The sequence below is a fragment of the Sprattus sprattus genome (assembly GCF_963457725.1).
Source record: "Sprattus sprattus genome assembly, chromosome: 7".
In the NCBI taxonomy this organism is placed as follows: Eukaryota; Metazoa; Chordata; class Actinopteri; order Clupeiformes; family Clupeidae; genus Sprattus; species Sprattus sprattus.
Window position 1 is genome coordinate 25,023,747 of NC_137926.1, and position 71,866 is coordinate 25,095,612.

Here is a 71,866-nt window from a genome sequence, read left to right on the forward strand (position 1 = left end):
TAAATATACAGCCAAGACAATGACAACAATAGACAAACGAGAAAGGCCACACATCGCAGAAGTCATCGAGGACTTTATGTTAGATTATTAACACTACTGTATGCACATGCATATCCATGCATATTTTAATCCAGTTCACAGAATAATGTATTGATTGATTTATCAAACATTAATGAAGATTGGTAAGTTATGTGCAATTCAAACATGCCCAAAGAGACAATCGACAGTGGATACTATTTATTGATAAATGATGAAGAAAGCACAATACTTGTCAATATACTGCATATACTTGTATGTAGAGTTTGTCTTTTAAGTTGAGAATGTTTAATAAGTGTTCTGGGTACTGAGTTTACTAACTGTAAGTTTACAGTTGAAAACATGGTTGTGGTTGTATTTCTGTGAAAGTGTGTGTGCGTGTTTGTGCACATGTGTATGTATGTGTCTGAGCAAATGCTTGGCATAGCATTTACATAGAAACTTCCCATCCTATCAGATTTTACTGATGCACTTGGCGTTGCACTTTAATCGAGTAAGCATGCATTATACTAATCTTAGGTAATAGCTTGAGACAAACAAACACACACACACACACACACACACACACACACACACACACACACCCATGCACACACACACACTCACACATGCACACAATAAAACAATCAAAGCTTGTTGCTCCCCACTCCTTCAGTCAGTCCCGTAGTCTCAGCATTACTCTGATTGATGAGCATTGATTACTTCATCCGGAGTAGAAATCATCATTCACATCAGACCCCTCGTGCTCACTCTTCCACTGAGGCTATACTGTAATGGAGCAGCCAACCCCAATCTCCACTCCGAAGTCCCATTAGGCTAAGTACAGGGGTGTCATGCTGATGCCGGTGGCCTGTAAATCTGTGGAAGGCAAGTACAGACTGCAAGAACGACAGCATGGCACACGAGCAGGATAGGATGTCTTTGAGGAAGATGGACCAATCCACTTTCTGGACGCACAGCGGTCTTCCACTTAATGGGCTGTGTCAAAGGGATATACAGCCGCGGAAAAAATTAAGAGACCACTTCAAAATGATCAGTTTCTCTGGTTTTACTATTTATTGGTATGTGTTAAAGTAAAATGTACATTTTAGTTTTATTCTATAACCTACTGGCAACATTCCTACCAAATTTCAAATAAAAATATTGTCATTTAGATCATTTATTTGCAGAAAAATGACAATTGGTCAAAATAGCAAAAATGATGCAGTGTCTTCAGATCTCGAATAATGCAAAGAAAACAAGCTCATATTCATTTTTAAACTACACAATACTAATGCTTACACTTAGGAAGAGTTCAGATATCAATATTTGGTGGAATAACCTTGATTTAAAATCACAACTTTCATGTGTCTTGGCATGCTCTCCACCAGTCTTTCACATTGCCGTTGGGTGACTTTATGCTACTCCTGGCGCAAGAATTCAAGCAGCTCGGCTTCTTTTCATGGCTTGTGACCATCCATCTTCCTCTTGATCACATTTCAGAGGTTTTTTATGGGATTCAGGTCTCGAAAATTGGGCTGGCCATGACAGGGTCCTGATCTGGTGGTACTCCATCCACACCTTTACTGGCCTGGCTGTGTGGCATGGAGCATTGCCCTGCTGGAAAAAACACTTCTCAGAGTTGGGGAACATTGTCAGAGCAAAAGGAAGCAAGTTTTTCTTCCGGGACAACGTTGTACTTTGCCTGGCTAAGGTTTGTAAAAGACTATAAGGATTGAAAAAGCGGACTGGATGTTCTTCTAAGTTCGTCTTCTCTGATGAGTCCGATTTCACAGTAGGTGCAAGACTCTCTGGCTTGTAGGCCTCTCCAGGTCTCCGTCTAACCATCAGACGACCATGTGTTGGGCAAAGCTGAAAATTGGACTCATCAGAGAAGACGAACTAGAAGACCCTCCAGTCCGCTTTTTTCAATCCTTATGGTCTTTTACAAACCTCAGCCAGGCAAAGTACAACGTTGTCCCGGAAGAAAAACTTGCTTCCTTTAGCTCTGACAATGTTCCCCAACTCTGAGAAGTGTTTTTTCCAGCAGGGCAATGCTCCATGCCACACAGCCAGGCCAGTAAAGGTGTGGATGGAGTACCACCAGATCAGGACCCTGTCATGGCCAGCCCAATTTCGAGACCTGAATCCCATAAAAAACCTCTGAAATGTGATCAAGAGGAAGATGGATGGTCACAAGCCATGAAAAGAAGCCGAGCTGCTTGAATTCTTGCGCCAGGAGTAGCATAAAGTCACCCAACGGCAATGTGAAAGACTGGTGGAGAGCATGCCAAGACACATGAAAGTTGTGATTTTAAATCAAGGTTATTCCACCAAATATTGATTTCTGAACTCTTCCTAAGTGTAAGCATTAGTATTGTGTAGTTTAAAAATGAATATGAGCTTGTTTTCTTTGCATTATTCGAGATCTGAAGACACTGCATCTTTTTTGCTATTTTGACCAATTGTCATTTTTCTGCAAATAAATGATCTAAATGACAATATTTTTATTTGAAATTTGGTAGGAATGTTGCCAGTAGGTTATAGAATAAAACAAAAATGTACATTTTACTTTAACACATACCAATAAATAGTAAAACCAGAGAAACTGATAATTTTGAAGTGGTCTCTTAATTTTTTCCGCGGCTGTATATCAGTAACCATTTGTGGGGTTTATTGGTTTTAGAGATTTAAATTCTTCCTGGATGGACAGTGTAAGATGTTTGTGTCATATTGAATGTTAAAAAAGTGTATTCGTACATTAAAACAGTACTGTGTGGCATGAGTTGTGTAATATTTATCAATTATGATCATTTTTCATCATTCTTTCTACATTAAATCATCTTATATAGAATCAGTAAACATTCATTTATTGGAGCCTTTAAGGGCACCAATATGACTCTACTCCACCTCATACATTTGGTGGAGCCTAATATGGACCCAGATAGTCCATTCAGTTCCACCTACACAATTTTAATATAGATATATGGAAGATGCTTTACAAAGTGATAAAGAGCAGACATCTAAAGACAAAAGCAGAGGGCAAAATCCTTTGGTAGACCCTGACACAAACAACTTATCTAACCCACACCCATCTCACCCCATCAAGTAGCTGAGACAGACATTTCAACAGAACTAAGGAAAGATGTTCAGAGTCAAATAACCATGAGAAGGAATCTGCACCTGAGCATCGCAGGAACGTGTGACTAAGATGGGTGTCCCTGGCAAAGGTCAGGTAGCCTGGGGATCAGGGGCTTCATAGTTGTCATTCTCTCCTGTGGTTCCCCTCTGTGCTGTCCCCTTCAGTGATTGATAGTTTGGGACTCAGTGGCCTTTGACATGGTGAGATAACTTCCCAATTATGATTGGATAATGTTTACTTATAGACACACTCTGAATCGTGTTTGTGTCATAGCTTGCTAATTGGATAATGAAGGTCTGCAGAGATCTCATCATTGCGCTAGTCACGACATTTGTCGTGCTTACTTGCCTCGTCTAAGGTGCTTGTAGGATGGCTAAATCAGGCCAGCACTGAAGACTGGAGACACAGGGGTCATTCTGCAGTGATTCAGAGGAAACCAAGATGTACTTTAATAAGACGACTAGCCCACGTCCTGAGTCATCCCTAACTGATTATGTTAGCAAGAGGCCTGCAGGGCTGGAATGGGTTGTGACTCTGTTCCTGAGTCCCCAGAGTCATGTAAGAGTGACAAGAGAGGCTGGGCCTTTTCATAAATGTGTGCTATGCACCAGGCATTCTTTGTGTTTCTTGGCCGCCGTGGATCACTTCTAGACTCCAATGTTGTCAGTGACTAATTGTCTCCATATTGTAGCTGTATGACTTGCTCATGCAGTTGGACTTGTACTTGCGATCTGGATTGAATCAGTGGCACATATCATGAGCTTCGTCACAAAAGGACAGAGTGTGAAAAGAATCTAGCCTTTTATTCATGCATGGAGTTTTGGCCCTGCTGCAATCATAAACACCCTGGGTTTAACCTCAACTGATAAATATCCCAACCAGAGGAATTCAGGGTTAATGTTCAAAGACCCAGGGTCGCACTCCTATAGAGCATGCTGTTCCTGCAATGTTGACCTCTTGTTAATAAGTGAAGTTAGAATCGTGCTTGGAAAAGTCTGATCAAGGTTGAGGTCAATAATACTTTTGTTTGAAAGTAAAACATGCCAAGAAAATATGCCTCCATATTTACCTCACAGAGCTCCATGTGAGATCAAAACAATGCAGCAGTGTTTTAAATTCAACGCAGTGTGTCACAAATTGTGTGAAAGTGTGTTTTTTTTCTTCTTTGCACCTGCAGCTGATTTTTGGATGGTTGCATATTCTAATTTAAATTCCTGCGAGCTGACGACAAAAACCTCAATTTGTATTAAAGGTGATGCCAGGATAGAATACACAACTTTACTGCCATTTGGAATTAATGTTGACATTACTAGGTTTTTTTTTATGGCGAAACTAGTTAAGTTAAACATCAACTGCAAACATATGATTTAATGACCCACATTCATGACCTTTGAGATTAGTTTGCTTTACATTCAAACCTTATGGACAGTACTTTACCTTACTTTGCTATCTATGGAGTGGGTTGTTTTCAGTCCCAAAGCATCTGTCACTCAATACTGCCTAATGTCCCACTCTTGTTTGTTTGGTGTTTGTGGTAAATAACAATACCGTGTGCTGATGCCATCTATGTTAGTTTGGAAATCTGTCTGGGAGACCACATTGGGGTCCTTTCAGGGCAGAGAGCACACTTTATTTTCACCAAATACAAACCAAGGCAGTGGTTAGAACATGCAAAGCATGCTGATAGCGTTTCAAATATGAAAATATAAAAAACACACTTTCCAGTGTCAGTAACATGTAGAATGAACAATGAAATGCCGTTGGAAGTTTGCATAGACAAACACAGACATAAAAATGGTCCAACTCCCCACACTACACACACACACACACACACACACACACACACACACACACACACACACACACACACACACACACACACACACACACACACACTCACAAAGACACACAGTCCTCTGATGATATCACAGCTTGTGGGGCTATCCCACCCTCACAGAGAGTCTCAGAGGAAGAGGCAAGGAAAGTGGAGTATGGAGAGGAACTGGAGTATGTCCAATGGAAAGTGTGTGTGTGTGTGTGTGTGTGTGTGTGTGTGTGTGTGTGTGTGTGTGTGTGTGTGTGTGTGTGTGTGTGTGTGTGTGTGTGTGTGTGTGTGTGTGTGTGTGTGTGTGTGTGTGTGTGTGTGCGCATGCACACGCGCATATCTGTGTGCACACTTTTGCAGCGCACAGCGTGTGATTAGTGAGTCTGTGGAGATAAAGTGTGAGAACAGAGGCCTGATAAAGACAAGGAGGAGAGATACAGAGGGAGGGGGTCCAGATTAAAAACAACAAACTCCCGTTTCTACTACCTTTCACTCACTCAGCTGTGTGTGATTAGGGTGAATGTATCCCTGACAGACGCCTGAAGGCCTCAGTCCCTGCCCAGAGAATGTCATGCACACCTCCATGGAAGTATGTCTAGTATATAAAATACACACACACACAGGAACCAAAGCAAAGGGCCATGACTTGATGTACTCATACGGTTTCTCGGATTGCGCCACAGAGATGATTCAACACTGGCTTTTGAAACTGGGGCTGTCCTAATGAGCGTGGAGAGTTCTAAGTGTAGCCTCGTGCAGCTGTGAGTGGGTTGACGTTAACTCTCAGATGTAATCTCCCTGCTAAAATACTCCCCAGCCCCCTAAAAGTAGGTCAGAGACAGAAAGAGTGTGTTTACATGTGGTTATTTACAATTTGGGGAAATTGCTCCATGTCTGACAAGAGATATGGCTAGAACCACGACCATCATTTTTGGATAAGTGGACAGGGATTTGGAGAAAAGTGCTCTGGTGCCAATCTTGTGGCAAAATGCAAATCCTGCTAATTTAGTGTATACCACACTGGATTTTACATCCCCCCCCCCCTCCACTCACATGCATGCACAAACACACACACACACACACAAACACACACACACACACACACACACACACACACACACACACACAATGCAAAATGTATGGTTTAGCTGGTGTTTTGTACTGCTTTATTTTTGGCTCAGGCCTCATGAAGCACAAATAGTTAACAAGGCTTATCATTTACCCTGATCTTTCAGAAACACTTGCTGCTCTCAAAACAACTACTGTGAAGTGTCAGTCATAACCTCAAAGCCTGACAGGGTGGAGAGAAGAGGTTCACACTTGTTTTGAATGAACTACTTACAAGCCAAAAGAAGTATCTATGTTTAGAGAAAACAGCCTATCCTCTTATCTACATCTGTGTATTAAGGGGCCTGTTTCAGCAGATATCTTTCTTAGTCATACCCTAAGCAGCTTCCTCTGTTGGAGGATGTTTTTTTCTTCTGATGTCAAGGTTACGAGAGATACATGGCCTAAACCTTAAACTAAGCGAGATACGGTTTGTTATATCTGAATGTTTACATGTTGCAAAAATTGATCAGCTTGAGCTCAAATCTGTGGTATGACTTGATGAGGAATGAATCAGCTATGAAACATGTCAGGGGAACAAAATTATAAAAACATGCTGAGTTTCACTTGTGGTTTAACTGTCCTCACCCAACCACGCTCCAGCAGTTCTGTAGAAAAGTCAGTTGGTCACCTGCATTTCACTGTCAGATTCACAAGTGCTGATTCTGTTTGAACTGAAAGTTGTGACAGATGTAAGCACTAAGTTGTCAGATGTTTACGACAGATGTGCCACCACGTTGCCATAGCAAAGATAATCTGTTGATCTAACAGCACGCAGATTATAAGTCTGTTTTGAAGGAGCACTGTCAGATAGAGATGAGTACACCACATAGTTTCCACAGCAACTGTGGCTTATGATTTATTTACTCCCCTGTATATGACGATGTTGATACAAATATCCATGGTGCATTTTGTGGGTTCTTTAGGGGTGAGTTCCATTTTTTTATTCTGAATGGACTAAGAGATAATGCAAGTGAAGTTATGTCTTTAAGCCATTTCACTCATATGTTTTTGCATTATGAATACCATTTCCAGAGTACCTTTTTTTCTAGACAATCACACTCTGGCTGTGGTCTATAAATTCTGTGGTTCTGTCCCCCCCATAGATCAGAACCTCCCTCCCCCTCTTTCCACCGACCCACATCTGTTTCCTGTACGTCCTGAGAGGGATGGGGGTCGGTGTACAGTGTTGTCTTCTCTTTCACAGTCACACACACACACACACATACACACACACACACAGGGCCTAGGGTGAGTCAGAGTATGAGTAGCAGGGGTAAAGACATTTTGATTCTGTACCCCAAAAATCTGCTAGACCCCACCCTGACTCAGTCACCCTGGAGAACGTGTGAGGCAACACTATGGAATGTAGCTACGTTCCTAGAAGTTACATAAAACGTCTCACAAGAGCTCATCATAGTACACACACTATAATGGTATCCAGTTCTTCATTCGATTTTGTAGGCTAAAGCCAAGACTTATTATTGCATCATTGTATATACGTCTTACCTTTATTATAACGTTTTCATATACTTTTTAGAACAGTTTAAGTATAAACAACGTTTATTGTTCAATAAAGCAGGTGAATCTACTGTTGGCAATTGATAACGCAAATGTCTGACGTGACCTGTCTCTAAAAAAAATAAATGATCGATGTTTCTGGACCCTGGCGCGGTCAACTTTGCAGCATCCTTTGCATGCTGTCCAGCGATTACTGGAAATTGCGTTGCTGCTCGCGCACATGACACATCTTCCGCTGAACTCATCACCCTTATTTTCCTCCGATTATGTTGAGCGCTCGCCAGAAGGGGCCGGTGGGGATGTGAAATATGTATAACCTGGTTCTAAATATTTCCCAGAGCCTTGAAAAGAACCAAAAATAATAATTTCTGGTTGTCAATTGATAAAAGGGGAGATATCGGTGGACCCCCACGGATTAATCGGTAAACGGATTAAATCTATAAAATATGTCTGGTTGACAATGAACACTTAAGGGCTATTGGGTTACGTATGCAAATACAGTTTTGTGTTATCGTCAGCATCAATTTAACATAAGCTGCTTGTGTACACGTATATTTTGATGATGAAAACACACAAAGAGAAAAATGCCAAACAATTGCATCTATCCCAGTGCGCGCGTCAGTCTCCTCCTCCTTGATGTACCACGCCCAGTGAATTCTTGGGGCTCCCCTTCATGAATAAACATGATGTAAGGGGGAGGAGTCTACTGTGTGAATCCAGTATTGGGTCGTATAAGCCAGCCCCCCACCGCCTAGTATTAATTTACATTTTCTATGGGTCCCGTAACTGAACTGTTTCCAACAGAGGAAAAAAGCAGATACGCAGACACACCTTAAAAGAGAAGTGTTCGGAAATTTCACGGATGTTCAACAAATCCTTTTTACTGTTTGACATCTGAACAAGTTTTCTTCCAAGACTCGCAATCTAAGGGGAACTTGGAGGTATGTGTCTTATGTCTCAGTCTGTTTCTTTCACCGATGTAATGAAAGGATCGGTGGTTGTTAATCATCGGTCCTGCGCGCGTGCGGGACGACTGACTCCTAGTAAACTCAATCTCGGATATTCATCTGGCATTGGTCCGCTTCAGCCTCGTTATTGTTCCTCGTTATGGGTTGTTTTTCTAGGAATCTCAGTGACGAACAGGACAAATAGGAGCCCGGTGGTATCTTCTCATTCAGAGATCATTTCTAATGTGTAGTGGCTTACTTATTTTTTTTATAGTAGTAGAACATGGGACAAGGGTTGTTCAAGCGAGATAGCTTATACTGGCTGCGTTATTGTTCTTTCGGAACAGTTGTCCACTAGCTGTGTATTTGCTTTTAACATTCGTCACTTTGTCTTTCTGAAGCATACATTGCAATTTAACACAAAATCACACAAATTCAGCCGACGCATGCTGACATTTTCGTATGCTATAGGTTTCAATGAGGTCGTAGCCTGTAGTGAATTTTGTTTAGAATGACAGCACACAAGTCAAAGCACATGGGAGGCTGCATGGGTTTGTCATCGGAGAATTCAATCACCGTGGCAGACTAAAGTGGAGTAACCAACAGGCACTTCAGGGCTGCTGTTAACTGTAGTTATTTGAAATTCCGTAGACTCTAGACAACGTCTGTTTTTTCATGCCATACCACGTGGACACTGGCAGAGTTGACGGCTATAACAAAATCATCGCGCTGATAACTCGGATCAGAAAGATTGCTTTCACACAAGGCCAGCAGCTTAGTAAGAAGTAAATACCTAGTAAACTTAACTAAACCTGACTCTTATTACAATCAGATAAAGTGACAAAGTTGACGAGATCCTGTGTCATATTATGCAATCTAGTGTGTGGTGAGCTTACAGGGTAGAGCAGATTCTCTATGTGTGTGATTGGCAGGGGGCTGGGTGGGGAAGGCCCAGGCCACATATGTTAGTAATTTGGTGTATATTTTGTCAAACACTATACATCTGTTTTTTGATCTTTGAACCCATCCTCTTGAATTTGTGCATGTGTGTGTGCAGACTCCCTCTTCCCACTTCCAGAAAGGAACGACAAACTGTCCATGTCGGAAATGAGAATGTTTGAAAAGGGGGCTCAGAGTGGTGGTGATCGTGTGAAAAACCTCTATGTAGTATCACATGGTATCACTGTGTACAGATTGCCTTCTCATACGTTTGTGTCATCTGATTTCCACTACAGCACTGATATGACTGACCTATAATTTCATCCACCCATTTCTAAGAGGTAATATGTCATCACAACACACTAAGTAAGAAACAAGTCTTAGCACCTGAAGAATGCCAGACAAGCCCATATTACCAATACACCCTCTGGGAATCCAGGCTGTATGAAGAGAACTTAAACACTAGTCTTTTCCTGTTGCTTTTTCCATTTTCCATTCTTTTGTGTTGTGTCTCAGTACACGAGAAAGAAAAGCAAGATTAGTTTGTCCGTTTATCAGGGAAGGAGGGACGTAACGTGTGTGTGAGTAGTGCTGGTGCAATCTGCGTTGAGAGTAACATGTGATGACACAATTCACTGAATGAGTGGGTAAATGCACTCTTAGTGACTCACATAACTGTATCTCTGAACTGGAATGTTCAGTATGTTCTCCCAGCTGGTCAGGGTGCAGTCTCGCTATAGATCTCTTTAAGCCATATCTCTCTGCTATCGCTGGTCACTTTTGTGATATTACCTGTGTGTGTGTGCGCATTTGATTGTGTACATGAGATGGTGAGGCCGTGGTTAGGAACAGGAACATGAATGTGTTTGTGAGTGAGTGTGTGTGAGAGTGACTGACAGTGAGTGACAGTGGGGCCCCAGTGACATGGTATGGGTTGAAATCCACGCTTTATTCCTGTGTCTCTCTTTGCACAAATGCTCCTATGAGTCAGCAGCTGCAGCCACAGCAGGATTGTGTCTATGTTGCAGAATCAGGGTGTGTGTGTGTGTGTGTGTGTGTGTGTGTGTGTGCACTGACACTTACGTACATGCTGCATGCTGTTGCTCCTGCCTGTTTCTTCAGATAACCTGAGCAGTAGTATTCAAAACTTTTTTTCAGCAATTGGCTGATATCATTGTGTTAATGTTTTTTTTGTGTGCGTTTGTGGTTTTGTGTGTGTGACACTGTGGCTGTGTTCACACTGCCATGTGGATCACTTTGTTCACAGCATCGGCTTTGATGCTAACCCCCTATGGTGTTCTGTTTCCTGTTTCCACTTGGTCAGTTGTTTTGTTCTGTTCATCCATTCTGAATATGATATCAGCGTCAGTCCACATCATTGCCACGCTCCTTATTTTACGATAAGTTCTCTCATTTTCACCCGTGTTATGCCACAGGAACATGATGTAATATTACTCATTCTGTTGCAATCTCCATGGCTGGTAAATGTTTTGATTCTGGTGGCAGAGGATTTCTATTGTGATGTCACTAGCCAGGTATTACATTTTGACAGACATGGTGGTGATTATCTCGACTAGCCAATCGCACCATATGGATGGGGTGGGAGGCGGGACTTGGCCTTGTGATGTCACTCTTTGTTTCCTAGATGTGTTTTGATACACGTTGGAACTGGTGCTGCGTGCATTGTGGTGAGATGACATGTTAGAGATGCATCAGGACCCAAACACTCACACAAGAGCTTGATTTTCGATGATCTAGGTACATCCTACACAATGTTAAAAACACTGTGTAATTTCTCTGTACATCTTTGTGATACCAATTAACTACACCTGAATATAGTTTTGAAAATATAATATAATGTATAATATATAGATACAATATTTTAAATATAATATAATAATATATCTAAAAATATAATATCAGGCACGTCCGAACATTTAGATTTACTGAAAACATTGTATTTAAACGCAGTGGACAATATGATAACTTGTTTACAATAAGCGGCTGCCATGTGGTCATCTGCAAAACAAAAATGATATGCTTTTATGGAATGCACTACAGATTCTGGGTCAGATAAAAGAGCTAAAACAAAGACTGAAAAATGACTGGAGGTAGAAATACTACCACCTCTCAAGAGAGTTCCAGTCTGAGTGTGTGTGTGTGTGTGCACGTGTGTGGAAGAGAGTGTGTGTGTGTGTGTGTGTGTGTGTGTGTGTGTGTGTGGTGTGTGTATGTGTGTATGTGTGTGCAAACATGATATTTTGAGATTATTTTTCCAAGTAAAATCTGTGAAACACATACTAGGTCTTGTAAATCTAAAGTAAAGATTCTCCAGCCTTGTTTTTCTCCCCAAGGGAACAAAGGAGAGCAACCTGTAACGTATCATTAAAGTCTCAGAGGAGAGGGAGAGAGAGAGAGAGAGGGATGAGTGGGTGTGGGGAGGGATATTGGCAAGAAAGATGAACAGAGAAGAAAGGGGTTGTGGGGAAATAATTTAGGGAAACCACCACCTCCATGGCATTATGACGTTGTCTGTTTACCAATGCATCCCATTCATGTGTAGTCTGTAGAACCTCTCACACAAAGGGTGTCCTTCTTGTCTTTGGGTGTAAGACTGTGTCAACCTGGTGTCTGTGATTATAGTGAACATGAGGGTGGTGGTCAGGGATGAGGGTTTGTGCAGTGATCTTTGGTGTGGTAATCTATAGATCTGAACAGGGATCCATGCATGAGCATCTGGGTTTAAACCTAGCTGTTAGGGCCTGGCCAATGGCAGCACTCATCACTGAGCCTCCACATTGATTTTCCATTCTTTCAGTCAAAAGTGTCGATCCTGAACAAAGAAGCATACCCATGTAGACTACTGCAGCTGCCGCACATGCTCAGGCAGGCAAGTGAGCACACACACACACACACACACACAGACACAGACACACACACACACACACACCATAGGCTACACACACACACACACACACACACATATATATACACATACACACACATATATACACACACACACACACAAACACACACACACAGACACACACAGACACTAACAAACAGACACTAGCACACAAATTCTCTCTCTCTCATACACACACATAAGAGGAGGCCTCTGTAGTGTTCTCAGCATGAAAGAACGCTATACAGCCTAATTTAAAAACACGTGGCTGTGTTGCGCCCTACTGAATGATGCCCGACTTTTTTATTCCTTTTATTCAGTTACATTCTCATCTCTGATTAACACTAATTGAGAGACTGTATGTTGGGCACTATCTCTTAATCAAATCAGGGAACCCACCACTGTCAAAGCAATTGTGTGTGTGTGTGTGTGTGTGTGTGTGTGTGTGTGTGTGTGTGTGTGTGCTTGTGTCTGGCACAAAGAGAAAAAGGCAGCGGAGCCTTTGAACAGGCCACATGCGTGTCCACACAGACAGACCGACAGACAGACAGACAGACAGACAGACAGACAGACAGACAGTGCCAGCTCAGCAGTAGGGAACAGATAATGCTCTGGCTGAATGGTAACAGTTGCATTTCCCCCCACTGTAGAGTGGTCGTTGGAAGGGGGATCCTCCCTAATCCTTCTTAATGTGCCAGAGAGCCAGAGAGATTGGAGTGTGTGTATGGGTGGGTGTGTGTGTGTGTGTGTGTGTGTGTGTGTGTGTGAGTGCGAGTGCGTGTGTGTGAGTGCGTGCGTGCGTATTTGCTTGTACAAATCAGGAAAACACTGGTATGCATGCACTTGGTATAGTAGTTAGGTATATTATTACCGTATCCCAGTTATGTTAAGAATGAATGAATTTCAGATGGTGGGTGATTGTGGGGTGTTGACTCTCAGTGAAAACCAAAATGTGGTTTGTGTCTTCCGCATCTGTGACAGGAAGTTAGAAAGTGTGTGTGGGTGAGGCAGCTGTGTTTCAAGGCTCACTGACTTTTCAGATGGTTATTTTCAGTTATTGAACTAAGGTGGGGTAATATTGATCCACTGTCAGTGTGTAATGGTCTTGGTCCTTGTGTGAAGGCTGGTGATTTGGCTTCCAGCTCCCATGTGATTCTGCCTGTAAGTAGCTATTTAGATGTGTTACTGTCATGAAACCAGTCAACTGGCCTTCGAACTGGCGGTTGTGAAACAACAAATTTCTGTCCATGCTGCCCCTTCCCTTCTTTGTGTCGCACATTTTTTTAATTTTGTGTATCAATAGTTGCAGGTTCATTCATTCAAGGGTTCATTCTCCTGCTATATATAGTCTTTGCCATGTGTCAGCACAAGTCCCCATCATTCACAACTTCCCACACATGTGTTTTGAACACACGCACATGCACGCACACACCGCTTACCTCAGCAGTAGTGTAACAGGTGTAAGGTCCAGCTGACTAAGATGTATAGCAATACCATACTGTAGGCTTTGTTGGCACTCTAGACCATAAGCACAGACTGTCAGACAGCTGCTGGTCACCCCTTACACATCCACACATGCACAAACACACATGCACTCTCTCTCTCTCTGTCACTCTCCGTCTGTCACACACACACACACACACACACACTCATGTTGACCTCTTAAGGACAGCTGCCAGCCAGCCCTGCCCATAGATTTATCTTGCGATAAAGACAGGTGGCATGCCATCAGCTCTTTCTCTGGGTGTTTAGATATCCTGTTCTTTATAATAATTAGTATATGGGCCATTCTACCGAATTGGTGCAAAGTCAGGTCGGAAATATTTTGTTTTTTTTTATGTTTTATTCCCAAAACTTTGTCCGTATGTATATTGTACCATATCTAAAGTACACTTATCTAGTAAAAGAACAGTCAATTTTTATATTGTATTTTCAGAATGTGTTGGAATGTTTTTCCTCTTCCAAAAATTGTCACTACCGAAACATCACATTAACTATAGTAAAAAAGTATTATTATTGACCTGTTCAGATTGTGTTTCCTTCCCTTCTCTGAAGAGTATTTTTACAAATATTTCTTGAAGGTTTTCACAATGAAATCCATAAAAATGAATTTTTTACCAAATTTTCAAGTTCAATTTATACAATTCATCAAAATCTAAGTGCAATATTTCTTTGTAAAATGCAAAATACTGATCATATTGATTCCAGAGTTGTTGATTGATGAAATTGAACATACATTAATCCAATCAGTATCATAACATTTTAGTTGATTACTCAATATACTTAATTTTTTACAAAACATCCTGTGTTTCGGTAGTGCTGCACTGTTTCGGTAGTGACATCCAGTGTTTCGGTAGTGACTGCACTGTTGGATAGATGTTCATTTCTCTCCCAAAATCTTCCAAAAGGTGCTCTGGGCCGCCCTTTAGTCCACACAACACATTTATTAAAAAAATTATCGGATTGAACTACTTACCATTTCATTTTGTCACTACTGAAATCATCAGGTCACTACCATATGTTTCGGTAGTGACTGTTTCGGTAGTGACAATTCTAGCTAATTTTAAGCATAAATAAAGAATTCTAGCAAGCACACGGCTTTCAAACACATCTTTGAAGAGGTGAACACACATACAAACATAAGATTTTCCATGAAACCCCAAAAGGTTTACTTAATTGAAGAAAACATGCGTTTCGGTAGTGACAATTCTTAAGGTTACACGTCGATTTTCAGACTTTGGAACACATTTATATAAAAACTATGGGATTTAGCTACTTACCATTCAACCATGAGGGACAGAGATGCAGTGTCACTGCATGGTAAAAAATGTAGAGTCGTGGCTAAAACACAGGCTCAGCCAATGGACTAAAACTCTTGTGTTTCGGTAGTGACATGAAAACTAGGGACATGATTTTTTGAGTATAGAAAATTGATTTAAAAATTAAACCCACAATAAATCTAAATATTCCAAGTTCTGTTTCAACCCAATCATAAAGATCTTTGAAATTAAATCATTGAAAAAAATCTAAAAAAATTGAAAAGTGTTATTTAAAGGCATTGAAATTTAGATGTCAGGGTTGGGGACAGCTACTTCCCAATAGAAAGTACCCTATAAATGATGATTTTGTATATATTTAGCTTATCACTATCTCATGTAATGCATTGGGTTTATATAGACCATAACATTTTCTAATTAAATATCTATGCCTAAATACCTAATTGTTTTGTAAATAGTTTTTATTGTTGAGGGACTGCATATTACACGAATTCGGTAGAATGGCCCATATAGTGAGATATTTGGTAAGCAGTGTTAGATCTTCTGTTAGATCTCCTGATGTCATCTAATCAGGCTGATATCTTATTTCTATGATGTCATTTTGCTCTAGTGTTCAGTTGATGTTGTCACTCCATGTCTGATGCATTTCTGTGTGTGCACTGTGCATTTGTGTGAGTTGTGGTCGTGTCGACTATGTGTGTAGGCAGTGGGAGAAAGCATTTGCCAGTTCATCACATTCTCTCAGCATGACCTAAGCTGCTGCCCTGCCCTGTTTCAATGAGGCCTTTTCAGACAGTGATCAGACAGTGTCAGAATGGCGAGACACACACACACACACACACACACACACACACACACACACACACGAACATGCCGATGTGTATGTGTTTGAAAGATACAGCAAAGAAAGGCAGCCTGAATAAGAAAGACAGTCTAAAGAAGAACAGATGGACATGATGCTGCGTAATGAGTGAAAGTGTGTAACTTACTGTTGTGTTTACATAAATAGCTGGCTTTTACTAGTCTACTGATGTTTTAGGGGGAAAAAGTGTGTCTGTGTGTGTGTGTGGGGGGGGGGGGGGGGTAGTTTGGTTTGGTACAGTAATGTAGGTCATGTTTTGGCAAATACATGTGTATGTGAAAATGAATTTCCTAAGTGCTGGCTGACATCACTAAAACTGAAACGTCAATGATTTCCCCTACCATATGTAAATTCCCTGATATATCGTATCAGTCATAATGAAAATTCCCTGATATATCGTATCAGTCATAATGACAGCTTCCCGTCACAGCATCTCATTCCCCCACAGTTATTTGTCTGGCAATAAAGAGACCTTTTGGCAGCATGATTCCTGGCTTCCAAAAGCACCTTGCCTGGTGAGAAGTAAACCTTTGAATAAAAAAACAAACCGAGATAAAGAGATTTGAACACGCTGTGGTATGTAGTGGTAACGCACAATATGAATCTGAGGTACAGGTATAGAGAGGTTTCGTCTGATCAGAGATCTGATCGTTTAGAGATACCACACACCTGCTGTGAGTATCCTGTAGTAGTACTGACTGAAAGGTGTGATCCAATGACATGTCAGTGTACTCCCATTTAATGTCCTGCGTAAACACAAGTGTTTATGGTTCTGTGTGTGTGTGTGTGTGTGTGTGTGTGTGTGTGTGTGTGTGTGTGTGTGTGTGTGTGTGTGTGTGTGTGTGTGTGTGTGTGTGTGTGTGTGTGGAGTCATTAGAGCAATGCATCTTTAACATGCGCCAGTGGACGCTGACAGTCAAGGATGATGTGTCACTCTGTCACACAGGAAGATGTATTACAACAGCTTGTCCCGCTGAAGGAAACTGTGGGGTGAGTGAGTGAGTGAGTGAGTGAGTGAGTGAGTGAGTGAGTGAGTGAGTGAGTGAGTGAGTGAGTGAGTGAGTGAGTGAGTGAGTGAGTGAGTGAGTGAGTGAGTGAGTGAGTGAGTGAGTGAGTGAGTGAGTGAGTGAGTGAGTGAGTGAGTGAGTGAGTGAGTGAGTGAGTGAGTGAGTGAGTGAGTGAGTGAGTGAGTGAGTGAGTGAGTGAGTGAGTGAGTGAGTGAGAGAGAGAGAGAGAGAGAGAGAGAGAGAGAGAGAGAGAGAGAGAGAGAGAGAGAGAGAGAGAGAGAGAGAGAGAGAGAGAGAGAGAGAGAGAGAGAGAGAGAGAGAGAGAGAGAGAGAGAGAGAGAGAGAAGAGAGAGAGAGAGAGAGAGAGAGAGAGAGAGAGAGAGAGAGAGAGAGATAGATAGATAGATAGATAGATAGATAGATAGATAGATAGATAGATAGATAGATAGATAGATAGATAGATAGATAGATAGATAGATAGATAGATAGATAGATAGATAGATAGATAGATAGATAGATAGATAGATAGATTACGATTACTGCGCGAGGGTGGAAGACAAAATGTGCCAAAACCCAAGTGCTCACCCAATCCACTCCAACACAGATACTTGTAGTAGCTGTATGTGTTAACTGCCCTGTTCGTCTCGTGACCCACCCCAGGGAATTTTGTACGCAAGTGAAAGGTCTCGCTCTCCCTCGCGCAGTCATTCATATATATATATTTATGTGTATATATATATCTCGCTCTCACACACAAACACACACACAATCGGGCTGACACTCATGGAGGGATTCTCTCACACTCAGTCTGACCTGATGTGACCTCATTCCCTCAGGTCAGACCACTCAGTCCCAGAGCGGGAACAGGAAATGCATCCCAGAACCCCAAAAGTTCCTCCAAAGAGAGCCAAACGAATACCAACGCCTTTCCATGGGTTTCTATAACACTCACTCTAATCCCCAAGCACTTAGCCTGCCAACCTAAGGTCCACGCAGACCTCTACACAAACCAGTGTCACACACACGAGTTTAATTTACCTTATGGACCAGTGACTGACTTGAAACATTCAGTGATATTTATTTATTGAAGTGATATTTATTTATTAAAGTCCATTAGAGTTAAAGTGTTGGTGCAGCTCTTTGTCAGCAAGCCAATTTAGGACTGTAATGGGTGTCTTATCCACTCTCTCAAAGGATGTGTGAGTGTGTTTTCACACTGCTGCATCGCGAACATTTTGGTTGCGATTTTTGTCTGTGTGTATATTTATGTTTATTCCGTTGTGGCAGTTTGACGGTCCAGATGCTGTTCTCCAGCTCTGTGACCTGGTTCGAACCATCAGCTAGTTAAATGAGAGAGTTCCACCGAACCAGAAAACAATACCGCCAAGGGCTACACCCAGGTTGAGATGCATTACCACAGATGGTGTGAGTTTGTGTGTGTGTGTGTGTGTGTGTGTGTGTGTGTGTGTGTGTGTGCGCGTGTGTGCGCGCGCGCGCGTGCGTCTGTGTGTGCGTGTGTCTGTGTGTGAGCTCGCACACATGTTGTTCATCCTCACATTTGCCTCTTCAATGGGCTATGTGTTGGCATATGAATTGTTAGCTTTTTGAATTCTCTGTGTGTGTGGAAGAACTTGCCTGGACAAGAAGGTGATATGTCTATAAATCAGACTGAATGTTTGCTTAGTCAAGTAGTCATATGGACTCACTTATTATGGGTGATTGTTGCTACAGAGTTTCCTGACCCCAAAAGCTGTGTTTAAAGTACTGAAGTACTAAAACAATTGTTTTGACCAATTCACAGTTCCTGTTTTCTATATCACAGTGTTAACATGTCTCTGAGAAAATTATTTTAGATAGAGAAAATGCCATGGCAGAAAGGCAAACAATGGCAGGAAATCGCACATCGTGAAGATGAGGCATTACTAACTGAACAAATGAGACGTATAGTTAAATAACCTTGACGATGCGGGGCAGAGTTGCAGATTTTGAACTTTGACATCCCTGGATAAAACACTGAACTAGGGCTGACTGTTTATTTCTCTCTCTCTCTCTCTCGCTCTCCCTTTCTTTCTTCCTCTCTCTCTGTCTTTCTCTCTTTCTCTCTCCCACTCTCTCTTTCTCTCTCCCACTCTCTTTCTCTCTCTCTCTCTCTCTCTCTCTCTCTATCTCTCTCTCTCTCCCACTCTTCCACTCTCCCACACCATCTGAATACTTCCTTTCCCTCTTACACTTCTTCCAACTCCTACTTCAGTGTTCCATAGATACTTAGAGCTGCATGTGGGCTAACATTGAAATACACTTCACATATTTTGGGCCCAGATATTCAGCTGGCCTCCCCTTTCTGGTCTGCTGTGTCCAAACAGAGCTGCGAGGCTGGCTTGCCCGTCCGTTTCCTCTCCTTTTCACTGTGGGAAAGGCAAGGGCTCGCGGATTGTAAAATATCTCAACTCCCCAATGAAGGAAATGGATGTTAATTCTCTGCAAGGTTTTCCACATCATGTCAGGCCAATATTCCTGCTCTCCCTTTCTTTCCCTTTCTCATGGGGTTTTTCCACTTTTGGCCATGCCGAGTCCCTTTGCATTTCCATTAGGAGTTGAATGGCGCACTGCGGTCATTTCGGACCCTCTCCTGAGCAGGGCCAAAATGCAGCAGGTTCTGCCTCCAAATATGCCGAATAACATGGAAGATCTTCTCCTCTTTTGTGATTGGCTCAGTCATCATTTAGCGTTTGTCATAGTGTATATATATATGTTTTTACACGTATGAAGTTAATCCGGTTAAAAAGTTGAATCTGTAAAGTTGTAATAGTTACTATAACAACGATAGTAAATGGTACACTGCCTAATTGACCTTTGTACTAGAGTGAGTGTGTTAAGGCAATGAACCAACAAAAGAAGAATTCTGACAAGTGATATAAATAGTGGCAAAGATATATTCCATGGTTAAATTAAATTGTGCACTGTCCCTTTGTGGGCTAATGTGCAATGTACCTGAATTTATTATTATTACATATTTTCCACACACACACACACACATATATATATATATATATATATATATATATATATATATATATATATATATACGTATATATGTGTGTTTGTATGTGTGTTTGTATGTGTGTATATACATGTATATATGTATGTATGTATATACAATCACATAGGGTATAAACGGAGGAAACCGGTCTCTGCCTCCACTTCGTGAATATTTTTGTATGCCGGGCCACCTTGCAGCCTTTATCCCTTACTAAAGAAACACCCTCAAGTGAGTAGACCCTGATGTATGGAAATGCAAATCCAGACTGTGCTTGAACGACGGGCAAAACTGAGCGGAGCCGCTTTGGACAACACCATTCGCATGGGAAAAACAGAATTAGTCTCTTTCTCTGCCTCTCCCTACCTCTCTCTCCCTCCCTCCTTCCCTTCCTCCCTTGCTCTGTCTTTCTCTCTCTCGCTCTTTGGGGACTCATCAGTGTCTCTCCTGTAATGTCATCATGAGGATATGATTAGTTAAGCAGGGAGTCTGTGTCCCACATGTCCTGACGTGCCCTATGTGTGACGCTCACTCATAAAAAACGGTTCTCGGAGTGCCAGGAGATCAGTTTAATTTTATTTGAACTCAGATGTATTTCATAGAAAGGCCCTCTGTGGTGGGGGCGGGGCAGAAGGATTTCCAGGGAAGAAGGAGTGTGTGTGTGTGCGTGGGGGGGTTGGTGGCATTGAGAAGAGGAAGTGATGGTGGAGTTGGCTGAGGTTTGAATGGAGTGGTCGGCATGGAGACAGGGGCGGGGGGTTGATGGTCACAGAGACAGTGAGAGCGAAGGACAGCAGAGGAGGAGTCACAGAGAGTGACAGATAAAGGAGGGGCCTGTGTGTGTGTGTGTGTGTGTGTGTGTGTGTGTGTGTGTGTGTGTGTGTGTGCACGTGTGATAAACTATATCCCCCTCCTCATTCCCTGCTGTGTATAAACCACACTTAAGACACACAGGGTCAGATGGTGCAATAGGCTACCAGCTGCTCTCTCTCTTTCTGTCTTTCTCTCTCTCTCTCTCTCTTACTCTTTCTTTCGCTCTCTCTCTCTCTCTCTCTCAACCACCCTCCATCACTGTATCCACTGACAAGGGGAATATGGTAGGTCAGAACAAAGGCACCCGCCCCCATTTTTGGATCTTTGACACATTCTCTCAGTCGGTCACACAGATTCCCTTTTTTTTTGGTCAGTCTCTGAACCATGGGCTAATTCCTCCTGTGATCCTAGTTTTAGTCTAATTGCACTAATGAGATGTTTCAGTGTCATCTCTTCACTGGCAGTTTTTTAAATCTCGGGGGGGGGGGGTTGGGGGGGGGGGGTGTTGAGGTGTACATGCAGCGTTCCTTCTGTCCTATTGTGCAGGTTCACTGCAGCAATGGCCCCTGTGCTTCTCTTCTGTTGATCTTCCGGATACATTACACCGTAACTGGATGGGGCCCACAGGGACCTCCTGAAGTCCTCTCAGTACTCTGCTTTGTAGCCAAACATATAGCTTGTAGATTTTGGAAGTTAATTTGGGGCAAGAAGATTGATGTCTGGTAGCTCTTTTCGTGTTGGTGTGCGTCCATTTGTATATGTACTTCCTGAGTGCATAGCGTTTAAGTCATAGCGTTTCACATGCACAATCCCAGTCATGACCTCTCCCACATTCCTCTCTCTCATTCTCTCTCTCTCTCTCACGCACACATTCTCTCTTTCCATCTCTCCAGTGTGTGATTTTTCACCCCCTCTTGCATAAGCGAGCCTTAAGTCATGGAAAGATCAGGGGCCCCTTTTTGTCTTGGGGTACAATATGGCCATTTCCTGTTTTTTTTTTTTAGGAATCTCTCTTTCCCTGTGATGGCACTTCTGTCTGAAGCCCTGTGTGCTTTATGAGTTAAAGAGGAAGCTGGGAAATGATTTAGATGGGCCAATGTCAGCCCCACGCCCTGCCTGCTCACACGGGATAATGAAAGGCCAGCCCAGGCCAGGGACTGGGACCGGGGAGAGTCTCTCAGAGAGGGCTGAAGCTTTAGTGGGCCAAGGCTCCCTCACAGCGGCAGTGGTTCTGTTTTCGTGTTTTTCATATTGTCAAAAATGACTATTCCTAATAGAAAACGTCCACACACACACACACACACACACACACACACACACACACACACACACACACATACACACTCGTGCTGTGATGCACTTATGCCTTCACACCCTAATTGTTAAGGGACATGTATGACAGCAGGAAAGTAGCTACACACAAAAAATGGAATAAGTCATATCATGACCGACACATAAACTCACACAAATACACACACACACACATGCACGCACACGCACATTCCACTTACAGTGCGTCAGTCTTTTGTGAGTGGCGAGACCTTGGTTGTGTCTGGGCAGGATATTGGAAGGTTAGTCCTTGAGACTGAGGAGGAGCCTCTGTCTTTGTCCTCTGCCTATTGCTGCTGCTGCTGCTGCTGCTGCTGCTGTTGCTGCTGGAGTCTGAAAAGAAAAGGCTCTGTGTTGCCAACTCTTTCATTCAATTAACCCCCATTGGGTGACGGAACACCAAAGGGGGAAAGAACTGTCTAGAAAGAGCTCTTTTCTGAGAGAACGACACAAGTCATTGTCCACAGTGTTTTCTTTCTCCACATGCTGTAAGCATGACCACTGAGCAGGTCTGTCACACTGGTTAAGAGGGCTGGCCTCACTTTATTAGGTGGACATCAGTTTTTAAGACTTGGGTAGTCGTTGCAAAATGTGTACGGGCCTTTAGGCACACAGGAACTCCGCAGGGGGGGGTTTGCTTTTGTAGTTAACTGGGAGAGTGACGTCCAAGCAGTGTCATAAAAGGAGCTCATTAGCAGACGCTTGTGGAGCAGAATCAGGCCCTCCTAAAGGGTCGTGGAGAGCAGGGACTGTGATGTACTTCCCCAACCAATAAACACACATGCTCCTCTGTGCACACACCTTTTAAAATGAACATTCCTGTGTGTGTGTGTGTGTGTGTGTGTGTGTGTGTGTGTGTGTGTGTGTGTGTGTGTGTGTGTGTGTGTGTGTGTGTGTGTGTGTGTGTGTGCATGCGTATGTTTGCGCGTATGTTTGTTTGAGTGTGTGTTAGTAAAAAGCTATTAACACGTTGGCTTTCAGCTTTTAATGGGGATTACTGGAAGGGAAGGAAGTGCTGTCCTGGAAAGATGAATAAACAAACACACAAGTGAATTTATAGTCCCGCATGATCATTCTCATGCGTAGGCTTGTGTTGTCCAAGGTTATTAATGGTCAGGTGAGGCTGTGTGTGTGTGTGTGTGTGTGTGTTTGTGTGTGTGTGTGTGTGTGTTTGTGTGTGTGTGTGTGTGTGTGTGTGTGTGTGTGTGTGTGTGTGTGTGTGTGTGTGTGTGTGTGTGTGTGGACATGATGTCAGACCCATTTGCAGAGGATAATTTGTGGCTGTGAATGTTTGTGATCAGACTTCTCCATTAGCAGTTTGTGTGTCTTTCTGGCCAACCCTTTTGTTATGTGTGTACCACTTGCATAAGGGTGGTTGCCATAGTCACAGTGTCCTTACCCTCACTTAGTAACTGAAAGATATTAATTAAGGAAGAGGTTGGTTTTAAATAAACTCACTTACATGTGCATGCATGCACCCTCCCATAGAGCAAGTTCTAAGTTCTGTCTATCTGTGTGTGTGTGTGTGTGTGTGTGTGTGTGAGTGTGTGTGTGTGTGTGTGTGTGTGTGTGTGTGAGTGTGTGTGTTTGTGTGTTTGTGTGTGTGTGTGTGTGTGTGTGTGTGTGTGTGTGTGTGTGATTGAAATTGAGAGAGAGAAAGAGAGTGTACTTGACTCATAGTTATTACCACCTTAGTCATACCCAGACAATGTTGTGCACTTGCAGGAATTTAGTTAACTTGGAACACACACGTAGGATTCTCAGTCTTGGTTCTCAATGACTCAGAAGCAAACTCAGATTCTCTTGTTAAACATCTTCGAGTCCCTATCACAGTCTGTGCGTACAAGCGTGCTGTCCCTCACCCGTGGACCAGTTCTCCAGCCGAGTGTAGATGATGGTAATTACTGCTGGAGAGCTGGAGCAGTGGCTCTGCCATGGGTTAGGAACCCTTGTCATTACAGCCCAGCGTTTTCCCCACAGGAGCACTTTATAAATAAATAACATGCGCCCATTCATGGTGCCATATGTTTAGGTTTGTGTTGTCAAAGGGGTGTGCTGCTATGCTGGTCTTCTGTGGTGTGTGTGTTCCAATCATTATTTACATGCACCACAAATAAGGAACCACTTCTACAGATGTGACTCATCAGATGAGGACTATAGATTAGCTGTTGCAGAAGTGCAGTTTTGTTGGTAGTATATAATGTGCATCCCAGTTAAATTTACTTTTACGATTTTTTTTTTTTTTTACGTTTCGTTTATTTATTGGTCTCTTGACTTGTCAGACCTGAAAGAACTTGAAATTATATATAGTTTACTGTTCCATATAGATGTAATACCAGGCTATGTAAACCTCCCCCGTGTTTTTCCACAGACTTTAGCAAAAAGATTTACAGACCTGAACAGAAAGGACAAACGCGATGAGAGACAAATAAATTAAATTTGGCTCCCGATTCAGCGCTTTAACTCAATTGCAGCTGATCTGCGTCACTGAAAGTTCTGTTTAGACTGGATCTTACCTCAGAGCGACCTCTCGTGGGCATGCACTGCACTATTTACAAGGCAATCACTTTCGATAAAGTGAATGAGGATCTCTGGGTTCTATTGTTTAAACGAGAGCAGGCTCGTTCTGATTCTGGAACTATCATAGATTTTGACATCTACGTGTGTATGAGTAGTTTCACACATAGTATGTCCAAACCATTGTGGATGCATCTAATATTGGCCTGTTCTGTTGGTATATTATAATATTTTAAACAGTCACTTCTCATCCAGTTGTTTTGTTTAAAAGACTTATTTAGATACAAAAGATACTACATTCCAAGCTGTATCGATTACTTTTACTTTGAGTCGGAGAATGTGGAGCATCTGTATCAATGGTTCGTTTCCTTATAAGGCAGGTTAGGTCACCAGATGTGGAAAGATTAACCGCGTCGTTTTTTTCTGTCAGGGGCGGGTGGTTAGGTAATAAAACAATATCACAGCCCTCAAAAGCGAGAGCAGCGTGAAGTTAGCCCAAATACCGAAATGAAACAGGAACTAGCGCTTTAAGCTAAAAGTTAGCATTTTTTCAGAATAAAGGTTTTCGGTTTTCAAGAAAGTATTAATAATAATAAAACGATCTGTTAGCTAAATTGTCGAACAATGCACACATATCACGTCTAAAGCACGTATAACAATATATATCACAAAATCTAACAGAAAAAGTGTCATATCATTAAAACAATTAAAGATTAAGTAACCTATGAGCCCAACTGAACACACCTGCTGCCTTGAAGTTGTTGGGCTGAGAAAACTACAAATTGTCTCTGCTAATATGGGGCATAGATCATTTCAGCAGAACCTCTTCTAACATATTATGAAATAAAAAGTGGGGAATTGTCGGATTTGCACCCTCCAGAACCTATAAACCGAACAGCCCATTGACCTCCATAGGCCAAACTATAATACAGCTGCTGCATTAAAGTTGTTGGGCTGAGAAAACTACAAATTGTCTCCACTAATATGGGGCATAGATGTTTTCAGCAGAACCTCTGCTAACATATTCTGAAATAAAAAGTGGGGAATTGTCGGCTTTGCACCCTCCAGAACCTATAAACCGAACAGCCTATTGACCTCCATAGGCCCAACTATAATACAGATGCTGCATTAAAGTTGTTGGGCTGAGAAATCTACAAATTGTCTCCACTAATATGGGGCATAGATGTTTTCAGCAGAACCTCTGCTAACATATTCTGAAATAAAAAGTGGGGAATTGTCGGCTTTGCACCCTCCAGAACCTATAAACCGAACAGCCTTTTGACCTCCATAGGCCCAACTATAATACAGCTACTGCATTAAAGTTGTTGGGCTGAGAAAACTACAAATTGTCTCCACTAATATGGGGCATAGATCATTTCAGCAGAACCTTTTCTAACATATTATGAAATAAAAAGTGGGGAATTGTCGGCTTTGCACCCTCCAGAACCTATAAACCGAACAGCCTTTTGACCTCCATAGGCCCAACTATAATACAGCTGCTGCATTAAAGTTGTTGGGCTGAGAAAACTACAAATTGTCTCCACTAATATGGGGCATAGATCATTTCAGCAGAACCTTTTCTAACATATTATGAAATAAAAAGTGGGGAATTGTCGGCTTTGCACCCTCCAGAACCTATAAACCGAACAGCCCATTGACCTCCATAGGCCAAACTATAATACAGCTGCTGCATTAAAGTTGTTGGGCTGAGAAAACTACAAATTGTCTCCACTAATATGGGGCATAGATGTTTTCAGAAGAACCTCTCCTAACATTTTCTGAAATAAAAAGTGGGGAATTGTCGGCTTTGCACCCTCCAGAACCTATAAACCGAACAGCCCATTGACCTCCATAGGCCAAACTATAATACAGCTGCTGCATTAAAGTTGTTGGGCTGAGAAAACTACAAATTGTCTCCACTAATATGGGGCATAGATGTTTTCAGCAGAACCTCTGCTAACATATTCTGAAATAAAAAGTGGGGAATTGTCGGCTTTGCACCCTCCAGAACCTATAAACCGAACAGCCTTTTGACCTCCATAGGCCCAACTATAATACAGCTACTGCATTAAAGTTGTTGGGCTGAGAAAACTACAAATTGTCTCCACTAATATGGGGCATAGATCATTTCAGCAGAACCTTTTCTAACATATTATGAAATAAAAAGTGGGGAATTGTCGGCTTTGCACCCTCCAGAACCTATAAACCGAACAGCCTTTTGACCTCCATAGGCCCAACTATAATACAGCTGCTGCATTAAAGTTGTTGGGCTGAGAAAACTACAAATTGTCTCCACTAATATGGGGCATAGATCATTTCAGCAGAACCTTTTCTAACATATTATGAAATAAAAAGTGGGGAATTGTCGGCTTTGCACCCTCCAGAACCTATAAACCGAACAGCCTTTTGACCTCCATAGGCCCAACTATAATACAGCTGCTGCATTAAAGTTGTTGGGCTGAGAAAACTACAAATTGTCTCCACTAATATGGGGCATAGATCATTTCAGCAGAACTTCTACTAACACATTCTGAAATAAAAATTGGGGAATTGTCGTCTTTGCAACGTCCAGAACCTATAAACCGAACGGCCTATGGACCTCCCTAGGCTCACTATGATACAGCTGCTGGATTAAAGTTGTTGGGCTGAGAAAACTACAAATTGTCTCCCCTAATATGGGGCATACATCTCTTCAGCAGAACTTCTACTAACACATTCTGAAATAAAAATTGGGGAATTGTCGTCTTTGCAACGTCCAGAACCAATAAACCACACGGCCTATTGACCTCCATTATAGCTCACTATAATACAGCTGCTGGATTAAAGTTGTTGGGCTGAGAAAACTACAAATTGTCTCCCCTAATATGGGGCATACATCTCTTCAGCAGAACTTCTACTAACACATTCTGAAATAAAAAGTGGGGAATTGTCGGCTTTGCAACGTCCAGAACCAATAAACCGAACGGCCTATGGACCTCCATAGGCTCACTATAATACAGCTGCTGGATTAAAGTTGTTGGGCTGAGAAAACTACAAATTGTCTCCCCTAATATGGGGCATACATCTCTTCAGCAGAACTTCTACTAACACATTCTGAAATAAAAATTGGGGAATTGTCGTCTTTGCAACGTCCAGAACCAATAAACCGAACGGCCTATTGACCTCCATAGGCCTACTATAATCCATAATTATCCTATATCAAAAAACCTTCTCCCCCACTTTTTTTTATTGCACCCTGTGTTCCATTTTGATAAAAGAGTCTGCCAAGTGCATAAACAACATTTTATACTTTAAAATATTTTAATAAAGCTAAATATAGGAGTCCACAATATTGCACATTCACAGACTTCACAACCAAAATAAACCAAAATGCAACAATGTTTCTTTTTTTAAAAAGTTTTTTATTTTGACAATAGTAATATTTATGATACAATCGCTATAAATAATATCTCCATTCCAAACACACACACACACACACACACACACACACACACACACACACACAAAACACCTGTGCTTATTTACAAGATATAGTATTTACAGGCTATACTTTTATACAAAAAGGAAAAATGATCAATGGATGGATGAATGGACAATGTAGAAACTGTAACAGACATATCACTAATTAATGTCAAAAGCTAGATGTGGATTCCCATATCATAACAAATTACATTACGCATTTGCACTGACTTTCCACTGATATGATTAATACTTTTTAGAATCTTTTTGGCAAACAGACAAACATACAACCCACAACTGCTCCCGTCTGTCTGGTTGATGAAATAACTGCACTCTTTGACATTATTAATAATGCATCTAACATTTATCGGACTCCCAGTCATTGCTATGTACTGACAGACTAGATAACGTTGGAGGGAACTAATATGTTCTTCAATTGTTTTATTTTCTGAATATGAGGAGTCCATAATGTCCATGTGCACATACATGCTCTCATTTACCTGCACTGCCTTAGACATGTACATTGCTACACATATCCAATGTGTACCACTTACATTAATTGGCACAACAATTGTATCTAACTTCCACCAGTTACTTTTGTGTGGTGGTGTTGGGGGCATCCAGTCATAATTACTGAAATATAAACTATTAAGACTCTGTGTTACTAACGTTGCTGGTACACCCCGAACTTTTGAACTTACAACCTCCTTTACTAATGTATCTATGTAACTATCAATAACAGTGTCGTTTAGCCAACCAGAGCAATCTGTTAAAGACCTTTTGTCTTCTTCCCCCAAATTACACAAAGATCTGTGGTCAGTTGAAGATACAAGTGTACTACAACTCACGACCTTGCACGTATCTGAGCATGTGTGCTTCTCTGTGCATACCTCCAGAGCCATCACACTTTCTTCAGAATTTCTATCTAACACTGCCAAAACTGCTGTACTAGTTCCTATCAATTTAACAAGTTCCTCCCAGGATATATGACGAGAGCCCACTCCTATGTACCACCCCCCAATGTGACTATCCTTTCTAATTAACATTAAATATGGAATCATGTCAAAACAAAGTAACATTCCACAGAGTTTATAGATGTATCTTTTAAAAATTGTGGAAACTGACAGACTGTCCTCCAAAGAATTGCCTGGACACTCAATCCCTACAAGTAAACTCTCGGGTAAATGGCAGGGGAAAACCTTCTCACTAAGCCCATTGCCACATACACATTTAAGTTCTTCACCGACCGTTGCACCACGTTGCATGTCTTTAAAATCTACAGTAGTTCTTACTACTAGTACTGAGCTGTTTTTTAACCTAGCTCCTTGTCCATTTTTACACTGAGAACAATGAAACGCATGTATATTTTGCACACTAAAAGCATTTCTAAGAAGGTTTTTGGCTTTGAATGTATCTTCAACTAATTGTTCAATAGCCAAAATGCTTTCTTCAAAATGTAATGGTGCGCTACACTCTACCTCAGCCTCAGTATTCCAATCTGTCAGAGCAGTAAGTGTTTCAGTCAGAGCAGTTGACTGAGTAATTTGGCTTGCTCTTTCCAAATCTGCTTTTGATCTGTGGTACGACGCACAAGAAGAAATTAATAACTTTACCTGAGAGAATACAGCTAAGGTGGAATTTGATTTGTCAGTTACACAATTTAGTGGTGTATGCCCATGTTTCTCAAAAATGTACACCACTCCATTGTTTTCTAAAAGTTTATGACCTGCATTTCTAGTTATGCGCGTATCATTTGCCCTCGTACAACTATTACCATTAAACAACATAGCCCAATAATGGCCATGCTCAATCGAGCCCCGATGGCAGATTACTGACTTTCTCTTATATTCAACGGACCTACTATCACTAACTTTTACAATTAAGCTTTCCCCACATGAAATAGAATTTCTCAAGACTTTCTTCACCTGAGCCCTCTGGAGAGCTACAACTAAGACGTCTGGTGTTCTCTCAGGCATGACACCTGTGTTTCTGCACACACTGCAAAGCTTGAAATTCGATTCGATTTTGGTCCACTCCTCTTTGCAGATCCTCTCCAAATCTTTAAGGTTCCATAGTCATCCATAGTCCCCTTGATGCGGTGGAGGCGTCCTGTACCCTTGGCAGAGATACAGCCCCAAAGCATAATGTTTCCACCTCCATGCTTAATGGTGGGTATGATGTACTCTTGGGGTCATATTCAGCATTCCCCCCCTGTCAAACACGGCAAGTCGAGTTGATGCCAAAGAGTTTGATTTTGGTATCATCTGACCACATTCTGTCTCCCAATCCTCCTTAGAATCATTCAAGTGTGCAATGGTAAACTGTAGATGGCCCTGTACATGCGCTTCCTTGAGCAGGGGGACCTTGCGAGTGCTGCAGTACTTCAAAAAATTACAGCGTGGTGTGTTGCCAATGGTTTTCTTGGTGACTGGTCCTAGCTGCCTTGAGATCATTCACAAGCTCCCCCTGTGTAGTTCTGGGGTTATTCTGCACCTTTCGAATGATCACTGATACCGCACGTGGGGATATCTTGCATGACCAGTTGAGATCAGGTGTACCTTGTTAGACCTAATTAGGACTAATCTGTGTGCTTCTTGGGCACATAACTGGTCATTGTGAGCCAAAATTCTTGCTGTTTGCTAGGGTGTTCAAATACTTATTTTTTGCATCAAATACAAATAAAGTCATAAATGTTATAAAATGCAGTTTTCTGATTTTTGTTTGTTGATATTCTGCTTCTCACTGTTAAAATACATCTACCAATACAATTCTAGATCACACATTGCAAGTGGCCAAACTTGTGAAATCGGTAGGGGTTCAAATACTTATTTTCCCCACTGTAAATGCCACTTTTGCCTCATGGTTTTTAGTTAGATTAAATATACAAAAATCTCAGGCATGGCAAACTACCTACCAGAGTAAAAAAAAAGCCCTTGGGTTGGAAGTGTTAATGACCCTAAGTTAATGACCCTGAGTAAAGTTAATGAGCCTAAGAATAGCAGATTGCAGATTGATTCACACTTGTTTAAAGAGAGTTAATGTGCTAATGAGTTTGTGACATGTTGTGTGTGAAATGGTGAGAAATAATTAGTCTGTATGAGGGTGAGGAATGTTGTTGAATTACAAGTTAAAGGCACCCAGTGCAACTTTCGAGGCTTAAAAATAAACATTCAATTTCTAGTCTTTTTTACACGTAGGCCTAGTAAGTTTCAATAACTCTATCAGTTGTCACCACACAACGACGTCTCATCTTTGCTCCTTGAATGTCGATATGTAATGGTATGGAGTTATTGAAACTTACTACGTGTAGAAATTGAATGTTTATTTTTCATTGAATGTTTACATAAAGTTGCACTGGGTGCCTTTAATGTCTGAAAGATCATCATTAATGGTAGGCCCCATAGGTTTCAGCACCATGGATAGGGTCGATCACGGGAACACGGCACGGGAACACACCTAGGTTAATAAGATACGATTTCAAAAGTCAAAATAATTCAGCAAATAGGCTAATACTAATATACAGTTTGCTCTGAGGTCGGAAATTCATGTGGCCTTTTCGGATTTCTTGAACGCCTGATTATGTAACGCCTGGCCCATATCCAGTAGCCTATAACAGCGACGAAAATAAGACAGTGTGGAAACGTTCATTCTGTGATTTATAGCCTATGTGTATGGACATATGTGGACGTGTAAGGCCGAAAATATGACTCTGATGATATGTTCTGTTTTTTGTGTATGGACGTTCGCGAATAGAAAATATGACTCGGTGTGCACAAGTTTGTTCTGTTGTTTGTGTATGGACGTTCGCGAATATCAATGCCATCAATGCCAGCAATAAGATAAAAAAAACAGTCATAAAACAGTCCGCAACATAAGATACAACACAAAACAGTCCGCAACATAAGATACAACACAAACATTAAACAGTCCGTTAGTACGCTGAACAGTCCACAACATAACAGTCATACGTTGGACAACTAATTTGATGACCATTCACCCGTTTTTCGCTGGAAATATCCCGTAACCCGGAAGTACGCAATTCTTATTTGGGCGTCTTTGGGCCAACTTCACACTGCTAAAAGCGAGAATGCTCACCACTCACTCAGAGTCGCGAAGCAGGGAGTGAACAGGCAACTTCCTCCCGCAGCAGCGTGCGATCCTCTCGCTACATGCGTTTTGTGTTTACCTGCACGAAGTTTCGGAGCCGAAGCCTCATATTAAGTAATTAAGATGACTACTACGATGTACGCATACCCTGTGTTTCCCCTCATGCCAGGTGAGTTCTTACGGGATCAAAGGGGTTTTCTTGTTTCTTTAGGTTGCAGTGACTCCCCCCCTTTTTCCAAACCGTGCCTGTATGTTCTGTACATTGCGTGCCTGATAAAAGTCTGTTCTGACGATGGACTGTAACTCTGTTTTTGACGAAAGGCTATTCATTAGGTGAGTCTGCTAAAGGGCTGCAGATGCACGGTGCTAAAGATGACATTGTAGACAAAATATAACGTGTTTGTCCTCTTGGCGCTGCTCCCTTGCTTTATATCCCTTAACTCACGTGCGGATAATTCAGTAACACTTCCCTCAAATTTAATTAAGTAAAAGAACTGCTAACATCTTTATCCACGTGTGCGTAGAACTCTGATGTATAGGGACATCTGAACATAAACTCATGGTTTATTTCAGACTGGTGGAAAACGTAAATTGCTATGTGAAAGGACAATAAATGATCATTTTCCCTGTCTCACAAAAACCTGGTTGCAAGACGAATGTTATCAGAAGCAGAGGCTGAAAAGTGAGCCGGTGCTGGTTGTTTTGGCTAGAGTGGGCATCATTTGAGCTTCATGCTGGTTGTTATGTCCCACTGTTGTGTTGATGTTCTCACACTCTCAAACCATAAAACCTGGTATCAGGTGTCACACGCAATGCAACTCATGTCATGATTCATGATTATCATATGTCTGTTTTTTATTTTTATTAGCCTACTTTTTCCTTTAATTTGTCTGACGTGTATGTCCACTTATATATATATATATATATATATATATATATATATATATATATATAGTGAAGTGATAGCTTCAGGTTCCTTTACGAACTCTGTAATAATTAACTGGGTGGCCTGCTGACCTGTGGCTAACTGTGGCTAACCTCTCTATGACCACAGATCACTGCCTGGACCAGGGGGAGCTGAGAGAGGGACTGCCCAGGGTGCGTAGCATCATCATGGCCCAGCCGGACTACATGGACGGGGACTGCGATGAGCTCATCAAACCCAAAAAACTCATAAACCCAGTCAAGAATTCCAGGAACCACCAGGACCTGCACAGAGAGCTGCTCATGAACCAGAAGAGGTGTGGTACCTGTCTGTCTGTCTGTTTGTCTGTGTCTGTCTGTAACTGTCTGGCTGTCTGTCTGTCTGTAACTGTCTGGCTGTCTGTCTGTCTCCGTGTTAAATTAGCTCTGCCAGTGTAGATGTGTACAAAAGTTGTTGAGGGAACTTTTAAAAATCTTTTTTTGTTTTGATTTTCTGCTTTGCCCTACATTGGCCCTTAAGTTATACTCTTTCACCATATTCAATCCTACCTCTCTCTCTTTGTGTCTGTCATACTACATCTTTCCATCATGAACTTCATTTACTTTATTGCCACCTCCAACCTGTTTTAGCCTGCCTTTTCATCACTCACTACACTACGCACACACACTCACACACAGAAACGCACGCACGCACGCACGCACAAACACACACACACACACACACACACACACACACACACACACACACACACACACACACACACACACACACTTTCACAGTGGAAGAGTGTGTGTAATCTGATCTAGGTCCTCTTTATTTACTGTGGAAGTGTATACTCAGTTTATTTAAAGCTGGATGGAGGGTAGGTCCCAGCTAGGTCATTCAAACAGTGCTGAAATACATAATTATAACCGCATTGTACATCATATGGCTTATTGCACTCCATTCCCTCTCTCCTCCCTTCCAATACATTACCTTGATGGGATGCTTCAGTGAACTTCACTTCAAATCTGATGATGCAACCCTTATGACACAACACCGGATTTGTTTTCATTTTTTGCGCGTGTCTCCGAAGCATTATGGTGAAGTGCAGACACGTGTAGGCTTAATTTCATAGAGTTCAAAAATATTAAGCTTAATGTTGTTGATGGACTGTTGGCATGTTATTGCTTAGTGTTGTGTAACTCAAAGGTACATAATATTCTTCTTCGTAAATGGTGCATCATTGACCACTTTACACTAAAACACCATAAATGCTTGAAAGACCAGGCAATACAAGAGATACATATATTGCTACCACTCCTAATGTTAAAGGTTTGTTTACATCATGTGGCTTATAGAAGAAAGGAGCGTGTTGACAAACAAACCAGTCTCAGGAGATCTTTTCAGTTCTTTGATTTCGATGACAAGTGATAACCAGGGAACTGAGCTCACACACACACGCACAAACACACACCCCCCTTCAGATTCTGACTCACTCACACATGTACCAGAACAGTTACGTAAAACAACTGTGATCGCCCACTCTGGTCCTAGCGCTCCTCCTGTTCTCTGAGTGGGCGAGCTGAAGGAGCAGCAGGCTCTTGTTGCTGACTGACCTGGAGTCAGTCTGCTGGCAGAGGGGAGGCGAGCAGGGAGGTTTAAAGCTGGTCTCAGGTTTTCATCCTGTCAGGGTTTTAAGAAAACAAGAGATTTTCATCACAGTTGTCGGGTGCTGTCTAGACATGAAGGATGTGATGTCTATTGTGCGTGTGTGTGTTTTGAGAAAGTGAGGGAATGTTTCCGCAGTCTGGTAAGGATTAGATGATGCTGAGCTCTGTAGTGATGCTGAGCTTTGAGATGCAGAAGAGAGAGCTGCGTCACAGGGATTACAGCATCCCCCCCTCCCTTTCTCTCTCTCTCTTTCTTTAGCTCTCTCGCCCTCACTCACACTGTCCTTGACAGCATAGCAACCTCGCTTGCCCATCATCATTCTTTGTCTTCATCCCCTGCCTGTTTACCCTCTGTCTATTTTCTCTCTCTCTCTTTCTTTCTCTCTTTCTGTCCATCTCTCTTTCACTGTCCATCTCTCTCTTTCAAAACCCTCCCTCTCTCTTGCTTCTCTTTCGCTCTCTCTCTCCCACATCCATCACACGTGGAGGAGTAGTGTACATCAAAGTGTTTATGAAACCACATGTACAGGGAGGACGTACAGATGAGAAGTCAGACTAATGGAGGTCAGACTATATATAGTGAGGTGCATTGCATAACTTATTAGATAGTGCTTTGGGTCGGGGGCAGGGGTGGGCCAACTGATGCTGTAAGAGTGCAGAAGAGGACTAGACCAGTCTTTTCACAGCAATCCGTACTTCAGCTGTTCTTTTGGCCTCTCTTGACAAACATTCTGACCGGAGACTTAAGCCAGAGTCCAAGATCGTCTGAGGATTCTTCCCATTCTTCCCTCTTCTCTGAAACATCAGAAGTTACGTAATAAAAAAAAAGGACTGGCTGTAATGCGCTTTTTTTCTTTTTTGCTTAATTCACCAGAACTTTCTGAAGCTTCACTCTATGCGGTGCAGTCATGCTTTGGGGCAGGGGAGCGCACACACACACACACACACACACACACACACACACACACACACACACACACACTGAGCAGCTTTCAGGCTCTGCCCATGAGACGATATTTGATTACGCTCTGGAGATTAAGCAGAGTGTGAGCAGTGATGGAATGTAGACGCCAGAAAGAAAACTTGATCCATCCACGTAGGGGAGGATTACCTTAACTGTCCAGATCACTTGTAGACACTTCAAGTCTAAACACTGCTTTCTTTACTACATTAGTGTTATTCTAAAAATAATCACCCCTAGTACACTGTAAATGTATTTGGACGTGCTTATTTTGTATGCATGCCTCAGTCTAGACCCCTCCATTTTCATTTGTCCTACTTACTTGACGTTAGTTGTATTTTACCTCAGTGAGAGCGCAATTATTTGCAACTAAAGAATCCCTCGGTGCCCTGAACAGTGTGGTTCAGGCTCTGGTGGGAACAGTGTTGGTTAGAGGGGGCCTAAGAGGAGAAGCCTGCAGTAATCCATCGTTATCACATCGCGCTAAAGTCATGTTTGGCAGACCTAGTTGTCATACACTAGCCCTTTAATCAGTAACCCAGCATTCCTCATACCGTGTGAAGGTGAGGCTGTGACATTGTCTAGAAGACGAGGAATGCATTGTATGGGTCATAAAATTGGTATGGGTGATAAAATTACTGACTTATTAATGGCTTACTTGTTTTGATGTGTCAGCCACGCCCTGCCAAAATGAGACACTGATAATACGTTCAGTTTGACCATTAGCATAACTCTGCAAACCACGATGAGAATAATTTGTGCTTGTTGTAGAATACTTCTATTTTCATTCACATTTCGTCACATTTGGTGTGCCCAAATATCAGATCACAGAGACCAAACTCAAGATCCTATCTTTCCCCCATAACCTTCATACACCAGACTACGTTTTAGCCAGCTATATGCTGACTATGAACATGAGTAGACCCACTCTTGATGGGCACATTCTGAGAACTCTGAGCACATTCTGAGAACTCTGAGCACATTCCGAGAACTTACTTATGTTAACATTTGTAATGAATACTTTTTTTAACAAGTGCTCTTCCTTTCATTGTGATCAGTGGACAGCTTGTGTATTCTGTGTTCCTCACATCTTGCGCATGACGCACACTAGGAACTGATTCAGAGGGCTCGGTGGGTGTGAGTGCATTCCTGGCTCTCGCTCTCTCTCTCTTCTGTGAGTTATGATCACATTGTTCTCCTCTGCTTGGCCGAGCGTGAGCAGGGGGGACAGCGTGTGCTGGCGGTGCTTGTGTTGTCGGGGGGGTTGTGTTCCGAGCAGGCGCAGCAGCAGCAGTGCATGGTTGCATAACAGCACATCCCCGCCCAGCGAGCCCAGTCTGGCCTAGCACGGCAGCAACATCTGTTTTTAGCCTGCGCCTGCATATTTATCTTGACTCTGCTGATTTAATTTCGCAGAGAGCGCTAATGGGTTGGTGTGGGGTGTGTGTGTGTTTTGGGATGGGGTGGGGGGCTGTAGAGATAGAGAAGAGGTGATGTAATACAAAAGATAGGGATCGAAAAAATTGAGAGAATGTATTGAAGATTCCTTTTTTCACAAAGTCGCTCAAGCTTTTGTAGAAACATTTTTTAAAGCAACCCCTAAAAAACAGTATGGTCAGAAATGCTTGCTGTGAACATTTTGTGGAGCAATGCTTGAAATTTGTTTAGTGACGTACTCTCAGACTCCTCAGGAAAACCATTGCCTGTAAGTGACACTGAGGACAAGACTCACTGAGGGGCAAGGGCTGTTCTCGGTGGTACAGTTAGTCCTTTAGGGCTTCACTCTGGCCTCTCACCAGCCTCATCCCTGGAACACTCTTTCACAGGCAGATTACACAAAGTGGGGCCAGCGCAGTTTGACATGGAAGGTTATCAAAAGTTTATGTTATACAACTCGCAATCAAATAAAATGGAACGAAGGAGTGATTATGCACATATTCATTGCCACCCAAACACCACAACCCCCCCCCCCCCCACACACACACACACACACACACACACACACACACACACACACACACTATATCCATGTGTGTCTGTTTTTGAGTCCCATGACGGTATTCCATCTGCATTGGTCAATAATCCAGTCTAAATCACTGGGTTACCATGGCATTGTTGTGGTTGCCATGGAGACCGGATAGCAGGCGCATTGGCAAACAGAACATTTTGTCCCTGGTTGGGATACGCATATGTGCACTGATGATGAGCTGGTATCAGTGACTTGCATCTGTGAGTGTGTGTGAGTGTCTCGGCGCATGTGCAAACCCTCTCTGCCTTTCAGTTGGTTTCATAAAGTCTGACTCAGCTTTTGAAATTGGATGATGCCAATGCAATTCATGCTCTCTCTGAATTCCCAGCCATGACTTGCACTCACAGCTCACTGGCTTGACAAATTCCATGATTAGTTGTATCACTTTGTGGTGTATTTGTCAAGTTACTAATACATGATGATATTGTAACTAGAAAATTGTTCATTTTAATCATTGAAGTTTATGCAAGTAGCATACCTGCATACATCATTACCAGTTGGTGTCATATCAGTACCATAGCCATTTATTGGTTGGTGTTTGCATACGATTTAGTGACCCAGATGCTGATTGGCTGTTCTGTTCCCCTTGCAGGGGCTTGGCACCTATGAATAAGCCTGAACTGCAGAAGGTGATGGAGAAGCGGAAGCGGGACCAGGTGTTGAAGGCCCAGAAGGAGGAGCAGGAGGCCCACAAGAAGAGATCGGACCTGGAGATCGAGCTCATGAAAAGACAGCAGAAACTCGAACAGGTAAACTCATCTCAACTCAACTCAGTTCAACTCAACCTCAGGCTGTAGACTAATGCAAACACAGACTCTCTCGGACGAGGGGCTCGACGGTGGAATAGTTGCTGACTTGTTGTGCATACAGATGTGTCGTTAATGAGTGTTAGAGGTGTTTCGGTTGAAGGCCTGTGCCTTATGAATAATTTTTCAGCTTTGGTAATCACCTTTGCCTGTTTTTGTAGCTGGACCTGGATCAACAGAAGGATGAGGAGGAGCAGGAAAACACACCTGAGTTTGTGAAAATGAAGAGCAACCTGAGGAGAACCAAGCAGGAGGTGGACGAGCAGGAACGCACCACTTAAGGACATGGACTGGGAAGCAACTTGAGAGAAGTCCTACGGCACATGTCGGCATGGCAACTGGACTGCAGTCTGGGGGGATATCCTGGTGTTCCTTACCCTGTGTCCCCGTGAAACCAGTGACTCTAGATAAAAGATTCCTCCTGCAGAAGGGTTTAACCAGTATTTACTTCACCTCTCACGAAACACTGGCTGCAGAAGGAGGGCCAACTACACACACACACACAAATGTTCAGACACACACATATACATACACGTTCATATACAGACACACTCACAGAGGATAACCACAGAAACAAACATGCTCCCCTGTCTGAACACACACACACACACACACACGCACACGCACACACACACACACACACACACACACACACACTGTCACAGACATGCAGGCGTACCTGTCACAGGCTGACTGGCTTTAGTGGACATGTACAGCGGGACAGATTTATTTTCTCTTCCCTGTTTATCTTAAGTTTTGGAATGCCACTGAGAAGCTTCATTTTTTATTTTCAACCATGGAGAATTGAAAAGTGGACACTGGATGGACTTTTGAAGCTGCATTTGGCCAAAATATTGTGCTTTTATTTATGTTCTGTATTGTTATGGCTTGAGTCAAAGAGACCACTCCTATTTTCAGTTTCTTTAGTTTTTTTTCAACTGATGACTTCTTCTACACATTTTGTGACAGACTGTTCAAAGCTTAGCCGTGTGGTACACCCACTCTATTGTATTTTTTTAAATATTGTGTACTTCCTTAGCTAAAACTCTTTCAAGCAATATTAGATTTTGGCGTGTGTGTGCGCGTGTATATTTTTTTCTTTATACATATATATTTGTTGTTGTTTTTTTATGAATGAACAAAAATATCTTTTAGTTGTATGTGCTATAGGTCACAGAGGTAGACTTTTTTCTCTACCTGGCCTTTTCTTTTCCTGTGATTGAGCTTTGGATATTTGGGGGAAACAACCTGTGCTAAGTATTCAAGGGACACTAGCTCTAGGCACTTGTTTAACCTAAACCCAGCTACGTTATGTACACTTTTCTTTTAATAAATGTTATTTTACCATGTTAACATATGAACACCTGAGTTCCTTATGTGTGGTTTGTGAGATTTTGATAATGGCCATGTGTGTGTGTGTGTGTGTGTGTGTGTGTGTGTGTGTGTGTCTTCCCCAAAGCATGACCACAACGTTTATGTCATCTAAACAGAAAAAATACTCAACAGACATACAGTACAGTACATGATGATGGGCATTCACCAAATCTAACTCTAATCTGCCTAACCTAACCCTAATCTGTGTGCCCATCGAAGTAGGCCATGATGTAACAACGAAACAGTTGGATGTTCTTGTTTTACAAACGTTTCTCCTTGAATGAATGTCGCTGGGAAAGTATAGTAGTGAAACAACATAAAAGGAGAGTGAGTGGGTCTATAAAAAGGCTGTGGACCAGGAAGGGATCAGGATCTCTATGCTTTATCAGTCTAAAATGAATCAAACGTGTTTTCATTCTCTGCACTGATATGCATTCAGTGTGCAGCAGACTTCATGTTTCATCTGTTACAGTTAAGATCATTCTGTAAATTGTTTACATTTCAAAATGGATGGACATTTAGACGCCTACTGGTCGAGGCCATGAGCTGTGCCACTTAATGCATACAGAACCATGGTAGTGCTGTTCAGACCTGAGATATGAGGGATGTTATTGCCACCCTCTTCCGGAGTTACCCATTTGCTGGAGGCCATGTTGAATTTACAGACAACATAATATCTTCAACAAGTGTATTATTTTTTTTCCAACAGGCTGAGCATGTCAACATGTGGTATGGAGGTATTCAAAACTAAAGCGGATATTTTATTCAATTATACATTTGGCTCACAATTCTAGTGTAGTGTAGTGCAATAATAAAGATATGAAGATGAAATGTGTTTGTGTTTGTGTGGTTAAATACTTTATTTGAAATACATAAATATGTCAAATCTTTGGTTGTCACTGAACTTGACCTGTCTCAAAACTACAGTGTAAGGCAGGCATGAAAACAAACTTGTAGTTGTACTTTGTTGTTATACTGCATTGACACTTTGTTGTAGTCAGGGTGAGCTGCAGGCCATGCATGGAACATTATATTTGTTCAGCTTCATACCTTTCCAGGCACAGGATTTATCTAAACGTGTGTCACAACCTCTCAAAGATTCAAGGTTCCTTTGGCACAATATTCATACATCCTTGTTCCTCACACTACACTAACCTCAAACTCATTTTGTTGTACACCTTAAGATGACAGTTGAGGACAAAAAGCACAAAAGAAAAGCTGTAGTAATTAGAATTTTTACAGATCAGTGTCAGGCTATGCACAACAGCCTTTCCTTTAGCAGGTTCATGATTAGTTTCTGTTTATGTGTCTTTTTGTCTCATTTGACTGGTTTGATAACTAAATCTACACATAATGAGTGTATACTGTATGGTTATAACTGTTTTTCATACTACTTTTTATCAAAAACAAACAAACTCTTTCCTAGATCACCATTTAGGTTATTAAAGCCCATGATTACAATATGTAACTCTGTCTGCACGCAGTGGATATTACAAACGAGTAAGGCCTTGGAGAAGGTCTTTAATTTAATGTTACTGACACTGCATTAGCTTCTTCTCTGATTACCAATATGCTAGTATGAATTAGGTCACACAGCTACATGTGGCAAACGTAGGTAATACACTCAAATAATAACAAAAAGCAGTTTGCTACATTTACCATTAAATGCATAGTTACCACGTCTGTTTTATCAGTGTAGCTGCATTTCTACAGAAACATTCCGTGGCATGATCTTCAGAGGGCAGAGCTGGCAGTAATTGCTGAAGTATGGAAATATTCTCTCCGTGAAGTTGTGGTTGAATGTGTGCAAAGGTGTGTTACCAATAGGGTCAGAGAACAACACTGACCCCTTGTCCCAGTCCAGCTGCACTCGTATCCTCTGAAGTTTGGGGCTTATTGTGATCGGAGTCGGAGGGTCCATGGAGGAACTCGCCCCGTATTCACCATTGTAGTAGCCCACGCCCCACACGCCGCTCTTGAACAAGGTCTCGCCCTTCCGCTCCACAGATTCGTTGGTCACTCCCAGGGCCCAGAGCGTGCTGTCCCCCACCTCCACGTCCCAGCAGTGCCTCCCTGAGGTGAAGCCCTCAGAGCCTAGCACAAACTCCCAGTAGTCAAATCTCTCTAGGTTATCAGGAAGCTGCTGACCTTTGTCCTTGTAGTAGATATTGGTCAGATCATCAGAGAGGAAGATGCATGGATTTGCTGTGTTTGGGTCTAGAATCACAGGATCTGAAACCACAGATAAAGTGAAGAAATGCAAAACATGCAGAAATGCAGAGAGAAGATGCACTGCTAACAGGTACCTTATCTCCTTATCTACCTCTTACTCTGCAATTCTGCCGTCTCAGCCAATTCTTGAAATATCAAATAATAATAAAACACAAGCTCAAGATATGTTCTGACACATTCAGTCCTACAGTTGGTTGCTACTCACTGTATTGAACAATGTCTTGCATCTTCTCCCAGATTCGAAACCTCAGGTTACCAAGATACTTTGCCACGTTGACCAGTGCTCCTGGAACTGGCTCTGGGTCCGGGAGTGTGCTCTGGGCTCTGGAATGACACCTTTGGGTTAGACCTGGCAATGGTTTGGCTTCAGTACCATGATGACAAAAGTCGAGATACTCACTTCTTTGCTATGCCACTGTAGTTCTGCAAAACAATTGATGAGAGGCAATGTTAAAAATTTAAATATTACTAAATGACTCAAGGACCAGGTATTTAAAAAATATATTTTGCAGGTGCAATACATTAAAATTTAAACAAATAGTAAATAATGAAATACTTCCAAAAGGTAAACATAAAAGCTGTCTTTTACCTTTAAGAATGTGATATCTTCCCCATCTATTTCTTTTTCAATGGCTTTAATTGTGTCAAATAGACTCCGTATTTCTTTGCTTATCTCCTCAGTCCTTTTCTTCATCATCTGACTTTTAAGCTCTTCCTCCTCCTTCAGCACAGACATTCTGGCAGACTCTTCATCTCGTAAAAACTGATGAAGACTCTCAAACTCCTCCTTCATTTTCCTTTCTGTGTGTTTGGCCTGGCACTTAAGGGAAACATGGGGGGGGGGGGGGGGGGGGGGGGCGGGATGACTTAGAATATGGAAGAAAAACTGCAATGCAACTAAACACCCTTTTTAAGTAACTTTCCTTTGTCTCACCTTTATGTGTCTTGCTGTTTGGTCAAACACCAGTTTAGCTTCTCTGTAGGTCTTTAGCTTCTCCTCTAAGGGCTTAAGTTTTTGCTTGAGCTCCTCCTAAGAAGACATTCAGTATTTATTTCTATCTGATCATATCAGTCCATCTCTTTGCTTATAGGTAAACAGAAACACAAAGTCACTTTGCCTCAGTTTCAGTCACCACAACTGCCCAAGAATCAACAATAAACAATGAAGCATGAAGGTCAGTAGTTAAGACATGTGGGTTAAAACATTAATTCAATTCTAAACAATTCAGTTAAATAAATTCAAAGATAAGCTCTGGAGAAAGATTATTTCACCTTGAGATCCAGAACTGCTTCATCAATAGGCTGAAAGGCATGATTGCTGTGTCTCCTTGAGTCCCGGCACACCACACACACGGGCTGCTTGTCCTCCAGGCAGAAGAGTTTGAGTTTCTCGCTGTGTATACTGCACAGTATTTCCGACTCACCTGAAGACTTTCCACATGCTGTCTTCACCTCCAGTGCAAACTTATAGGGAGATTCAAGCTTCGAGTGCCCTGTCGAAGCTCTTCGACCCCTCTCCTGTAAGAGGGCCTCACATACGTTCCTCAAGACAAGGTTAGTGGCCGGCGCAGTCCTGGAGGCTCTCCTCCTGCACACGGGACATTCACAAATGCCTTTCTGTTTCCAGAACTGCTGCAAACAGACTCTACAAAAGCTGTGGCTGCACAGAAGTATAACAGGGTCCCTGTAGATGTCACAGCACACAGGACAGGAGAAATCCTCCTCTGAGAGAGAAGCTCTGGAGGCCATATCCACCCAAAAAGCATGAATCCCTTCTCTGATGTTGTTTTAAGTCTCAGTCTAAATTCTCAGTCTATGTCTTTGTCTTTTCTGGCTATATAGGTCCGTGACATACAGAGTTGGTTGACAGGTTTATTCCAAGTGTTTATCCAAAACACAGGTGAGGTGGAGTCTCAAGGCATTGGTTACGTGGACCACTAGCCTGAGTTTTTTTGACATTTACAAAATAACAAACAGAGCTGTTTTATAAACTTAAGTTTGTTTCACAAAACTTTTGGCCAATACAGTTATTTTATGCGCATTCGTGTGTCAGTAGGAAATATCATATTTTCCATTTTCAAACAATAGTGAAGTTTTACAGTGAGACATTTATATGCTTATAAAGAAAGTGTTGTGTTCTCAGAAATGCTTGAAATAACATACCTGCCCAAGTAAGCTACCATAAAAACATACAAGTGCACCCATAGCCGAGTTGATGCCGTTTTGAAAACAAAGGGAGGTCGGACTAAATATTGATTTTATTTTAAATTCTTTTTTGTTTACTGCACATTGTATTTTGTTATTTGATTAAGTAAAAACTATTCATGTAATTATTTTTCCAAGCATAATTATTAAAGCATTTCAAAAGTGCATAAAAACATTGCACGGTAGGCCTACTGTATCGGTTTTTGCTAAATGTTTGCTATTTCTTTTTTTCTTAGTTTTTCTATCTTTTTTGTTCTTTAGTTTAGATCATCTTCATTCTCCATAACCTGGACATAGATTTCTCAATGACTGAGGGTGCATCATGCTGACATTGTATCAAACTGTATCGACTGGACTCAAGCTCAATGTATTTCACATTCATTAACTACGTTCTGTTTACATTTGTTTTTTCATGGCGAGGTGGTGGATGAAGACCATAGACCGAACGCGAAGCACAGGAAAAAGGACAGTAGGGGAAATAAAAACCTGAAGGAGACAGCTCCCTCTCCTGGTGAGTGATGGGACTGGTGGTTTTAGGTTTTAAGTGGGTAAGAGTAGTTTAATTTGACAATTCTCTATCTGAAAGAAGAGAAAGAATATAATTGTTGGATTGAAAGTACAGAAACACCTCTGAATGCAGTTGCAGACAATATAAGGGAAGACAGCAAGGAAGTGGGTTCCGATTTGTTTTGATGACCAACCAGTAGTACACTCGGAGTTTGACCTATCCACGCACGGAACGTCACAAAGCATGGGCGGTTTTGTGAGCACACAGCTAGCATGTGCATTAGTTTGTGAATTCACTGTAATGTGTATTGATTTAAAAGTATGTGGTCAGCAGATACAATTGCTAAACTTTGTTACGATCATTTCCGTAACTTGCCCAAAAGAGGAAAGCCTGAGTTAGGTAGAGAGTGGACACTTCTGGCAGCTGTAGTGGAAGTGCACCAGAAACCCAAAGAAGAGGGTGTGTAACATTGTTTTGCCGAGATAGACATAAACACAATTTAGTGCCCATATTTTAAATTGTTTTAAGCAAATACATCTACAGTATGACTTGTCCTCATCTAATATGCATTGCAATGGATATTACCCCTAACAGAGATGAAGGTTGTGTCTTTGGGAACTGGAACGAAATGCATTGGACGTGCTGCAATGAGTCCTAAGGGTATGTTTTTTTTTTCAGAAGCCAGGGTTAGTTTTACATTAACTTCATTCCTGTGGCCTATCAATTCGCTTTCATCTCAAACTGTTACGGCGAAAATGATTCAGTCGTCATTAATAGCCTAGTTTTCTGGTTATTAGCCTTGTCCTCTCTAAAGCAGCCTGACGGAATTCCGAAATGAGCATCATTTTGGTGATGTTCTGCTGTCCTGTTTGACCAAAAGCGAGACGGTGTAGTAGGCCTAATTCATTAAAAGCAAACCAAGAAGGGCAAGACATAGTAACTCATAGTCCTTATATGTCACAGGAGATATTCTGAATGACAGCCATGCCGAGGTCATCGCCAGGAGAGGGTGTGTCAGGTGTGTGTTTTTTTGACTATGCACGTAAATCAGTCAAACATTTGGGAAGTCAACAGTTGGTATGCTAACCCTGTTGAGGCCTCTGTTTGAGAACACAATTGCTTAAACAATCAATCCTGTATCCTGGATTTCATTGTGAAAAGGTCAATGGTGTGTGAACATGAGGTGTGTATCATACACACATTGATGATGTAAATAGCCACCTCCACCCCATGCAGGTACCTGATAGAACAGCTGCGACTTGCAGTGTCTGGAGAGACCAGCTCAGTGTTCTGCCCCGCGGAGGAGACGGGCAAATGGAAAGTGCATCCTGAAGTGTCCTTTGTGTTCTTTACAAGTCACACTCCATGTGAGTACCCCCAAGTCTGTCTCAGATCATCCAGTTATACAATCATACATATCCTCTTGAAGCATTAACGTACTGCCCCCATGTATTCCCTCCAAATATATCAGTGACTAATAGTATGCTAAATGTTTTTGATGGTGTCTTGTGTTTAAGCCCTGTTAAATTATTATAATTATAATAATACTAAATATAAATGCCTGCGTTTTAGAGTCTGATTTTGTATGGGCCTATGTATTAAACCATTGAAGTCATGTAGGACAATCCTTTATTCTTTGCACATTCAGAGGTGAAACTCAGGAACAGCATTTCTCCTGCCATTCTGACAGGTGGAGATGCGTCCATCATCCCCATGATGGATAGCCCATCACAGCCTTGTCCACCTGTGAGGAAGGAGGACAGTGAGGGTGAAGGCAGTGATGCACCAGAAACAGCCCTGAAACGCAGAGCAGAGAGGCAGGAGGACCAGGTCAACAAGCGCCTCAGGGCAGAGGGGGAGAGATGCCACGACCTTGGAGGCCCAGTCAAGGAGATGAAGGCTGGGTCTCCTCCACAACTGGAAATTGTACATCCAGTGGAAGACTCATCCAGGCCATTGGACACGGAGTCTCACGCAAGACAAGTGGAGGATGCTAGGGAGCACCCGGCTCCAGACATCCATCGCACGGGTGCCAAGTGTGTTCCTGGAGAGACCTCTGACCCAAAGGAGCCTGGCATCTGTTACCATAGCACAGGGGTGCTGAGGGTGAAGCCAGGCCGTGGGGAGCCCACCCTGTCCCTCTCCTGTAGTGACAAAATGGCCCGCTGGGCCATACTGGGCTTTCAGGGAGCCCTTCTGAGCCACTACCTGCCTGGGGCCATCTATTTCACCACAGTCATCACTGGCAAGTGTCCATATAGCCAACTCACAATGCAGCGAGCATTGTGCGACCGGTGAGCCATCCCAACCAGACAAATATTGACTTTTTCTGATCTTTTAATTGTATGCTAAATCCGTATTATGCAACATGCATCCTGGAATTTGCCAAGTTGAACGGCTTTGTGTTCTTTACGCACATAGACTTCTTTCTGTGAGAGAGTAACATTCACCTGTATCTGCTGTTGCCAGTGCCTGGAGACCAGAGTCTTTTCCTCTACAATGGAGGCTTACATTTGGGTCATGGGTACACTTAAAAAAAACACTTCTGACCAATTTAAGATAGTTCAAAGAAATAATAAAAGTATTCTGGACAGTATTCTGGTACCAAAAGTTCCTGGTCATGGTTCATGGAGTCCTGAGTGCGTATTCTAAGCACGGGCAAGACCCCCTTCTGAATTTAAATAGGCTGGCTATTCATTACTGAACAGTTAGATTTTGACTGTGTTGAAGGGGTCAGAATGAAACAGCCTCTTCTGAAACATTCTGAAACATAAAGATCTGAGTCACTTTTCACAGTTTTTTATATCACATTATTAAACTCTTACCAAGTACAAAATCAAATAGAGGTCTTTTGAATGTGGTGATTTGTGGACAGTCAAGATTCTTGGAAGTTGATTGTTTCTTAATAGAGTGGTTGCTTAAATGCTGCACAGATACTATATATATATTTATATTATATTTATATAAATGCTAAATAAATATACCAATATACATATACAAATGTCCAATGGCAAGCCTATGAGAGAACAGCATAGGCCTCAATCCCAAACCCTGAGCATCCATGCTAGTGATGCTGGTAGAAAAAGATGTGAAGACAGATGTGAAGTGTTGCTCCTGAAATGGAGAGAGTGAATGGTGTGGAGTCTGGCACACTGGGGGTGAAAAGCTGTTGTTCTTGTTTCTTAGGTGCTCTCAGGTGACCGGTCTGCCAGCAGGCTTCTCAGTGCACCCCCCTGAGCTACTGCAGTCCCGCCTGGAGTTCAGCCACAGCCTGGCACAGACACAGCACTCGCACCAGAGCAGCCAGGGCAGAGTTTCACCCTGTGGAGCAGGTGATACACACACACACACACACACACACACCGGACACACACACACACACACACACACACACACACACACACTCACACATTTCCATGTCAACCCTTTCAGACGCCCACATGTATAACCCTCTGGAAAAATCTGAAAAATCTTTAGGATCAGGACCGTAACCAGGTTCCATATTGTGTGTTTGTGTGTTCATTATTTAATTGTTCTCAAAATGAATAACATGCAATTCATTTTGAACCAAGTTTGTTTTTAAATCAGCAAGTTTTAATCACCGTGTGTAACTTAAATGGGGGGAAATCCAAAAAATGTACAGGCAATCTGTATAAATTGACATGTATGTCATCATAGTGTTTCCCACTATTTTATTATTGGGCTTTCGTTTGGTAATTCATTATCGATACACAATCCAAAACTTGAGGATTTGATCAATCAAAACTACCAAACTACTGGGTTTCTGTTGGGTGTGTCTCTTTTTTTCATGGATATGGGAGCACCGAGGGAGCCTGTGTTACATGAGGAGGAGGAGGAGGGGGATGAGGAGGAACTCTTTTGCAATGGACATTCGTTTTTCATTTCAGCAATTAGCTGGTGTGCTGTTTCCAACCAGCCACTAGATGTCACTGCAAATGGGTACAAGCAAGGGATGACCAAGAAGGATGTGGGCACACCACAGGCAAGGTAATGAGTCATGTCTGTGTGTGTGTGTTTGTGCCTATTTGTGAGTGCCTTTTGACTAGGCAGAACAGGCACTTCCTGGATTTGAATTATATTCAAAGACTTTGGTAGACTATCTGCCTAACAAATCTCAAGGAGTCTAGGCAATGGTGTTTTTTTTGCAAAAAATTCTCTTTGTGTCTTTTTGATTTTCAGGTCTCGTATCTCAAAAGTTGAGCTGTTTCACACTTTCCAGACTGTTGTGACCGCAACTCCAAACGCCCAGCTCCCAGCCTCACTCAGGTGAGAGCCAGCATCAACCCATGTGTGTGTGTGTGCGTGTGTGTGTGTGTGTTAAATAGCCAAATCCTCCGCTTGGAGAACAGAGTCCTTTTGTTGTACAAATCTCCCCTCCACACACACACTCAATAATATGATACTATCCCCCCTCCACCTCTGTGCCTCACAGGCTATGGGATTAGATCTGCTGAACAGCCAATAGCAGCCACATTCTCAGATCCGTGCTTCATGTTATTTAGGAACAACAGAATACTGTCTGCCATCCATCTCTTGTGAAATGCTATTATGAAAAATATAAGTGAGGTTCGGATAGCAGGGTTCATTATCATTGAGTCATAAGTCTGTAGCTCACTGCTGCTCGCACAAAGAAATGTACACAGAGCAGCTCTGCCATTGTAACAGTGAGCTTGCCCTTCACTCTAGCCCGCAGACACAGGAAATGAAAGCGTGCCGGTCAGTGTCCTGCTCTGGCAGATGGGCTGCAGCCTTCAGACTCCGTTGAGGGGCAGAGAGATATGGAGATGCTAGGGAAGGAGAAAGAAAAGGCACTCTTTTAGCCCCCTAATTTCCCCATAGATCCCCTGTCACCTGAAACCTGCCCTCAGGGTGAACTGATCATCTGTGAGGGGAGAGTGCACCTTCACAGTTTGGAGCCCATCCAAGTCCCTGAGTCTTGTTCTCACTTGTGTCTTGCTCTTTTGAAAAGGGAGAGGGAGCTGCAGACATACTGGGACTACAAGCAGGCTGCTGGCGCATACCAGCAGGCCTGGCTGCAGCTGCGTGAGCAGGCCTTGCCCTTGTGGCTGCGCAGTCCTAGAGAGCTGTTGCAGTTCCACTGAAGAGGAGATTCCCCCTCAAAAGGCTGAGTGAGGACGATGGCCCTCGCAGTCGGGGGGATGTTGTTGGGGCTGGAAGCCGAGCACAACGTTGTTTCTTCTGCCGGAGGGGAATCAAGGACACGGCGAAACACAGATGTGCATGAGAAACAGCGATCAAGAGCCATGTCAGGCCAACTTCAGATTCGCTTGGAGGACAAGGCTGCTCGGAGGGCCAGAGCCGGACCCACAGCTGGGGTGTGATGAGTGGACTAAAGTAGACAGCCAACAACAGCACCGTGGAACAGCTGGGTGACCTCAGACATCCCCCTGTACACATAACCCTATGCACCAGGGTAACAAACTGACTCTCCTACTGATTAAGTTTACAGCAAAAGGATATTTTTTACAGGGAGTTAATTCCAGAGCACTATTGACTTTCTCAGTGAACCCTGTCTTATCTAATGGGTTCAAATATGTTGAAACGTAAACACAGACAGAACATATTGTTATAATAGTACATTCTATTGTAGAGCTTCACCCAGTGTGTTTGCACAGCAGTCTTGAGTGGTGAGTCTGAGGATGCCAGCGTGTGGAATGCTCTGACATTCTTGCCCAGCTCTAACAAACGCTGGTCTGTTCTGTCCGAGCCCAACCCACCTGTCTGCTCTGTCTGTCTGTCTGTTCTTGCACTCGTCTTGAGCACCGGCTCTGTGTGCCCTCCGTTTGTCTGTCGTTTTTCCAACACCGTTTTGTTCTCTTTCTTCTCATCATTTTATGTTTGTCAAGTTCTTTTTGCTCTGCAAGGAATAATGCATCTTCCTCCAAAAGGAAATAAAGAGAAACAGTACATACGAGGTGTTCTTTTTTTGTGTCTTTTTTTATTGGTTAGGTCATCCAGCTACCTCCCCTTTACAATATTTTTTTTAAATATACAGTTTAAAGGAATAACAACAACAAAAAATCGATTGATAAATTAATACATTTAAAACTTACAACTTTATATATTCAATGGCTGTAAAGGATATTAAGCATCTCCTATAATACTATGATGTCATTCCGGAGAATGTTTTATTTCTTCTGCCAGATTTTAATAGACTACTCTAAATAACTCTTAACAAGTAGTTTTTTCCCCCGATGATACAATATGATACACATGATACTAATGACATACAGACAAATCCATAACATGGCTAATGCAGGCAAGGGGTGGTGGTGGTGGTGGTGGTGGTGGGAAAGGGAGGGTGATTTGCATTTTCTTCTACCACCATCTTCTCAGCAGTACAATCAAGCTCGTCCAGAAGAGATAATGAAGGATGGTGGGGGCGGTGGGTTTGTGTGGAAAGGTGAGGGTGTTGACGAAGCGAAGACATTTATGATCCAAACGTGTTTTCTCCACTGTAGGCCACGTACAAAAAGCCATCCTCATCCTTCTCTTTCTCGTAGAGTTGTCCCATTGTCAGGCTGTAGGGAGAGACAGTAAAGGGTCAGTCACTGATGGGTAACAGCGAGGGATGCTTATAAATAACAACATAATATCCAACAACACACACATCCACATTTGCTTGGCCCTGACAGGAAACCTTTTCTCCATCCATTTATATATCAGTGGTTTTGCTGAATCACCTTGAGGGATTTCAGAGTGACCTTTCATGAGCTAAACATTCTATCTCTAAAACAATGACAAAAAATGACACTTGAGATGTTCTCTTGTCTCTCTCTTCACTTTTTGGGATTATTACACAGAGCAAGAGTTTACAGCATTAAGAGGACGCCTCAATAACCACACCCAAATTCACCACACTCCATTGTGGGGATTGTTTCCAGTCGTTGCATCCTAATGGGCAAAGACTGGGTTCATTCTGAAACCATTGGACCAGCCTTTAATTAACCAAATGACATTGACCACTATCGGATAGCTATACTTCCTGTTGGATATTTTAGTATCAACAAAATGCAGTTTTAATAATAAGGCAGAGACACAGTTGTAGAATTTAGACAATTGTATTCATCTTTGCAAAGAGAAATTAAGAGAAGATAAGTTATCTTACAGCTTTTAATATCTGTTTCTCATCTAGGTTGGAACCACAAAAGTGTGACCTGGTCACTGACTGATAAGCCCCTCAGCATGACATGTGGAAGTGATTATTTTAATGAACAGTTTCCAGACTATAAACCTCATGAAAACTGAGCTACGGGCAAAAGGCGGGCGGAGCCAGGCTAGAATCAGAATCAGAATCAGAATCAGATTTTATTGGCCAAGTTAGTTTGCACAAACAAGGAATTTGTCTTGGTGCAGTGGCTCTCACTGTGCTTACATATTACTCATAATAATGAATAATTGCATATTCATATTCAGAGAGCAGTTCTCTACACATAGGCCTTCAACAATGCATATACACCCTTAAAACAAACTCAGAAGTCCGGTCTCAGGCTGTATTTCGAGACACCCCTTTCAATCAATCAATCAATCACGCTACTCCAAGTAACACTTCATCCACTTCTTCACAGTCAAAATACCCAACAGTCCCCTACCATTAGCTATCCATAAAATTAAATAAACACATCAAGACATAATCTCATTTTGACCATTACAAAATATAAATCGTAACAGGAATTTAGAGCAATGGGTTCTCTATGTTGATTGTTATTGTTGGTCTGATAGTAACATGAGTGTTGGCATGAGTGGCCCACTGTCACTAAAACATCAAGATGCACTTGCAGTACACATTTATTTTCTATCTAAAATAAAGGCTTAAGGTTTTACCCTGAAAAAAGACCCTGGTTCCTCTAGGGCTATTCCAGACATTTGTTTTAGGTAAGCAATGGTGTGGCCCAAGAATATTCTGTTCTCCTCAAATGAGAATCAAAACCACTCCTTTCTTACATCTGAGACAAATTTCTTGGAAATCAGAGGGGAGTGTGACTCATGACAGCCCATAGTCATCCACACAGAGCCATTCTTCCAGAAAAGGACAGTGCGGCCAGAAACGGGGGACGAGGGGAGGGGGGCGCCTGCCAGGGCAAGTCTGAACTAGTACAGACTACCATGACCAGTGAGGGGCATCCAGATGCGAAACTGACCTTAGCCTCAGCCGTACAGAGCCTGGAGTCATTTGTGAGCAATCGGACATTAAGCCACTCCTTTCATTCAAAACAGGCAAGGATTAAACCACCAAATAGAGATCTACTGTTTCCAAAGAGGAGGGTCTATTGTGGAGCTGTATGATGAGTGATGGTAAGGTGTGGTCTGCATTGTACCCGGCTGAAAGGTACATGTGGAGCAAATGGTAATTTTCTCAAGAGAATTCTCTTTCACCCATCCAACCACCCAACCTTATGGCACGGCTCTCGGGTTACAGGGATCAGGGAGCGGAGACGGCAGTACATCGGCAATACATCAGAGGGACGGCAATACATCAGACAACTCAAGAAATGTTCTTCACAAGAGATGACTCCCACATACCACCTATTTAAAATGTACTGAGGAATTGTGAAAATGTGACAGGCAGTCATGTTTAGGCGAAAGCTTTTTTTTGTCAAAATCATCAGTTTCTTGGGTATACTTTGTGATTCATGTTTGAATTCATGTGAAAAAAAGTGTGTTATTTTTAGGGATGCACCGATCCGATATTTGTATCGGTACCGATATTGAAGACATTAGATCGAGTATCGGTGACAATAAAAATAAAATAAATAAAAAGAGAAAAACTGAGGAAAAAGTTACACAAAACACTGAAAAAGTTTATGTATATAGGTAGTGTATTATGAGTGCACGTTGCTATTAGTAGCGATTAGCATGCTAAGCGGAGATTTCGTTATGTCCTGATGTTGATTGGCTGTAATAAAGATGGGTTCATCCTGTTAAGATTTCGACTGGATGAGCTATGAATGAGATTTATGTTGCCTTGTGTAATGTCCACAATTATATGTATCGAGTAATATTAGTTGTGTAATTGTTATCGTGTAGCAATAACTCATGTTAAAGTAATTCAGTGCAGTGCTAATTAGTCCCCATTCTCATTGCAGACACACACATATGTAGGATCACATGCATCGTCATGTAATGGAAATTGATGAATGCACATTAAAGGGAGATAAAGAATACTGCTTTGATAATCGTGGGTCTAGCAGCCTAGAACCAGCAAATACATTAACAGGTCACCATGCTGAGTCTCTACAATGTAACGTTAAAGTTGACGCTAGTGGATATATGATTGCTAACTAATATGAACACTAGTGAGCGCTAGTTAGAACGTACATTATTTGTGATTATTTTTAGCCTATGTTTTGAATTGATAGTGATGACTAGACATGATGTTAAGTAGCAAATGAGCAAAAAATGCACCAAGATCTCATGTCATGCACTCCTCATTTCTCCCTTGCACGTGTGGTCACACACATACACACAGTTACCATAGTTTCACGCTGGTTTTTTTATATCGGTATCGGATCGGTATCGGCCGATACTAAACCTCAGATATCGGTATCGGTATCGGAGGTGAAAAAAGCGGATCGGTGCATCCCTAGTTATTTTGTACTTGATGATTTTGTAACAATCTTGTTACAGAATTTTAAAGATGTTTGGCCTATCAGGCATGTACTTTTTCACAGATTCACAAGCAATACCACTAAACCTGCCTTTTGCACCTTTAAACTTCTTTTACGCCCTTATCGCCCAATAGTGTGCACGGGAGTTTCCCCTTGGATTGTACTCTCTATCTAAGATGTACACACATACATACACACACATACACCCACAAGTATACAGTGGGGAAAATAGGTATTTGAACCCCTTGCGATTTCACAAGTTTGGCCACTTGCAAAGAAATGTGTGATCTATAATTGTAATGGTAGGTGTATATTTGGAGAGGATCTGGAAAGAGGAGTGGACCAAAATCCTTCCTGAGATGTTTGTAAACCTGGTGACCAACTACAAGAAACGTCTGACGTCTGTGCTTGCCAATAAGGGTTATTCCACCAAGTACTAAGTCATTTTTGTCAGTCAGTTTTGGGGGTTCAAATACTTATTTTTTGCATCAAATGCAAATAAAGTCATAAATCTTATAAAATGCAGTTTTCTGGATTTTTTTGTTGATATTCTGTTTCTCACTGTTAAAATACACCTACCATTAAAATTCTAGATCACACATTTCTTTGCAAGTGGCCAAACTTGCGAAGTCGGCAGGGGTTCAAATACTTATTTTCCCCACTGTATATGAAGGAGAGGAACATCCAGGGAGATTGATATGATTTTCTTTTTTCTTTACTGAACTTCCTTTTTGTCCCATTTGGTTCTCACAGAACTAATACCGATCTGGTCTTTACTCAGGGGCCATACCTGGACTGTGGGACTGTTTTGTCAACGAACAGGAAGATGGCTTTCTCCGAAGGCAACTGGATGCGCTTCCTGATGATCCACATGAACTGAGCCACTGTGATGTCAGAGGGTACAAGGTACTTCCGCTTATCGATATCTACGATCTGTGAGCCAGACACCTTCTCTACTATGACCTGAGAAGTACACAGAACACAATACGGTTAAATGTACCAACATAAACTACCTTTCCAGATAAAGAGAGTATTGTATTGAGAATGAAAGAGGACCTCTGGCCTCGGAGATTAAATGAACACACCATTAGAGAAAAGAAAAGGGAGAGAGCTTTGTAGAAACACTATACGTTTCATGAATACAAAAGTGAATTTTGGGTCAGTTTCTATCCCATTCTAGGGATCACAAAAGCACTGACATACATAAACATTTCCAATTATTTGTCCTCAGTGCTGCATAAAGGGACTTTACCTGAGGATTGGGGTTACAGTGAAGAATATGGAAGGCTTTACCCTACACCTCCCCCCACCAACCCTCCAGGGTATGAGGTTGTATTAAGGTAGGCCAAGCACTAGCACTAACACAGCTGAGTACAACCAGCTCCAGCAGGTTGAGGCCCACAGGTTGTCACGGGAAAGGAATTCGGAGCTCCACACAAGTGGAATGAGACAGATATGCAAAGACATCCCCACAGAATCAGAATCTGTCAGCCGTGAAGCAAGCCACCTACTCACCGGAACTCTGTCGGGGTATTTGTTGCGGATTTTGGCAGACTCCACACATCGGTGCTCTGTGTCAGGGAGGAGAGAGGCGACCATGATTGCACAAATTTAGTTCAGTCACCTGTGGTATGTGTGCGGTGGCAAAATTCCAATGGGTCACGTATTACAATGAAAAGGTAAGGGTTGCGAAAGGTGGCCACTGTGCATCCATCAAATGCACACAGATTTGAAGTGGCTTGAATCGCATGTCTTACTTCCCCCCACAATACATTATGTACTGTGCCACAGCTATTTAAGTTTTTGCAGTAAACATAGAAACACAATGAACCACACACATATAATGCATGTATGCATTCACACATAATGGAACAAATGCATGCAGATACACAATATATTCTTACGATTTCAACAGATTCATTTAAAATGAAAACTGCCTAGCTTACATATAGCTTCCATCTAAGAATGTTTTACTCATTAAGCAAAATCCTTATTGAGGTTAAATGCTAAAACACTAGCCTTATTAACCTACATCTGGAGGCTATTTTCAGAAACATAGTCTATAGGAGACAAGTACAGTGGAAGGCACATTTGAAGATGATGTTCTGTCCAATTAAATGTAATACAATAGGAAAATAGTTCCAAACAAGTAACCCATAAACATTGAGAGTAATATTCCCATGCCTTGTCCTCACAGACTTCCACAATTACATATGATTTTGTCTTTTGTAAGAGCTACAAACCTAGGGTAGGCAAATTGAGTTAGCTTGTTGTAGAATACACTTAGCCTAACTGTCATTTCAGAAAGGCCAGGCACTTAGGCACTTAACAACAACATTATGAGATCAATAAGGGCCTATGATGATGTTCCCCACTGCAGCATGCATTTTTTTTTTTTTAAAGTAATAATACAAACTGAAGTTATAGATGGGGAAGGGACAGCAATCTTAAAGAATAATTGCTATATACCTTTATAAGGGTTTCAGGCTAAGATGGTTAAGGATACCAATAAAGTATACTTACTTACTATTTGGCGTTGTATATATTTAACGTTATTCATTAGACGGTGCCTCAGGTAGTTGAAGACCCCTAACGTTAGCTTGCTTACCATACACTATCATGTTGAGACTCCACTATTTACTTTATGACTATAACACGCAAGGGAAACAATGACAAAATGACATGCTTAATTAAAAGGGAGGGGATACTGTAAACATTGTGCCCGTCGACATACTTATTTCTGCAATACGACAGATGCTGTTTCACGTTAGCTTATTGTCACCTATATCGCTGGCGAATCGATATAGGCTATGGTTTGCTTGTGAATGCTAACCTTCCCCGAGCTAAGGGCAACGGACGCTAACACTACATAGCTGGTGATCCTAGTAAGCTTGCCAACATGTAAACACCAAACCTCAATCTGGCTAGTTCTATTTTAAAGGCTTAAACTGAGTGGTTAGATCAACTGCAATTGCAAAAACAGACCTCAATCTTTTGTTAAATCTAAACCGTATGTGGATGAATGTTTTGACAGGAAACACAACAGCAGTTGCTAGCTGGATGAACTGCACTTAGCAGCTAACGTTAGCTGAGTAACTAGGGTAAGTAGCTAGCTAGGAACCATTAGCCAGCAGTTTGCCAGTGCTGTAGTACATAACCTGTGACATAACCATTTCCATAAAATTCTTTTTACCCAAGGAATGGTCCTCTTTGAACATCCATTTCATTTTTGCAGACTGCTTGCGCTGTCAGCGTGTCGAAATTGCAAACAAGGTAGTGCACTAAGCACAGAAACGAACTGTTGGCGATGCTACACAGGCTACAATGAAAATAAAACTGAAACGTCAACAATATAGTTCCCAAGATTGCAAGCACAAGGCATCCAAGTCGGTCCAGCCCAAAGATGACGTCAATCCTGACATTTCGGGGATGCACATAATTCGTTTAACTATTGATTTCAGTATTAAGAACACACCTTTATGTTCTGCAGCTATTATTTATATTAAATTTGCCTGTAGTTATTAGTTATGGGTTTTAATATTATCATTAAGGTTTTTCACCCGAGTGCTCATGTTTACTAGTGAGTTATTTGCAAAGTAGGCCTATTACACATCTACATTTACAAGTAAAACGATAGTGGCTTGTTGATTTAAGAATCAGTGGCCAAACATGTATGCATATTCATGTCAACATATTTTTGGAATCTGACCTTAATGACGCTGAGCACCCGTTGTGAGCAGAAAGAGGGGAGAGCCGGTTGCTATGGATAATCGCAGCCATGGTAACGGTAAGACGCCAATCTACAGGAAGTTGGGGATAAACGCGCATCTACGGGTAGACATAAATGTAGCTAGGTAGCTAAAGGAACTTTCTTGTTTCTTTATGGCAAATCCTAAACTTTTCACAAATCGAAACAGTCAGGAAATGATAGAACACGGCACCAACCTCTGCCTGAATTGATTTTGATTCCTCTTATTAGATAGTCGTAGCGTCCATATGATACAATAGTGAGCTACACGCAACTAGCCAGTTAGCTAAGGTTGCGTGTCTGCTCTGCTAGCTGAAAGAGACTGCTGCCTCCACGCAGACTCCTGTTGTTACACGCTGATTTGCATTATTGCATGATTACCGCAAAGTTTTACTTGTTTTTGCAGTCATGGGCTTTTATGAAGTATACTCTCACCCGGCGTTAATTCGATACAAAACTAGCGTGTGCACGAAAGCCACGTTATTTGCCATAGCTGTTCTGTGTCTTACCTACATTCCTCCTCTCCTGGTTGCCTACAGAAGTCAAGGTAAAATCATCAGTTGATGTAACACATTGTCCTCCTTTAATATTAAGTCATGATGGTAGACTAGTCACAAAATGGTGTGTACCAGAACAGTCACAATCTCACTGCACATTCTGCGCAGGATTCTGGTTGAAACGCAGCACCTACGAAGAACAACCCGTTGTCAGGTTTCAGTATCAGATGCTTCTAGTGACTGCCACCAGCACAAAGGGTGACTACGTTGCTTGGAGCACATACCCCAGTTTAAATAATTTATTGGGAAGCAACCTACGAATCCCCATGGTTTCGGTAAGTGTAGACTCACGCTGCATCTTGTTTTGTGGTTCATACTACGAACTTCCCTGTCCACTATGTAGCACCTTGCAGCTCGTGTAGTTCAGTGTGCTTCAGCAGGGAGACGCTAGGATACTCATGAATGAATGATCTGATACCTGTTTTGCGGCTCAAATTTTAGGCTAGAGAGGAGGATCAGAATCAGGATGGGAAGTTGGACCAATTGAATCTCCAGCTGGAGCTTCCTCTGTCACCTGAGGAGCAGGTCTACAGCATCCAGTTGCTTCTCACCTTCTCCTACCAGCTCTTTGTATGGCAAACTTGCACACCCACACCTGTCCAGCATTCTGTTTCATCATACCCGTTAAAGTGCATGCGTCATTTCTATTCCATCTGTCTCTTCCTTTTGTAGAGAATGTCCACTGTTGTCATGCAGACACTTGCGTTTGTGCAGCACTCTTCCCCTGTCCCGGGATCTCAGCTCTTTGTCAGTGGAGATCTGCGCTTGGAGCAGCGAGTTCCCCTCCCGCACCGTGGCCTCCACACAACTTACAATGTGAGCTCTCACATTACAGACACACACAGACTTGACTCACACAAATGGCATTGTGAAGTCACATTCATGCCTGGCTTCATTGAATGAGCTCTGTTTAGGTTTAGTTGGTTTTGAGATTTAAATCATCTCATCTTTTATTTGCTTTCTCTGCTGTGAGGCTTAACCTGCAGTGACTTCATTCTTTTATATGAAAGCCTTTAATGTTTACCGCTGCCATGGTATGTGTTGTGATAGGAATTAAATAGGTATCCCATATATCGGAGTATTCAGTCTGAGGTATGGTCAACCAAAATTCAGGTTTAATCTTGCAATGATTTTCACCAGAGGAGGAGAGACTTAGATATCACCAGATGGATTCACCTGATTCTCTTTTATGTCAGCCTTTGGAACAATGCAGGTTTTTATCCTATTTAGTAAAGCAAGGGGTGTCACCCCATAGCTCTATTCCTGAATGCTAATTATAACCTGGGAGTTGTGAAGTCTGAGACACATTTTCTCACAGAGAGCACAGGGGGGTCAGAACTCTAGCCATGATTAAATAATTCAAAATCTTTGCATGAATCTTTGCATAAGATACTATGCCCTGCCGGGGAGGAAGATGAGAGCTGTCCCACACCTCATGTAGGCCAGGTCGAGAATACACATGAGAAGTTTTACACACATTTCACATCTCCAAATAAAAGCAACCATTACATCTAGGAATGAGATGCATTGAATTGTTGACTATGGCATATACTTATTAACTCTAAAGCTTAAATCCTGGTTCCTTCAGGTGAAAAAAAAACATAGGGTCATGACATTTGTTGGAGAATGCCTATAAATTGAAGTGTTTTCTTCCATTGTCAAGTAACACAGCACTATGGTGTGTGATGGCCCCAGCTTAGATGGTTTCCAGTCCCAGATCTCTTCTGGTGTCATATGCATCATATACCTTGAACTCATGCATGTGTGCAAGGCCCCCGATTACTAGCATAATAAATCTTTTCCCATGTATAAACCAATTTCTTTCTGCCCTAGATATCAGTCATTGATGGCCACAGCCCCTTTGCCAGCAGCTATGATCTGGTCAAAATCATTGGGGCATACCACAAAAGAAACTGTAAGAAAACATTTTTGACATGTGAATGCAAATGGTCGGTCTTTAATGATACACAAATGGGTTTTGATATGGTCTAATCATTTATTGTTCATATTTCTGTACAGTCATTATTTTTTATTGCTTAATACTAAGATAATATTAATATATATTTAGGTTCCCTCAGCACCATCATGCCACAATATTTACAAGACTTAAGAAGTTAGTTGTAAAAAAGATCAAATCTTTTTACTTGCTCTTGACAGACATGGCCCATTGAGGAAACAGAAAAGTCTTAGTCAGGGGAGTAAGATGTTTAACTTAAAGCAGCAATTTAAAATGTAGTTACTTTTGATAAAAGAGATTAAGATTAAATATTTGTACCATACCGAAGGCTGTACTGTGTACGCGTGTACACAATATCTGAAATCTATAGTAGAAAAAGATTTAATGAAGGGGTCAGGAAGTTATCGAGAAATGTAAATAATCAAACTGAGTGAGAGTTAATATAAAACAGGAGAATTGCTCCCAGACTTAATATATAATGTTACGGCTGCTATTATCTTTAGCTGCAACTGCAGTACTTCCCCCACTATAAACATTTCTTTTTTTTTGCTTGTGCTTTTCACTTATCACACTTAACCCTCCTATCGTCTTCTCCTTATCCTACCATCTCTTTAGTGACTACTGTCTTCTCTTGCCCAAGTCCAGTTTGGACGGTGGGTCGAGCTCCTGGGGCTCCCTTCAGGATAAGTGCAGAGGTGCGCTACCCTGTGGAGGTCATCAGATATCCTTTTGTGTGTGTGTGTGTGTGTGTGTGTGTGTGTGTGTGTGTGTGTGTGTGTGTGTGTGTGTGTGTGTGTGTGTGTGTGTGTGTGTGTGTGTGTGTGTGTGTGTGTGTGTGTGTGTGTGTGTGTGTGTGTGTGTGTGTGTGTGTGTGTGTGTGTGTGTGGGGGCACTGTGAGTTCAGAAAGGACAGAGTTTATTTGTTGTTTTTTTCAGTGCCTATCAGTATAAATGATATTCTAGTGGGTAAATCATCATCATCATCATATTAATGATCTATTTACCTGATAATTAGATCTGCATGCTGTGAGATTGTGTGACAAACAGCCTGACTTGATACTATATCTTTTGCTTGCTGTTTAAAGTGCTGTTTATACGAAGTGTAGTTTGTCTGCGTCCGATCTGTTCATAATACAGATAGCCCTATCATTTAGACCAGACCTGGGCCAAATATGGCCCGCCGGGTGATTCTGACCGGCCCGCGAAAGATTACATGATAATTAGAAAATCTTTTCATTTTCGAACTGTTTTCTTAAGGACTTCGGAATACCATAGTCAGAAAATATCTCTGAACACACCTGTCCTGAAGTGTTCTCAGGAGTATTCTTAAATTGAACTTGAAATTGAATAGGGTGGCAGATTTCTAGAGACTTCCAGGCGAAAAAACATATCGTTAACAGCCCTGTTGGTTTGCCCAAACGGTAGATGCTGTTTGTGCTTTCTATTACTGTGTATGCATGGCAAGTGTGAGAGTGCCGAAGTTGCATAGTGGTCGCGAGCGGTATTGCAGACAGATAGAGATTTCAAATTGATTATGAAGATGAAATCTGACACATAGTTTCAGCGTTAAACTAATAAAATAATTGCTGTCTGTGGTTCTATATGGGCTGTGGAAATAATTTAGAAAAATTATAGTTTGAGATGGATTGATAATTGATATAATTGAGAACCCCTGGTTAAATGTGTTCTTGGTCACATCAATTTGAAAGCTGGACCAAAGTGTTTGATTTAATTCAATACAACTAGGCCTAATACAAAGATAAGCTGTAAGTACAGTTTGGAGTCTGGACAGTCTTTTTCTCTCAACACCTCAATAGGTAGATCTTGCCTTCACCAAGGCAAAGGTTGGTGATCTTAGGCCTAAAAAGTTTGGGGACCACTGATGTAGGCATATAAAGTCAAAAAGGCAACAAAACTGGGACACTTTTCTTTACAAAGTTCAGTGACTTGTTGTCTTGTTTATTTTGGCTACAAAGATGATGTGATGTCTTTAGAAAGCTAAGAAAATCCTTGTTTCAATAGTATATGAAACTCAAAATGCCCTTTGTTATTAATGTGACTGAAAATGAGTCAAATGTTTTACATTTTGTTTATCATTTTGGAAATTCAATTTGAATGATATTTTTCATCACATTTGAATTGCCAAATAATAACATACACTCTTACCAGCGGTCAAAACAATGCCATTTACTGCTTTTTATATAGAAATAAAATGTATATTATGCATAATTGAGTTCGTCATTTTGGCCCGGCCCTCCAAAATATTTTCAGTTGCTCATTTGGCCCCCTGGGAAAAATAATTGCCCACCCCTGATTTAGACGAACACTCTCTATCCGCACACGGTATCCGCAACGATCCGAATCGGGGGTAGAAAGTGAGTAGATTTGAATTGGTACGGGGGCTGGTGTTCGTATGCACGGATTCACGCAACCTGATGACGTCATTGTCCCACGTGATCCACACGCGATCTCCAACTAATATATATAACACTTGTTGCGTTACATCTAACTCATGGTGTGGCTCGAACTCACTCTCATTAATCCAGCCTACTGATTTTTGATTAGCCTCCTTTCTTGATCTAATTCTTTTTATTCAGACGTTACATAACTTTCATGACCACAAATATAAATTGGCCAGCGATTTAATTTGCTTTTTTATTCATAAATTGATGTAAAATGGTTGGAGCAAAGCCTCATGGGAAATGGGATGACAGACATGTCATGTTGTACTGTTCCAAACTCTTTATTATCAATAGAAAATAGAATTAATTTTCGCATAACCTTTAGTCTGACCACTGATTTTATTAACCACCATAATGTAATGTTGCTAATTGGAGCTTGAATGTCTTGTGTACTTTGTTTATCCGTGTGCTGTGCTCCTTTACCGTGTGCTGTTTAGTCTTTTCTTCTACGTTTTTCACGTTTTTTCAGTTGTCTGTAGCAGCGCTAAAGTGCCACCCACAGGCGTGGGGTATGTACTACAGCCCGTTCAACACAATCCGGTGGCTCCGTCTTTACGCAAATCTCTCGTTACCAGGCTCCATCCTTACGGAATTAAAATATTTGAATCGTGTGAAAAATGATTTGATTCGGTGACTCTAGACTTCGAATAAACAGCACTTAAAAGCCTGAGTTGCAACACAACAGATGGAAGGAGAAACCAGCGTCTTTAATCTTCATGCAACTTGATAATCAGATAGTCTTTGTCATTTGATATTCCCAGCTGGGAGACCTTGAGTAATCGGTGAGAAAGAAAGAAGACAGAATGGGTGAATGAATGGGTGTGAACATAAAACTGACTACTCATTGTTGTTTTTTTTCTTTGACTTTGAGTCCTTACTTATCGTCCAGGTTTCTGGGAGATGATTAAGTTTGCATGGATTCAGTATGTAAGCGTATTGCTTATCTTCCTGTGGGTCTTCCGCCGCATCCAGGACTTTGTCTTCCAGAACCAGGTGTTGTCTACGGTGCCTGTTTTACCGCTTAAACAGCACAGGGCCTGAAGATGTCTGCGCATCTTACAGCTAGGATCAAAGGATTATGTGTATGAAAACAGCCTGTACTGTATACCTGTGAGGGGAGCATTAATTATTCCAGATAAGATAAGATATCAGTGTGTTCAGCTTCAAAGAAGAACGCTTGTAATCATATTTTTTTTTACTTGTACATAGGTTTGTTTGCTTAGAGTTTTACTTTTAGGACATTAAATGTGTTTCTATAAATCCTATATATGTTGTGTTTTTTTTGTCATGACCAGGGCAGACCATATTTAGTCAAGAGAAAGACAAGTGCACATAAAAGGCACCGTTCACAGGATTATATTCAAATTTCTTATCAACATGATCTTTGAGACCATTTTGTCTGCTTCAATTATTTCATTTTGCAGTGATTGCAGTAAATCTTTATTGTCCTATTCCCACACCACCTTTTATTGGGTTTTTACCGGTTCTCACCTTTCCACGGAAAGCTGATTGTTTAAGGGCTCAGATACACATACGCGTATTTTTTCAGCCAGAAACGCTTCAGTAACGCCTTGGCAAAGTGCGGCGGCCAAAACAGAAGCGGTGCGCTTCCCTGCCTTGCGCTGGAAAGCTGAGAATAGTTCAACTTTTAAGAATAAAAGGCACCGTTCACAGGATTATATTCAAATTTCTTATCAACATGACCTTTGAGAGCATTTTGTCTGCTTCAATTATTTCATTTTGCAGTGATTGCAGTAAATCTTTATTGTCCTATTCCCACACCACCTTTTATTGGGTTTTTACCGGTTCTCATCTTTCCACGGAAAGCTGATTGTTTAAGGGCTCAGATACACATATGCGTCTTTTTTCAGGCAGAAACGCTTCAGTAACGCCTTGGCAAAGTGCGGCGGCCAAAACAGAAGCGGTGCGCTTCCCTGCCTTGCGCTGGAAAGCTGAGAATAGTTCAACTTTTAAGCGCACCTAAAAAACGCTTCAAATACGCAACGCGTGGTGGAGAAGGGGCGCACGCTTTAAACGCGCCGTACCATAGGAATCAATGCATTTGCTCACGTCCCGTTTTTACAAAAACGCGTATGTGTATCTGAGCCCTTAATCATCTGTCAGCAGAACTGCCAAAGTTGTGCTGCCTAAACCTAAACTGCAGGGGATTTAGATGAAATTCCCCAGCATCGTTTTTCACATTGAACATGTTTGGAACTTTAAGTGTTTTGAAAGTGTGCCTTACTATTACCATTCACTCTGCCCCTTTCTCTTGTTCCCTCTGTCAGCCTCTCCCTTTTCTTTCTCTTTTTTTTTCCATTAGTTTTTTCTTTTGTTTCCTTTTCTCACTCTCTCACACCTACATTTTTCTGCTTGGATTGTTGATGATGGGATTGGATCAGTTACAGATGCAGTTTTCGTCCCTCTAAAGCCCCCGCCCTCAATTAAAAGGTGGCAATCAGCCACACCAACAAAATGAATGCAGACTCACACAATTACAAATGTCCTAGGCCCGGTACCAAGACACAAGCACACACTATCCCTCTTTCTCCTCAGCAGAATGACCTCATACGGTCTGGCAGCTAATTCTTTGGTTAAGTCCAGCTCAAAGTCACGGTTTGCATTGGTTCTACATGTAATTCAAGTTGTATGAGCAAACCCAGGATGTGAGGCACAATGGACAGGATACACAGTTGCAACATTTTCCTGTTAGAGTGGCCTGTTTTGTCACTGAAACTATTGTGATCTGGAGATGAACCGTTGCAGCAAATGCCATAGAAATCAGCTTAATGATTGCTCTCATAAAATTTAGTGTGAACATTTTATCTCACATTGTTCTCAAAAGTCAGTTTTTATGTAAACTGTACATGTACTGTAAAGTTTATGGCCTCACAACACATGACAGGTGCCATCAGTTTTGATTTAATGTTTCCAATGCAACTTAAATGCTTCCGGAAGTTGTACTCTCCTTGTAATGTTAACTGCAGTGGACAACTTCAGTATTTCACTTGAATATCAAATCTATTTCAATGAATACTTGAAGAAAGTATAGATAGATACATACAAGTATGTTTTTTAGTACATTTTATGTTTTCATATACAATAAGGAAATAATTAAGCTGCTTGCATACGTATTCAACACCTATATCTACATCAACACTTGGTACAGAACCCTTTTGCTGCAATAACAGCATTAAGTCTTCTGAAGTGAGACAGCACCAGCTTTGCACATTGTTCTGCAGTTTTTCCCCATTCTTTTTATATATAAACTTTATTACAGGCTCAAGGCCCACATGATAAATAAATAATACATACAATAAATTAATTACATAAAAAATATACAAGGAGAGAAGGGCTTAAAAAGGCACTCATGCCAGTTTTCCCAGATCTTAGATGTGTACTTGACAGAGCTGCGGCCAGGGTCTGTCATCAGATCAATTATAAAATTTGTAGAGCGGTCCAGCCTACTCATAAACTTAAAAGTAACGTTCCTCAGCAAGGCCATGAAGGTGGTTAGACCCATATTACAGAACAGCTCACTGGCTCTAGTACTCCTGGGTTTCTTCAGGAGTATCCTAAGACAGTCATTATAGGCTACTTTCAATTTACGCAAGCTCTCCTTGTAATTCACCCAGAGTGGAGCTGTATAGAGAGGGGTGTAGTAGGCTCTAAACAAATTCATTTTAACATCAAATGTACAGTGGTGGAATTTTCTAACCAACATGTTAGCTTGGACATAGAGCAATCTCCTCTGTCTGAACATTTCGGCATCATCCTTCTAACGTCTGTAATAATGTGCCCTAAGTATTTGGTACTACTGGACACCCCCAGAGTTTGCCCAGAAAGATGAAAGACAGGGAACTTAATATCCATGTTCTCTTATGTTCTACAGAGCAGTACCATTTTTTTCTTTTTAGAATTTATGTAGAACATCCAGGTTGATGTAATAGCATTCCTGAACTGACACATAATCTCAGTAGGATTTGATCAGGTCTTTGATTGAGCAATTCTAGAATGAACTGTTAACTGTGGACACTTAACTGTTTTGGAGCCATTCCAGTGTTTGTTTTAACCTTGTGCCATGGGTGATTAGTGGTAGGTAATCCTTCCCCCAAGCCCTAGTTTAACAACAGACTGCAACAGTTTATTTTGTGATCTTGAGTCACATTCATCCTTCCTTTTATTCAAAAACGTCTTTAAGTTCCTGCAGACTAGAAGTATCCCCACAGCATAATGTTACATTGGCCAAATTTCACATGATGATGTTTCTTAAGGCGTTGGCAGTGTTTTGTACCACATATAGTGCTGCGAGTATAGGTCAAAAAGCTCTATTAAAGTCTGCATTTTTTTTTTTAATTTTTGCCACCCTCCAATAGATTGATAGCATCTATAGAGGATTCTCACGTGCACGCCCATTACAGCCACTGAACACAGATTTTTGGACTGTGGTGGCGGAAGTAAGGGATGCAATTTGAACACATCAAAAACCTTTTGCGAATTTGATTATTTTCTACGATTCAGTCGTCGTTGACAACTTTTGTCCTGAACTACAAATACTAATAGTAGTTAAGGACAAAAGTTGACTAATAGTAATACTAAGGCTACTACTAACACTGAAACTATTGTAAATTAAAACAAAATAAAATTAGTCCATGAAATAAAAACTAATCTGAAATGAAAAATAATATGTGAAACTACCTAAAACAAAACGGAAATTAAGATCGAATACAAACATATGATCAAATACAATATGAATATTTAAAAAATGGATCCACAGGATGAAACGTTAGAATCACTTCTAATCGGTCATCATCAGTTTCTTTTTCCTGCCAGCCACATTGCCCCCTCCCTTCACACTTTACATGTAGGCTACGTCCCCCGCCCGCTTCACTGGCAGTTGCAGCTTATGGCCACGTCTCAAAGCTATTCTTTGTAAACTTTTGGAGGAGCTGGGCAATGACGATGTATTTCTGAGCCGTGTTTGTACTTGTTCATACGGCACTAGTTATTTTGTGTTCGTTCCACGGTCCCATTCCAAAGGACGCGCAATACCCAAGGTAAGTCCTGGTAGCTTAACGTTATTTCGCCGTTGTCACAGGACCGCTAAGCATACATGGTTCGGTAACTTAGTTTATTAGGTAAAAATGCCGCAACTCTGGCGACATCAATGAAATGGATAGTGAATTGAGGTCAAGGGAAAATATTAAGAGGTTACACACATGCAACACTGTTCAAGAGAACAGACGCTAGAAAATATAGCCTTTGTTAGGCTTCGACCCTCATAGTAAAATGTGTGTGTCCTCTCCGGTTTATAAGTGTGTCTATGGCCCCAAAAAATAACGTTATTACGCTGTTGTTATGGTGGCTGCAGCAGTTATGGCATATCTCAAACTAAATATATATTCAAATATGTTTTCCTTCTTCTTTAACTAGCCCACTTAATGGAACAGCTGTTGAACAGGAGTCTAAGTAGGTACTTGGTGTTGTTTTCCATAACGTCATTAATTAAATTGGAGAGCTTGAGCAATGGGTCATTACAGGAACATTTGTTAAGAGACAAAATGACTGGATGCCCAAACATGGTTGTTAATCTCTAGAGGCATTCTCTTTTTGAGGCTCTGGCATTTACAGAAAGCAGTGACAGGAGATGGGGGTTTTGAGAATGTAGTGAGATGGCTGGGTATGTTTGAATTGGAGGGAATTTGTTGGGTATATGTTTACTTGAGACTGTGTGTGTACAAGGGGGAGACATGATGAATGGGCTATGCACGCACGAGAGTGGTCCCAAAGTTTGGAAGTAGCCTTTCTTGTGTCTAAATAAATGACAAACTAATAGCTTAATTAACAGACCAGATTAACAGAAGATGACAGGACACCGGGAGAAGAGACTGTTCTATCCAACAGCTTTTTTTTTTTTTTTCAGTTCACTGAAGAAAGACGCTGAAGTAAATGTAAGAACATACTGTCCTCGTAGTGAAACTCTTAAAGCAGTTATTTTCCGCTATGAAGGCACGTATGGACTTGTCTAATTAGCATTGCACATTACAGTATGCTTCATAAACTAATGTGGACAGGGACTGCCTATAAAACTCTGCGCACCACATATTGTGTTTATTGGTTGCCTAAGCAAAAAGGTCCCCACTGAAAATTGCCATGGGGATATTAAGCACTGTAACACACCACCTCTCTTCTTTCATCCCACTGTCATGTTTGTGGTCAAGTTCCACACGGTCACAGTGGCATGATTTTATGCATCTGTGAGCTATTCACTTGTACACCTCTTTACAGTGACACCCGACAGTTAAAAACAGCTGTCAAACCCTTGCTTTTTGTGTTTGTTTTCACACACCTCCTTGGTCCCATAGAGAGAAAAGGCCATTTGGTTTGTGTCACTGCCATCTACAGGCTGTGGACAGTCCCTGCTGTTTTACTTACTTTAGGAACCACCGTGGGATGATCTGTATGGTCGGTCTTGGCTAGCAGGAACACAGACCAGGGCTTTAGAGAACAGTTTAAGGAAAATCATACTGCTGCATTCCCTTGTGAGAAAGGGTTGTGTAATGCTTCCTATAGAATGCTTTGCAGCTGTGTTTGAGGTACTGTAAATCAAGCGGCTCCGGGGATGACTTAGCCATATGTTACAGTTCTATAGGGGTAGAGAGGGAATTCCAGTCCACATGTGTAATCTATTAAACTTAATGCAGTTCTTCTCTTTTCTCCCTCTCTTGCACACACACTCTCCCTCTCACCCTCTTTGTCCCTCTGTCCTTTTCTTTGTCTCATTGTCTCTCTGTCCTTTTCTATGTCTCATTGTTTCTCTTTGTTTTCTCTACTGACCTTGTAACTCACATTTCCTTCTTTACTCCCTCCCTCCTTTTTCTCTCTGTCTTCTCTCTCGCTCTCTCTGAAAGATAGGAAGGCATTTCCTCACAATGCTGCGTCTCAGACTGCCCACACCAGCCCTGGTCACCCTACTGCTCCTGCAGGTCATCACCATGGTAGTAATGGTCGGCTGGTACCGCCACGGTCTCCCGGCAAGCACCTCCCCGCCGGCACAGGGCAAGGTCCATGTGCTGCTGCTCTCGTCGTGGCGATCCGGCTCGTCCTTCCTTGGCCAGGTGTTTAGCCAGCACCCGTCCGTCTTCTACTTGATGGAGCCGGCATGGCACGTGTGGGTTACGCTCCGCATGCCCGGGGCACGGGGGCTGCGCATGGCCGTCCGCGACTCACTGCACCAGGTGCTGCGCTGCGACTTGTCTGTTATGGACTCCTACCTGCCGCCCCAGCCTAATGTGTCGCAGCTGTTCATGTGGAGCCACAGCCGGGCTCTCTGCTCGCCTCCGGCATGCGCGCTCACACCACGCGACACCTTCAGCAACGAGACAGAATGCAAAAAGCGCTGCGACGTTCGGGGCCTGGCCAGGGCCGAGGAGGCCTGCCGGAGCTACTCGCACGTAGTGCTGAAGGAGACGCGTATCTTTGAGCTGGAGTCACTCTACCCGCTGCTGCAAGACCCGGCACTCGACCTGCGTATCGTGCACCTGGTGCGGGACCCACGAGCCGTGTGGCGCTCACGTGACCAGTCGGCCAATGCGCTGGCCCGCGACAACGCGTTGGTCCTAGAGCAAGGAGAGGCCAAGGGGCCCGAGGCACAGTACCGCGTCATGCAGGAGGTGTGCCGCAGCCACGTGCGCATGCATGAGACGGCACTACTCAAGCCGCCCGACTTCCTGCGCGGCCGCTACAAGATGGTGCGCTATGAGGACGTGGTGCGCGACCCGCTTGGCCAGATCGATGCCATCTACCAGTTCACTGGCCTGGAGATGACGCAGCGGCTGCAGGAGTGGATCTACCGCATCACTCATGGCAAGGGCAAGGGCACCAAGAAGGAGGCCTTCCAGATCACCTCGCGCAACGCCGAGGACGTGTCGCGCGCCTGGCGGACCACACTTTCCTACGAGAAGGTGCGCCGCATCCAGGAGATCTGCAAGGGCGCCATGTCCCTGCTGGGCTACCGTACAGTGGACAGCGATAAGGAGCAGCGGCAGCTGGACATGGACGTGCTATCGCCACGGGAACCCTTCCAGTTCAGTTGGCTGCCTTCCAAGACCACCAAGCACTCCACTAAAGTCTAACACACTCTGCACAAGGTATTAGGGTAGCTTCAAGGTTAGCTAAAAGTTGCCCAAACATTTTCCTTGAGCCCCATGAGCACAGAATACAGGTGCAATGGTCATTCCATGTGAAAAGACTACCCAACATCATCACTGAAGCAGTACTGGCACATTATGATTATGTGTTGGCCCTCTCTTGTATGTAATGTAATTTATTTGTTGTGGATGAATGTGACTGGGACTAGGATGACCGCTGGATGAATGTTTGAATGCATTTAAAATGGACCACTGCTGGCAGAGGGCAGGTATTGAAGGGAATCCCCTAAAAATGTCAGAGATTTTTGACCTAATGCATTTGTTTTTCACTTGTTTACGAA

At 42.1% G+C, this 71,866-nt stretch overlaps 6 protein-coding genes across 7 annotated transcripts; 4 read left to right on the forward strand and 2 right to left on the reverse strand.

The window, feature by feature from the left end:
- The first annotated feature begins 8,412 nt into the window (after nt 1-8,412).
- Nucleotides 8,413-39,993, forward strand: fam107b (family with sequence similarity 107 member B). 2 transcript variants are annotated; one of them, XM_080842720.1, is made up of 4 exons: nt 8,413-8,551; nt 33,364-33,550; nt 38,469-38,625; nt 38,844-39,993. In XM_080842720.1, the coding sequence occupies exons 2-4, from the start codon at nt 33,423-33,425 to the stop codon at nt 38,961-38,963; spliced, it is 405 nt and encodes a 134-aa protein (XP_080698846.1). In that variant the 5' UTR covers nt 8,413-8,551; nt 33,364-33,422; the 3' UTR covers nt 38,964-39,993. The 2 variants fall into 2 exon arrangements, with proteins under 2 accessions (XP_080698846.1, XP_080698845.1); XM_080842719.1 differs by lacking the exon at nt 8,413-8,551 and adding an exon at nt 32,341-32,478.
- Nucleotides 39,994-41,746: 1,753 nt separating this feature from the next.
- LOC308367775 (zinc-binding protein A33-like) lies at nt 41,747-44,037 on the reverse strand (the record flags this gene model as incomplete). Its single annotated transcript, XM_080841765.1, has 4 exons — nt 41,747-42,288; nt 42,494-42,605; nt 42,878-43,108; nt 43,561-44,037. The coding sequence occupies 4 exons, from the start codon at nt 44,035-44,037 to the stop codon at nt 41,747-41,749; spliced, it is 1,362 nt and encodes a 453-aa protein (XP_080697891.1).
- A 1,266-nt stretch (nt 44,038-45,303) lies between these two features.
- On the forward strand, nt 45,304-50,124 carry adat1 (adenosine deaminase tRNA specific 1; the record flags this gene model as incomplete). Its single annotated transcript, XM_080842685.1, has 9 exons — nt 45,304-45,460; nt 45,596-45,661; nt 45,965-46,019; nt 46,238-46,368; nt 46,692-47,295; nt 48,188-48,333; nt 48,910-49,009; nt 49,202-49,288; nt 49,992-50,124. Exons 1-9 carry the CDS (start codon nt 45,322-45,324, stop codon nt 50,122-50,124), a joined length of 1,461 nt encoding a protein of 486 aa, XP_080698811.1. The 5' UTR covers nt 45,304-45,321.
- An 847-nt stretch (nt 50,125-50,971) lies between these two features.
- Nucleotides 50,972-57,991, reverse strand: gabarapl2 (GABA(A) receptor-associated protein like 2). The gene is made up of 4 exons (XM_080842686.1): nt 57,845-57,991; nt 56,167-56,222; nt 55,442-55,614; nt 50,972-51,564 (listed from the first exon to the last, which is right to left on the reverse strand). Exons 1-4 carry the CDS (start codon nt 57,876-57,878, stop codon nt 51,474-51,476), a joined length of 354 nt encoding a protein of 117 aa, XP_080698812.1. The 5' UTR covers nt 57,879-57,991; the 3' UTR covers nt 50,972-51,473.
- A 422-nt stretch (nt 57,992-58,413) lies between these two features.
- tmem231 (transmembrane protein 231) lies at nt 58,414-64,524 on the forward strand (the record flags this gene model as incomplete). The annotated part of the gene is made up of 8 exons (XM_080841905.1): nt 58,414-58,438; nt 58,806-58,946; nt 59,065-59,231; nt 59,398-59,526; nt 59,629-59,772; nt 60,790-60,871; nt 61,529-61,648; nt 64,247-64,524. 8 exons carry the CDS (start codon nt 58,414-58,416, stop codon nt 64,414-64,416), a joined length of 978 nt encoding a protein of 325 aa, XP_080698031.1. The 3' UTR covers nt 64,417-64,524.
- Nucleotides 64,525-68,345: 3,821 nt separating this feature from the next.
- Nucleotides 68,346-71,510, forward strand: chst6 (carbohydrate sulfotransferase 6; the record flags this gene model as incomplete). Its single annotated transcript, XM_080842763.1, has 2 exons — nt 68,346-68,432; nt 70,287-71,510. The coding sequence occupies exon 2, from the start codon at nt 70,308-70,310 to the stop codon at nt 71,508-71,510; it is 1,203 nt and encodes a 400-aa protein (XP_080698889.1). The 5' UTR covers nt 68,346-68,432; nt 70,287-70,307.
- Between the last annotated feature and the right edge of the window lie 356 nt (nt 71,511-71,866).

Excerpts from the sequence above, each read along its gene's own strand:
- gabarapl2 (XM_080842686.1), bottom strand. The coding sequence starts at position 57,878 with ATGAAATGGATGTTCAAAGAGGACCATTCCTTGG. Across the intron at positions 55,615-56,166 it reads AATACCCCGACAGAGTTCCG|GTCATAGTAGAGAAGGTGTC; the intron begins GTGAGTAGGTGG and ends TGTACTTCTCAG. Across the intron at positions 51,565-55,441 it reads AAAACAGTCCCACAGTCCAG|CCTGACAATGGGACAACTCT; the intron begins GTATGGCCCCTG and ends CTCTCCCTACAG.
- fam107b (XM_080842719.1), top strand. The coding sequence starts at position 32,433 with ATGACTACTACGATGTACGCATACCCTGTGTTTCCCCTCATGCCAG. Across the intron at positions 33,551-38,468 it reads CTGCTCATGAACCAGAAGAG|GGGCTTGGCACCTATGAATA; the intron begins GTGTGGTACCTG and ends TTCCCCTTGCAG. Across the intron at positions 38,626-38,843 it reads GACAGCAGAAACTCGAACAG|CTGGACCTGGATCAACAGAA; the intron begins GTAAACTCATCT and ends CTGTTTTTGTAG.